At 47.9% G+C, this 55,812-nt stretch overlaps 1 protein-coding gene and 1 long non-coding RNA gene across 2 annotated transcripts; one reads left to right on the top strand and one right to left on the bottom strand.

The window, feature by feature from the left end:
* Positions 1-3,351: 3,351 nt before the first annotated feature.
* Positions 3,352-7,451, top strand: LOC124691616. The gene is made up of 2 exons (XR_006999016.1): positions 3,352-3,618; positions 7,082-7,451. It is a non-coding gene; the product is annotated as an uncharacterized LOC124691616 (long non-coding RNA).
* A 76-nt stretch (positions 7,452-7,527) lies between these two features.
* Positions 7,528-42,042, bottom strand: LOC124691615 (putative disease resistance protein RGA1). Its single transcript, XM_047224906.1, has 8 exons — positions 41,401-42,042; positions 38,208-38,606; positions 32,656-33,209; positions 31,066-32,481; positions 23,833-23,843; positions 11,736-12,749; positions 8,182-8,342; positions 7,528-7,842 (listed from the first exon to the last, which is right to left on the bottom strand). Exons 1-7 carry the CDS (start codon positions 42,040-42,042, stop codon positions 8,221-8,223), a joined length of 4,158 nt encoding a protein of 1,385 aa, XP_047080862.1. The 3' UTR covers positions 7,528-7,842; positions 8,182-8,220.
* Positions 42,043-55,812: the final 13,770 nt, after the last annotated feature.

The following is a 55,812-nucleotide window of genomic DNA, read 5'->3' on the forward strand; positions in this document are numbered from 1 at the left end:
TGGGACCAATGTCAGATGTTGGGCAGCATAAACAATAACCTGGAAATCTGAAGCAAGAAATATATTAAAATTGGGACCAGTGTCAGGTTTAGGGCTGCATAAACAATAACCTGGAGATCTGAAGCAAGAAAAAAAAGCAAACTTGGGAACAATGTCAGGTTTAGGGCTGCGTAAACAATAACCTGGGAATCTGAAGCAATAAAAACGTAAACTTGGGACCAATGTCAGATGTAGGGCTTCATAAACAATAGCACGGCGGCTGATGGTGGCGGCACGTTAGCAAGAGCTGTAGGTGAGAGGAGGACTGGCCAGCGGCGGTCGCGTCAAGTACATGGAGGTTGAATGGCCTGTGGCGGCGGCAGTGAAACCTTAGTCAGCCTAGTCGACTGGGTGATCGCCGGTTCGTTGGTTTTATTTCTGTACAATTCATTGTGGGTCAGCTGGTGCACATGCAGTGCTCACGACTGTCACCCCGGCGTACAGGTTGTAGTAATTGGGCTGCATAAACAATAACCTGGGACCTTTTTTTTGAGAGAGGATAACCTGATACCTTGAAGCAATACAAAAGTAAACTTGGTACCAATGTCAGATGTAGGGCTGCATAAACAATACCCCGGGCCTAATTATACATAGGATTATGCATAGAAAAAAGAGAAAAAAGCTACAGTACTGTATTTGGTTTTAAGCATCAGAACTTCATTTTCTGGCAAATCATCCATCTAATTTCCATAGCAAGCACATGTGAGTATTGTTATCTAAAGTTTAGTAAATATGCTTGCCACCAATTGCATATGCCAAAACTTTAGTGCCGCAGATTGGAGCTTTCATACTGTCGGTACAGGGATATTACCCAATAATGTAGTAAAATTACTGTTGTTTAGTATGTAAGTGGCATATTTTGACTGAAACAGTGTATCCAAATATTAGAACGAATTGCTTTAGTGGCAGGGATGAAAAATTGACCAGAAATTCATGTAAGCACACCAGTAAGAACCAAGGCATATCTCATGATAAAATTACAGCCTTGTTCGAAATAATGAACCGAGAAACAAATCCTATAAAGAGAACAACTCAAATTATGTACCTTTGCGTCTGAAGCAATAAAAGGAAATTCTGGACCAATGGCAGATGTATGATTTCATCAGCAATATCCCAGGAAGAACTATAATGCTGGATTTTGGATCCCCAAAACAAGAGAAAAAAAGCTATTTAGTTTTGAGCATCACACGGTTCCATTTGGTGGGAAACCAGCTATCAAATTTCTAAGTCAAGCAAGTGTGCCAGATAAAATCTAAGTCAAGGATAGGGGAATTTTCTTTTCTGAATATTAGCTGTCATGCTTAATTAGCACCAATTGCGTGTGCCAAAATTTTAGTGGTGCAGGTTGGGAGTCTAATCTTTACTTCTTTAGAGTACCACAATACGTCCAAGGTTTAGTGGTTATATAGAGTGAAATTAAGAAGCAAGAGTACATAGTGTCTTACATATCTTCACATTCATCGCCGTGCTTGTCCGTAGTGTTTTTTCTGTGCTAATCTCAATCTTAGGGAAGGTATTGCAAGCCATTGTAGCTCGCCCTGAACTAAACATCAAGCATAGGGGTCATGAAATTTGACCGAGATATAATAAGCCTACATAGTTCGAAGCGTCCGCATGACTACTGGCCCTTACATTTAATTATTAGTAGTGATGATGAAACTGGACCTAGTGGCTTGCTGTTCCTTGAGTAATTATTAGTGGATTCGGGGTTACGGATGTTCCAAAACAAATGCAGAGATTCCGAATTAGCTAGTAAATTAAATAGGGATCAAAAGGTGATTCGAGAAAATGCAATTTGGATATGGTGGTACCTGGACAGGCTGAGGGCCGGGTGCGGAGTGGCAAGGCCTGCTCATACAACTCATCGCCCCCTCCGGTAGGCCTCCCCAGTGCCGGAGCTCTGCCAGTTACTGTCGCCAACGTCGTTGCCGCCGCGGCCGGAGCTATCGTAGGCGCCGGCCCCGCTCGACACTTCCCGGCGGCCAGCAATGCCCTCCACCCATCCGACCGTAGTCGCTCCGACGGCGCCGCCCGAGACATCACCTCCTCGTGGGGCCAGCAAAGGGCAAAGCCCAGCCTCCGGTGGCTTCAGGTGTGGATTGGGGGCACAACCCAACAACCGCTGGTCTCAGCAAATTCACGATCGCGTTTAATTTTTTCCCCATGTTTCAGCAGATTCACGATCCCAGAATTTGGTTTAATTTTCCTCAGTTAATTTTCCTGCCATAAATACTTATCACGAGCACGTTTGCAAATTCTTTTGTTTGCACTGACTAGTACTACCTCTATCCCAAAATTTAAGGCCTATACATTTTTGGAAAAGTCAAAGCAAGTAAAGTTTAACCAAAACTTTAGAATAATCTATCAATAAATATAATATTTTGTAGATAGCACATGAAAATATATTTCATCATCTATCTAATAATATTAATTTTTTATTTGACATGTTAATGATTTTTTATAAAAACTTAGTTAAACTTAACATAGTTTGATTTTCTGGAAAAAAATATAGACCTTAAGCCTGGGAATGGAGGTAGAGGTAGTAGATTTCATATTCTGAACCAATTTGATCGTCTAGTGCTGGGTGATGGCAGGCTAGGAAGGCTCTGAACCCAAGTCAAATTAGCCTTCAGTTGCAACTTCTCGAACAACAGTTGAACTGATTGGTCGATGTAGTACTTGACCAGCTAGTATTTTTCTGATCGATCATTTTTTCCAAACCACTTAACATAGGTGCCCCTCTCTTTATGCGTTTGGCTGAGACAGTATTTAGCTAACTTGTGCGTGTTGGTTCAGTCGCTACTCGCCGACCACGAAGATGCAGGTTCAGTCGTGTTTGAATGCATCATCTATCAATAGGCAAGATTGTATTTACAAATTCGGTTTTGCATCATATTGTCTCGGTAAAGGAGCTGCAGACATCAATATGAGCATAAAGGTAGTAAATCAATCAAGATAACAACAAAGCAGCCGATTGAAATCAGCAAAGCAACAGCGGTAGAGATGTACTATGCAGTGCAGCCTGACTTCGTTCGCCGATGTGCACACGCCCGTCTCCTCTGCCTCCATGAGCATGCCTGTCAAGGAAGGAAAAAAAACTACGTAGTAATTCCTTCATCGATAGGAAAACAGAGGACGAATGGTCATTCGTCAACAGTCGATCGATTTATCTTTGGTGATTCTCTGTACTTACCGCAACGCAATCCACAAATTAACAGGTCATGCTGAACGTATATTCGACTTCCCTGGCCACGGGTGCTCCTCCTCCTCTCCGCCGCATCCCCACCGTCGCCTCACCGGCCAGAGCGCCATCACGGCATCACCCGCCCAGCACGCCGCCTTCCTCCAGCCAATCGTCGCGTGGGGGGGAAGCTGGAGCACCGAAACTTCCAGGCACGCGAACGGCGGCGGCCAACGGCCGGAGCTTCTCGTTGTCAGCGTACGACAGAGGACCTGAACCAGCAGCCTCCGGGTCAGGGGAGCGGGGAACCTACGATACCACGACCACGCCGTCGGCCTCATCACCCCGTCAACATCCTCGCCGTCCCTCCCGGCGCATACTCTTCTCTGAATCTCCAGGTATAATATCAGTTCCTCTGTATCTGTTTAGACAGTCATCTCTGTTGTTCTTTAAATAGGCACGCTTTGATGACTTATTATCTGGAATGCACTTGGAGCTAATAACTTCTATGATTCAATAATGTAAAATGGTAAACGCTCCATATCGGTGTCCGATACGAGCGAATCGTCGGACCTCTTTGTTGCCGTCCATCTCTGTTTGCATCTCACCGCTCTCATCCATTTTGCTCAACCAAAAATAAAAATTCCAGTTATCCCCTACACATAACGCACATCCCTAAACTACGCTACTATCATTTGTCCCCCAAATCGGTCTCCAGTCTTGCGCCGCCGACTCGTCGAGCTCGCTGCGACGACTCTCCCCACCGAGCCTTCCGATCCCGTCCGAAACGAATCGCCTGATCGCCTCCACCTTGATCGAGAACGTTCCGCCACGTGAAATCGTCGTCAAGTCTCGATCTCCGCGCCGCCGAATCTAACCACATCGGTGGCGGAGGCTGCCTAGGTTGGTACCTCATGAGCTCCGTCATATCGTGGTGCTCTCAGGTCAGTGTATAGTTTGTATATGGTGGAACATGTCAATCGATAATCTCAAATCGCTGCATCACTGGATCAATGTCGAGCCCCATGGCGACGGCTCCCCGCTATGTGCAGGCTGCAACACTCAGGGCATCACCGACCAGGGCCACCATGACGACGCGGGTGTGTGCCACCAAAGTCAATCCCCCACCCTGATCAGCTTGGCTGCTCGCCTTCCTCTACTCGTCCTGGTGCTCCCGTGGCTGCACTGAATAAAATCAGTTGCAATGGAAGCAAACAACAATCCAGTTTCGATTAATATTTGTTATATGGAAGCACGGTATAAAACATGCTTCCTCCTTTCATAATAGATATTTCCTAACACGTAGATACCTGCTTCGCATAAGTCATAATAGCATATTTCCTTCTACACACAGATTGCTTATATCTTTGCAAATGTTTCACTAGTGTATATAAGTTTTGGTTCATGCAACTCCTTCATGCTTCTATGTTTTGTTTAAGGTTGCGGTACCATGTGGTCATGGTGCATTCTTCGGCAAACGGCCGTCAAGAGACATGTGTGGTGCAGCCTAAACTTTTGATGGCTACGGTAAATCAAACAACAAGGACAACGTCAACCGACTTCTGCAGCTTAGTTTGAGGATGCAGCAGTTTGCAATGTAAAAATATGAATAGGAAACTCTATTCCCCCGTGTAGGGAGAGAGATTAGCTATCAAGAACAAAGTAAACAATATGTACTAGTTCATAGAAACAGAGTTAGTTGCGTAGAAGCAAAGTCCGGTACCATAGGAAATAAGTTGTGGGTTGTAAGGAAGCAAACTGTATGAATATTTCTGTCAAAATGGAAGCAAATTTCGTTCAATATGTACTAGTTCATAGAAACAGACTTGAGTTGCGTAGAAGCAAAATCCGGTACCATTGGAAATAAGTGGTGGGTTGTAAGGAAGCAAACTGTATGAATATTTCTGTCAAAATGGAATCAAATTTCGTTCACATGGAAGCATAAACATATTTTGTGTGGCAACACAATTTTGATGCTTCCGAAGGAAACTTTCGTAGGAAGCAAATTTGCAGAACATTGGATACAAGTTTTTTTATCAGTTGCATCAAATGAGAAACAGATTTAATTCGAAATAAAAAAAGAATGAGAAGCAGATTTGCATAGCATTGGAAACGAGATGTGTTACCTAAGGAAGCAAGGAGTATAATACGGAAACTAACTTTTGGATAGAATAAGATTTCTCCAGAGTTAATTCCATGTAATCACTGAGAGGTAAATGTGGCGTGATTTATGGAAGTAGCTAGAGATTGCTACAAATCAACGTACAAACCTGCAGCCATCAAAGCGCTCATTCGGCAGGGCCATCCCACGGATCAGAAGCAACCAATCGTACGGTGCACTGTTGGTCCGATGGGAAGCTAGGATCGGCTTCCGATTCCTAGTGATCCCCATGTAAAATTACTGCCTCAAACATCTGTTATGCCTGCAAATTATTCAGTATAATAAATTACACAAATAGTCTCCGCATTCACGACAACTGGTTCTCTCAAGTGGATAATTTTGACAGTTTGCTAAAAGTTTTTATTTTTGTATGTGCATCCCTATGCCGCCAGCACATCATGTTCCACAAAAAGAGCATATTAATGCACAGAAAATTGCACCCATTCATGCCATGTATTTTCTATTTCCAGTTAGTTTTTCATCCCATAGCTCCATTCATCCTCGCAGAATTTACAATTTAGATGTTGCTATTTGTAGTTCTACGAGTCCTCCGTATATGTCAAGAGTGATCGACGTTTACCATTTCGGGGTTGTGATGCTGGACAAGCTGTCAGGTCAGCGGGGCTTGGACCGCAACCGTCCCAACGGACAACGACTCAGCCTCGTAGACTGGGTGAAGCCCTACTTGGCTGTTCGAGGTCCACTACAAATCCAAACAAGCCCTTGAGTCAGCGCAGCTGACGCTGAACTGCCTTGCTACGGACGGAGCCGCCCACGAGGAAGCCCTCGATGAAGGAGGTCCTCGCGACGCTCGAGCAGATCGTGGCAATGAAGAGACGGACAAGGAAGGCGAGACGTCATCACAGGATTGCGCCCACGGCCGCTCCGCGGTGCACCAGCGGTCGTCACCACGTGCTGGCAGCGATTGGCGCCGTGGTTCGAGGGCCACAAAGGCGCGGTGATCCTCGACCGGCAGTCAGAGATAATGATGATCCCATTCTCCCTGTACATGGCCTAATTAAATTACTTTTCTCTGATCCTGTGGCGGAACGCGTGTATAAAATGTAGCAAAGAGAGGAAAACCAGAGATGTCCTGTAATTGTACTACTCCTACCTCCGTTTCAAGGAATAAGGCGCACGCGCATCCCAAGACGAACTTTGACCATAAAAATTGAGCAAAATCTTGATTATATTATATGTAATTAGTACCGTTGGATTCGTATTAAAAAGCACTTTTTAATGATATTAATTTCATATAAACAATCTTTATCTATTTAAAGTAATTCTTGGTCAAACAAAAAGCTCGTAAAACGAGGGCGCCTTATTCCTTGAAACGGAGGTGGTAGTATATTGTAAACATCTAGAGATAGCAGACGCAATAATTCTGCGGGGCCTGCACCACTGTGATTTTTTTTTTTTTTTGAAACTTGCACCACTGTGATTTAGTTTGCAGCTTGTTGGACAATAGATACAGTTGCAGTTTGCCATGTTAGTTTGAAGGTCGTTGTTGATAGTTCATTTCTCGTGAACTTGCGATATCTACATAAATTTAGACTAGAGGACTGGCCGAATTCGGTGTGCAAAATCCATTCGTCGCCGATATAACTTACACTATTTTTTTTTTCTAAAATGTTGACTTAATTGATGATATTTCCTCTACTTGATTGACCTTCTTTTGGCTGACTTTTTCGAACTTGCAGTAACTAAAGAAGTCAGGAAATCAGTGTCAATGATGTGATGTGGCAACCTGTTGTGAACCCTATCAAAAGTTGGCCAGGAATTTTGAACTTTTGAAGTCAAAGCAAAAAGTCTCCATTTCCTCCTGCCTCCAAACAACCAACCAACATGCCAACTACTACTGGAGTTCGACGGCTGATCTTACAAAGAATTGACCTAAGATAATAGTCTTGGTTCTGGTAAGATCAAGGTAATTTGATTTACCTTTTCCCTTGTCAATTCATTCTTAGTGGTAAATACTGTCAAATGTCGCTCAGTACCTTTGAAGTATGAGCTAAGGTGACAGAAAAGTTGGTTTATTATTTGTATTTTTGCATGAAAAAATATTACTTATCATCTGGAGTGCCTGCATTGAGTAAGATTACTGACCAAACATACACCTGTGATAAACATACATGATTCCCTCGCATTATGTTTGCATATTTTTCAGTTTACATCAACTGTTCGATAGAAATCACAGATAGTCCTCATGCACACTAGAATATCGGTTTTTTCAACACATAAAAGTTTGTAGCTCATGCATAGAAAACATACTACAGCACTTGTATTTGACCCTTTGGGAAACGAGATCTCTAGCCAATTAGATAGATTACTAAAATTTAAAAAAACGTTGAACTTCAATTCATGCTGTAGCATCAAAGTAGTCTCTTGCTTCATTGCTTGGGCTGCTCCAGATTCATGTATTCAAAAGCTCCAAACAGCACGATGTAAGCTTCCCATTTTACTGATCAAACCAAGGTTTTAGTTGTATCAGATATATGACCAACATATCAACATATATAGCGAAATTTATGGTCCAGATCACACAGGCTATGAAATGAACCTTCAATTGAAGCAATTTCTCAAACAGAGAGGGATAAGAGTTCAGTTAATAGACACTGATGCTCTGCATAGCACATCGCTGATAGTTTTACCAGGTAACTTTCTTTCGAAGAAATGTAATTCAAGGGAGTTATTCACTTGAAGATTCTTACTGACATTACTGCCATATCAAAAGAACAAACCAGGCACAAGAAAATTGTGACATTGCTGGATCGAGAGAATAATATGAACTTCATCGTACCTTGAACGAAAATGGAAGATGTGGCAGAAAGAAGTATTTTTAGAGAATGATCTCTTGGCTCTCTTCCTCTGCTGTTCTTGTCTGCACCTGTTGATCCTTGTCTTCATCTCCTAAGCCCGATGCGGCTACTTCAGGGTGTTCCTCTACATCCTCTGAGCCGACTAAACAGACGAAGGATGGAAATAACAAGAGGAAATAGATATGACAAATTAGTGAACAGAGCAACCAAGCGACCACACTAAGATTTAAGATCGCTTGTGTTAACTCACCTTCCGATGCGGATGGCATGCTGCTCCAGAAGTATTGCGACAGCATATCCCTCGCCCTAACAGCATCCTCATCTACTAACTGACGCACTTCGTAATTTCTCTCCCCAGTGCTTGGCATTGCTGCATCATCCTCCATATCTATGATTATGTTATGCAACAAGCAACAGGCATAGATTGAAACAGCTAGAGTCTCCGCATTGACAGGACACAACGTCTCCCCCTGGAGGAATTTCCATGTATCTTGGAACCTTACCAGCACCTTGGTCAGGCAGGTTGTGGCTGCGGAGTGTCTCCTATTGAACTCTGACTTGGAGTCTGAGAGGCCTTCTTCCTGGTAAGGTGTGAGTAGCCACGGGAGAAGAGGGTAACTTGCATCACCAATTATGTATTCCCCGACTGCTGATCCATCTAATGCTACCTTTAGCTTACTGCCATTCAGAACAATACCCTTCTCGCAGTCCTCGAAGATGTCATATCCCTGGCATTTGCTAGACCAGTTCATGCTACCTTCCCATTCCAACCAAATCTCCGTGAACCTCATATCTGGATCAACGATGACTCGCATTAGAATGCTTTCATTCTTCTCATGGTCGCAGTTTGATCGAAATGGGATGTCAGTTGTACATATCACACCGCAACAATTATGCATGTTGTGGATCTTACCAAACCTGCCTTTGATCTTATCCATTTTAGAGTATGGCCAGTATATGTGGCGTATTGCTTCCTTGCACATAGCAGCAATGAACTGATCAGTTACCAACTTCATGGTTGACTCATGCACACCAAAAGAGGATCCCAAGATCTCTGATGGCTCACTGGAGTACAACCTTATCAGAGCAACTGCCACTCGATCCTGTAAACACAACACCCTCCCGTCAGTAAATGTGTAGTTGTTCATATCTTCCATAGTCGGACCAAGCACCAAGCTGCAGATGTAGTTAAAGGTTCCCCTTGTCATTTTGAATACAGACTCAAATCCTTGCGCGTCCTCAAAACAAGACAAGGTTCCTGTATGAGTAGAAGATGTAAAAGTGGTTACACAATCCATAACTACAAGGCCAGAGCTCAACTCTGACAGGGTTAAATTAGTGAGATCCAGAAATCACATCAAAACTTTAATTATCACAGAAGTCACTCTTCATTTTGAGTTTCCATGTAACTTAGCTAACCAGCGAGAACAATAGATAATTAGCAACATGAGGAAGTGAAGCGAAATAAAAAAAAAGTAATGTAAAATTAGTCAACAAACAGTGATGACAAAATTATAAAAAGCTAGATCTCCATTTCAGAAGACTTTCTCAGATCCACCCCATCCCTACTCACCCCCTGCTCTGGTTGTGTTGGTCTCCCTACACATGCTGCCTCTCCACACGGTGTCCGCTCAACGATGGTGTCGGTGATGTCGCCTTAGGCCTTGTTTACTTCTCTCATATTTTTCTTTCCAATGGATATAGGGATGGGAGGGGATTTGGTGTTCACCCAATCCCCTCAAATACCCTTCCCACCGTCGCCTCACCGGCCAGAGCGCCATCACGGCATCACCCGCCCAGCACGCCGCCTTCCTCCAGCCAATCGTCGCGTGGGGCGGAAGCTGGAGCACAGAATCTTCCAGGCACGCGAACGGCGGCTGCCAACGGCCGGAGCTTCTCGTTGTCAGCGTACGACAGAGGACCTGAACCAGCAGTCTTCGGGTCAGGGGAGCGGGGGAACCTATGGTACCACGACCACGCCGTCGGCCTCATCACCCGCGTCAGCATCCTCGCCGATCCTCCCGGCGCATACTCTTCTCTGAATCTCCAGGTATAAAACCAGTTCATCTGTATCTGTTTAGACAGTCATCTCTGTTCTTCTATGATTTAATAAGGCAAGATTTCAACCTCAAACATCTGTTTTCCCTGCAAATTATTCAGTACAAATTACGCAAACAGTCTCCATACATTCACGACAATTGCTTCTCTCAAGTCTCAAGTGAACCCTATTGAAGTCAAACCAAGCAAGAAGTATACATTCTACTCCTGTCCCCAACCAACCAACCAACCAACAAGCCAGCTACTGCTGATCTAAGGAAGAATTGACTTAAGAAGTTTGAGCTACCATAGTAGACAAGTGAATCTATCTTGCTATTTTGCATTGAATGAGATTGCTGGCCCAAACATACACCTGTCATACGCATACATGATTCTCCCTGCTATTATGTTTGCAAACTCTTCAGCTTGTATCAACTGATGAATATAAATATCAAAGTCTTCCTGCATCTACGCTACATTATTGTTTTTTCAGCACATAAAAAGTCGTAAATAAAGTACAGATTACATGGCACTTGTCTCCGCCAAATAGATGACAAAAACTAATAAAAATTGAACTTGAATTTGCAGCATTAAATTAGTCTCTGGCTCCTTGGGTGCGCTGCTCTGGATTCATGCATCTACAGTAGAATTTCGTTATTTCAACACATAAATGTTTATCGCCCATACATAGAAAACAGACTACATTACGCTTGTGTTTGATTCTTGGGGAAACAACATCTCTAGCCAAATAGATAGATGACCAAAATAAAATAAAAAACGTTGAACTTCAATTCATGCTGTAGCATCAAAGTAGTCTCTGGCTTCATTGCTTGGGCTGCTACAGATTCGTGTATTCAAAAGCTCCAACTAGCAGGATGTAAGCTTCCCATTTAACTGATCAAACAAAGGTTTTAGTTGTATCAGATATATGACCAACATATAATATATATACCGAACTTTATGGTCCAGATCACACAGGCTATTAAATGAACAATCGATTGAAGCAATTGCTAATACAGAGAGGGATAAATGTTAAGTTAATAGACACTGATGCTCTGCATAGCACATCACTGATAGTTGTACCGGTTATCTTTCTTTCGAAGAAATGTAATTCAAGGGAGTTACTCACTTGAAGATTCTCACTGACATTAGTGCCATATCAAAAGAACAAACCAGGCAGAAGAAAACTGTGACAGTGCTGGATGGAGAGAATAATATAAACTTCATCGTACCTTGAAGGAAGATGGAAGATGTGGCAGAAAGAAGTATTTTAGATAATGATCCCTCGGCTCTCTTCCTTTGTTGTTTTTGTCTGCACTTGTTGTTCCTTGTCTTCATCTCCTAAGCCCAATGCAGCTACTTCAGGGTGTTCCTCTACATCCTTTGAGCCGACTAAACAGACGAAGGATGGAAATAACAAGAGGAAATAGATATGACAAATTAGTACAGAGCAACCAACCTAACAAACTAAGATTTAAGATCGGTTGCGTTAACTCACCTCCCAATGTGGGCGGCATGCTGGTCCAGAAATATTGCGACAGCATATCCCTCGCCCTGACAGAATCCTCATTCTCTAACTGCCGCACTTCCTGACAGTAATTCCCAACGTTCGGCCTGGCTGCATTATCTTCCATGTCTATGATTATGTTATGCAATATGCAGCACGCATAGATTGCCTCGGCTAGAGTCTCTGAATTGACTGGACACGAAGTCTGCCCCTCCAGGAATTTCCACGTGTCTTGGAACCTTGCCAGCACCCTGGTCAGGCAGGTTGTGGCTGCGGAGTGTCTCCTATTGAACTCTGCCTTGGCGTCTGAGAGGTCTTCTTCCTGGTAAGGTGTGAGTAGCCATGGGAGAAGTGGGTAACCGGCATCACCAATTATGTATTCTCCGACTTCCGATCCATCTAATGCTACCTTCAGCTTACTGCCATTCAGATGAGCACCCTTCTCACACTCCTTGAAGAGATCCCAGCCCTGCAGATGGCTAGACCAGTTCTTGCTACCTTCCCATTCCAACCAAATCTCCATGAACCTCATCCCCGGATCAACGACGACTCGCATTAGAATGCTGGCATTCTTCTCATGGTCGCAGGTTGGCCCAAATGGGATATGAGTTGTACATATGACACCGCAGCAATTATGCATGTTGTGGATCTTGCCAAACCTGGATTTGATCTTATCCATTTTACTGGAGTGTGGCCAGCATATGTGGCGTGTTGCTCCCTTGCACATAGCTGCAATGAACCTATCAGTTACTAACTTCATGGTTGACTCATCAACACCAAAAGAGGATCGCAAGCTGGTCTGTGATGGCTCACTCGAGTACAACCTTATCAGAGCAACTGCCACTCGATCTTCTAAACACAGTACCCTCCCATCAATAAATGTGTAGCTGTTCATATCTTCCAATGCCGGCACTTTCACCAAGCTGCAGATGTAGTCAAATGTTTTTCTTGTCATTTTGAATACAGTCTCAAATCTTTGTGCGTCCTCAAAACAAGACAAGGTTCCTGTATAAGTAGAAAATGTAAAAGTGGTTTACACAATCCATAACTAGCAAGGCAAGAGCTCAACTGGTTAAAATAGTGAGATCCAGATGTCACATCTAAGCTTTAATTATCACAGATATCACTCTTCATTTTTAGTCCCAGTGTAACTTGGCGAACCAATGAGAACAATTGATAATTAGCAACATGAGGAAGTGCAGCCAAATAAGAAAGTGATGTAACATTAGTCAACATACAGCCATGACAAAAATAAGCTCATATAGAAAAAAGTAATTCCCCAGTTCTGATCTTGTTGGTCGCCTGTACGCATGCTCAACGATGGGCGGCGGTGAAGCGTGTCATTCCCGCGAGGGAGGCTGAGTGGGTTGCTCTTGTCTTTGTTGGGCAGGAGAGGTGAGGAGCTCGGGAGCGGCAGCACCACGCCCAGCACGCCGATGGCGGCTCGTTTCTCCTCGGCGAGCGCGAGCCCGAATAGCGCCCCTGTCGCGTGCTCGAGCGCCTCCGGAGGCGCCGACCCGCCGCCCCAGCAGCAGAGCACCTCGACGAGCGCCAGGACCGCGTTGTTGGCTGGCTCGCGGAAGAGGATCACCAGCGCGGTGGCCGCGTCGATGTGCGCGGAGGCGTGGCGCGGGATGAGCAGCACGCGCCAGAGCGCCGCGAGTAGCCGCGCCCTGCATAGCGCGCGCAGCTGGTGAGTTCCCCGCACGTGAGGTCCCGCCAAGGCGGCGCGGCCAGAGGCTGGCAAGGGGCCGCGTGAGGTGAGCGACTGAGCGCCAGCAAGGACGGGCGCGGGCGAGGTCCGGCCAGGGGCTGGGAAAGGGCTGGGTGGGGCGAGCGCCAGCCAGGGTGCCGGCTGTGGTTGCAGATCGCAACTCCCTCAATCTCACACTAACAAATTCGATGAAATTGTATGCAGAAAAGAGAGACAGAGACGAGGTATTTTGTGCAGTGTTCAACTGAACTGCTTTTCGGTTGTTCTTCCTTTTATTACATGCGATGATCGCGGCATTGCCTCTTACTGGATCGTGCCATCCCACGACCGAAGCGTGCGCTCGATCGATCCTACAGCTACGGCAGCGGAACGCACAGACCACGTCCACCACCAACAGAGCGACTAACTCGCTAACCGAAAACGACTAAGTCCCTAACCTGACGTTGCAGTAACAGACACCAGGTTCAGAGTTTATTCTTTTGACAGAACGACTACCTAAAACCCTCTGAGCTTATAGTTGGCTAACAATTCTCCCCCCTAAGCTCAGACAGGCTTGCTGATCTTCACCATCCCCAGCCTCTGACGCAATTCGATGAAGCGAACTCGCCCAAGCGCTTTGGTCAGCAGATCAGCCAACTGGTCTTGTGTGCCCACATGATTGAGTTCCACCACTAGTGGAAAACGGGGCAATAGGCCCGGTCCATTTGGGCCTTTAGACCCGGTTCCCGAACCGGGACCAACTAGGCGGGACTAAAGGGGTACCCTTTAGTCCCGGTTCAAAGATAAACCGGGCCTAAAGGCCTCAACACGTGGTGCGACCAGGGAGCTCGCGCTGGAAGGGCTTTGGTCCCGGTTCGTGGTACGAACCGGGCCTATGTTTCTCTGCCGCGGCAGAGAATTGCTATTTCTCTGCCGCGGCACAGATTTAGGCTGTACCAGCGTTTCTCTGCCGCGGCAGAGAAACAGGGCGTTTCTCTGCCGCGGCAGAGTTTCAGCAATGCATATATATCATTCAAGAAACCACAAAAAATCGTCATGAATATATATAGACATCGTCAACAGTACACGACATAGTCAACACAGTACACGTAATGCATGCATATTTACAATACAACTTTTCCTGAACGAATATCCTCCGCCGTCACGATCTTCCGATAGTGCTCTCCACCTGGGGTAAGGATCTCGGTAATAAAGAATCCCGCGATTTCCTCTTGAATTGCTTTTATTTGATCCGCTGTTATGAGAGTGTCCCGCAGGCGTGTCATCTATATTTAAAAAAGGAGATCAATATATGAATGGAACTCAATACAATAGATGGTACTAATTAAGATTAATTGTGAAAATTTGTTATCGTACACGAGTGTGGTGTATTTGGGCATCCCCACCCTTGGGACAGGACATGTCACGCATGAAGGTGCAGACGTAGTATCCACATAAGTTATTCCCTTTTTCGTGCCTCATACACTTTACGAAAAAATAGTTCGATCAAACTAATAATCAAGCATCGTATTGAAAGTAAATATCATATATAAAGTTTCACGGACATAGCTATATATATAGTACTACTTACAGGGTAATCTCTAAATGTAAGCTCCGGTTTCCATTCACCCGGAACAGTATTGATGAACCGTTTCCAAGCCCTGCCCGGCAAAAAATAATGAGTAAATGAGTAATTGATTAGTTCATGATATCTTCGAATTAGAGCAGATGAAGATGCCAATACGAAATTGATTGAAACTACCTCCGGAGGATGGCAGCCATGTCCGCCCATTCCGCATATTCTTTACGTTTCGAGTCCATGACGTTTACGACTCCAAGGTGAAGATCAATGATTAGGAGAATAAAATGGAAACTGCACAAGCATAGCTCAATGATTACGAGAATAAAGTGGAAGGTGCACAAGCATAATGTATGTTATATATAACACTCACTTGAAGTTGTAGGGAAAGAATATATCCTCTTTGTCTGCTTGCTTCTCTAAAAACATTACGATGTTGTCCTCTGTGTCCTTGGCGAAGTCTCGAACCGTAACTTCATGAACTGTGTTTGGGTCTATGAACCCCAGCGGTAGGAGCTTGCCTCTTTTGTATTCCAGCTTCTTCATTCTGCATAATTAAATGTATAGCGTACACAAAGAATATAATGAGGATAATTGTTAGTGCAAATGAATGAGCTACAAACTTAATTACACAAATAAATCACTTACGAGCAGTAGCAACCGATGACAGACTTTGTCGAGGGCGTCTTGATTGAATAACTGAAACAGTTCTTCTACGTCAATGTTTATCTCGTCTTCCCCCCGGAAGTAATGCTCATCTCTAAGATACACCGTGAGGTAGCGATCACCTCTTCGACAGGCTTTCAGGTACCAGTCATGCAACCTTCGCATCTGAGTCCCTAGACGCGCGAGCTCGCCAGGTTTGACGAGATCAGATCCGTATCTATACTTGTTTACCACTTGAGCCGTTGGATAGTAATCTTCGTACTCAACCGATGCTCCCCGAGCTCTAGCCGCCCGTTCGATCATCGATGCCGTCTCCGGATCATGATATGGCTCCACGATGAAGTGGGGTGCGGCCTGAATGTCCTGCTGTCCAAGCTGGGCGACTTTTTTGCTTCTTTGCATCGCTCTAGAGGACTGTCCAAGAGAGCGGTCATAATCAGCTCTCAGCTCAGGTCTCTTCATTCTCGTCTCGGCAAAGTGCTTCACCGTCCGCGGTGGAATAAACATCTTCTTCGGCGCTGCAAGAAACGCCTTTTGCTCTTCGATCTGCTCATGTGGCAACAACTGCGGAGTCTCGTGCCCTCATTGGAGTTGATGATCTCTTCGGAGCTGTAGGAGGTGCCGCGGACCGCTTCCTCTTTTGCTTAGGTGGAAGCGGCGGAGTCTCCCGACGAGGAGGAGGAGGCGGCGGAGTATTTTCACGCGGAGGAGACTGGTCATGGATAGGGGAATCATCATCGCGCAGAGGAGAATCATCACGCGGAGGAGACTCGCAGGTGGCGGAGGAGGCGGAGGTGGCACTGCTTGTTGGCTTCTCACCTGGAAACACAATGTTCTCCTTCCGCCATTGCACGGTGGTTCTACGGGCTTCTCCCGGTTCTTTGATTTCCCCATCTTCACCTGCAGGGTGCTCAAGCACCAACCCCTCATACTCTCTCAACACTTCATCCACCATCACAACAAGCAAAGTCGTCTTGGACCGGACGGCAATGGTAAGACCTTGTAGGTAAGAGGATGCCGACCGCCGCCTTGAAGGATAGGTTGAAAACTTTAACATGCAGCTCACAAGGACGGCTCTCGGTGAGATCATCCACGGGGGTAGCGAGGAGGCTCGACCACCTGGTCATCATCATCATCATTATCCACCTGTCGAGAGGAAGCCACGCTGCTTTTCCGGTGTGGTTGAGATTGCGGCGGGCGATGGCATTGAGCGATGCGGGATCTACAGCCTGCCCCCGAGCCATCCGAGATGTAAGTACTTGGGTTACCATGGTTAATTGGGCTTGCATGGTGCTCATACCCTCCTCTAAGTTAGCCGGGCGGTCTGTTTCCCTTGCCTTCCTCCTCTCATGGCTTTTATCGGGAAATCTCTTCCTTTCCGCAGGAAAGCCATACTTCCACGGAACGGAGCCTCGCTGTGCCTCGTGTTCGTCCGCCGTGTTCTTTGTTCCCAAGGGCGCGTGTCAGCTCATCGTTCTCTCTTTCGGGCTGGAACAACCCCGCCTCCACGTCCCTATGTGCTTTTTCCGGGGCATCAATGGGAACCTTCGGATGAGCTTTCTTATAGATGCACTTCCCTGTTTCCGGATCCAACGTTCCCCCAATCCCGTAGAACCACTCCTTGCACCGTTCGATCCAACCGTGTGTCCCTAATCTGATCCCTTTACTGGTCGGTTCCGCCTCAGCTGCCTCGCCACTTAGGACGGTTAGCCCCGTATCCACCTGGACCCGGAATTTGGTGATATAGCTTCAACGCAGCATTTGCCTTATTTATTTCCGACCTTCTCAAAAATTCTTCTGACTCCGTGCTGTACTTCACGAATTCGTCCCAGTGATTTTTTACCTTCTCACTGTCCGGAGTCTTCTTTAACTTGATAAGGCGGCGCAATCTTTTCTTGTGGCTCTTGAATAGTTCGGCCATCTTCTTCTTGCCAAACTCGCGGAGGGCCTGCTCCATCTTGGCCTTCTCAGCGTCACCCCCCTCTTCGGGTACTATGTTGAAATGTGACATGAGCTTGTTCATAATGCTGTTTTTGGCTACATCATCGATATAAAGACCTTGAGCTTCTTCCTCTGCAGACAGCACTAGTCCCTTCGGCTTGTGCCATTCTCGAACGGTGATCGGGACGTGGTCCCTAACAAGCACTCCGCATTGAGCTATAAATGCCTTTGCACCTTTCTCTGGAGCAATCGGTTTACCATCCTTCTCGATGTGGGTGATGTCGTGCCTAACACCGTCATCCAACTTTTTGGCCGGGCCTCGCTTCCTCGACTTTACAGAAGAAGTGCTCGATCCGGAGGGCTAAAAAAGAAATAGTTCATAGTCGGTACAATTTCATTAGTTAATGCATCTAGTCGATCAACAGCGGCTTAATTAATTTATATACCTCGGTGATAACTACGGTTCGGGAGCCATTATGATGATCTTGTTCCTCACCGGCGCCACTAGGATCTTCTTCCTCAATATCCTCCGCTCCCTCACCGGAGTCATTCAAATAAGTTGCGGTGACATCGTCACCGCCATCATCCGGAATAACGTCGTCGTCGCGATCATCCGAGTACCGTTTGCTATGAGTTCCTCCATGAAATTTTCTTGAATTTCATCTCTCTCCATGCTTTCTACAACGACCTGCAAGCTATACATAGGAACCATCATATGATCAAATTAAGGATAATGCGAGAAAACTGAAAATGGAGTTACATATGTGTAGTTCTTAACTAAGGATCGATAATATAGTGCTGAAAGCAGATACTGCAGATTACATGCATACATAGATCGGGTTCATGTTTATTTAACCCTAATACATATCAATCACTACTACAACCACTCAACCGCGCAGACCGGGTCCTAGAGGGCGCCGACCGGGTCCCGAGCCGCGCCGGGTGTGCCCCCAAAGCCACGGAACAACAACGGGAGCATAGCTAACATGAGATCCCCGCATAACGCTCCATCCGGTCCTATACATGTTGTCTAACGCGTACATGTAACGGCGAACGTGCTGGTCCTCCGCTTCAATGCGCTGAGCTACCTCCTCCGGCGGGGCCGGCTCCCTCTCGAAACGACCGTGGCCCATAAGACCTCCACCAAAGAATATCCGGGTCGACAACGGGACCCGGATTCCGCACCAAGGTGCGCGACCCGGAAGCTAAGACCTCCCGAGTGCCACCCCGGCGGAGCCCGGTCCCGGACCTCCCCCATCTGCTCCATCTCCTCTAGAAGAGTCGGACCACGGCCCGCCGGCTGTCGCTGTCGCGGCATCGTAGCTACGAAAACAAATCATATATATATGTACCAACGTTAACATAAATTAAAAAATAAATTCACTACTTAGTCGGCGCCGGCACTACCGTTTGGGGGGCGCCGGCACTACATACTTTATTTTGGGCCGGGGGCGCGGTGGCACTACATACTTACTAACTAACACTAACACTAACTATATAACTAATTTTTCACTAACACTAACTCTAACACTAACTTTTTCACTAACACTAACACTAACTTTTTCACTAACACTAACACTAACAAACTAACTAATTTTCTAACACTATTAACACTAACACTAACAAACTAACACTAACACTAACACTAACAAACTAACTAATTTTCTATCTAACACTAACTTTTTCACTAACACTAACACTAACAAACTAACTAATTTTTTATCTAACACTAACACTAATTTTTTATCTAACACTAACACTAACAAACTAATAAATCAAATTATGTACTAATTATGTACTAATTTTTGTAACTAGTTTTGTAACTATTTTTTTGTACTAAACTAATTAATCTAACATATATAAAAACAAAAATCTTAAAATCTTAAAACTTGAAAAAAAATGGTGGCCGGGGCTCACCTTGGCGCCGCGGCGGAGAGGAGGCGCGCGGCGGGCGGCACGGCGGACGGCGGCGGGCGCGGCGGCGGCGGCGCGGCGGACGGCGGCGGGCGGACGGCGCGGCGGGCGGACGGCGCGCGGACAGCAGCCGCGGGCGCGCGGGCGTGGCGGTGGGCGGCGGCGCGGTGCGGCGGCGCGGTGGGCGGACGGCGGACGGCGGCGCGCGGACGGCGGCGGGCGGCGGCGAGCGGTGGGCGGCGGCGCGGTGGGCGGCGGTGCGCGGGCGGGGCAGCCTCGGCGGCGTCGTTCCCGGCGTCTCCGCGCGATTGATCTCCGCGCGGAGACGAAGTGTCAGTTATATACCCCCCCCTTTGGACCCGGTGCGTGTTACAAACCGGGTCCAAAGGCCCCCCTTTGGACCCGGTTTGTAATACAAACCGGGACCAAAGGCCATTTTTGCTGCGTTTTCGCTGCGCGCGCAAAAAAGGCCTTTAGTCCCGGTTTGTAATACAAACCGGGTCCAAAGGCCAATTTTTTAAAAAAATTTCATTCCCGCCTTATTTCAAATGAAAAAAAGCCACCGTCACCGCCGTGTAGTGGCCACCGTCGGCACCGCCACCGCCTGCCCACCACCGCCACCGCCGTGTACTGGCCACCGCCGGCACCGCCGTGTACCGCCCACCACCGCCACCGCCACCGCCTGGCCACCGCCGTCACCGCCATGTACGGGCCACCGCCGTGTACTGCCCACCACCGCCACCGCCACACGTGTCCCTTCCCCGTGCCACGTGTCGCCGCCGCTTCCACGTGCCTCGCCCCGCCGCCACCGCCATGTACGGGCCACCGCCGTGTACTGCCCACCACCGCCACCGCCGTGTACTGGCCACCGTCGGCACCGCCGTGTACTGCCCACCACCGCCACCGCCCGGCCACCACCGTCACCGCCATGTACGGGCCACCGCCGTGTACTGCCCACCACCGCCACCGCCACACGTGTCCCTTCCCGTGCCACGTGTCGCCGCCGCTTCCACGTGCCTCGCCCGCCGCCACCGCCGTGCGGCGTGCAGATCCCGCTTCCACGTGCCACGCCCCGCCGCTTCCCCGCGCCACCGTCGCCGCCGCTTCCACGTGCCACGCCCCGCCGCTTCCCCGCGCCACCTGTCGCCAAACTTGCCGCGTCGCTGTGCTATAAAGCGCCGCGTGCGCGCGGAACCACACGTCGCCGTCGCCTCCGTTCATTCGTCGCCGGGATGCCGCCGCGCCGTCGCGGCTCGTCCGGTTTCCGTGGCGTCCGAGCGCGGCCGAACGGTAGGTTCTACGCCGAGATGCGTGCCGGTGGCTTCCGGCTCACCCTCGGCACGTACAACACCCCGGAGCTGGCGGCGCGCGCTTACGACGCGGCCGCATGGCGATTTCGGCGGCCACGGTGCGACATGAACTTCCCAGACGTCGAATCGCTAGAGGAGGCGGAGTTCCTCGCGCCGACGCCGTGCCTCGTCGACGACGAGGACCGTCGCCGCCACCGCCGGTGCAGCGCCGGATCGCAATCGCCGAGCACGACGAGGAGTTGATGCGCCGGTGGAGGGCGCAGTTCCCCAACGACGTCGACAACACCGCCGCGTTCTTCGCTGACCTCCGGGCACAACGCAGGTCCAACGGGCGCCATCGTCGGGCCGTCGCCGTGTTCGAGCTCGATAACCCGAATACAACTTGGGCCGACAACGACCCTCGGTGGGACGACATTTGGACCGAGACAACCTCCGACGACGAGTAGATCGACTAGACTAGTTGTTTATCTATTTTATTGTATTTTCAATAAAGTCGTTGTGGCGGACGCCGATGATGAGAAAAGTTTCCCGCCAGATTACATGTGGAATTAAAGTACGTAACTCAACTGAAAATTAATTAAGATACATGGCCAGATAGTACTCGTGCCTAGCCCTATAGTACTCGTGCCTAGCTCAACCGAAAATTAATTAAGATACATGGCCAGATTCGACTGTTCGAGTCATTCGGTCATACTCGTGCCTAGCCCTATAGTACTCGCCACTCGTAGTCGTCGTAGTCGCCGTCATCATCGTCGCCGGCATCGGGGTCGCGGTAGTCAAACCTCGGCGGGAGAGCACGCGTGGGCTGGGACTGAGGGTAGCGCAGGCGGGGGCCACGGTGGGCCATGACGCCCTGGAGAGTTCGGTCGCGCCACCACAGCCGACGGCCGGCCTCGTTGAAGTTCGAAGGAGGCGGGCCGCCCTCCTCGTGCCGGGCGAGCGCCCTCTCACGCCGATTGATGAAGAAGCTCTCCCAAGTCGGGCTGTAGTCGGGATGCCACGGGGGATTCCTCCGCTGCTCTGGCGGGAGCTCGAAGTAGTAGTGGTTCGTGATGGCCATCTCGCGCGCCACACCTAGAGGGACAGGAGGGACCGGTACCCCTCCGACGCTCGGCAACCAGCCGGTAGGGACGCGGTAGCCCGGCGGGCAGGGGTAGTTCGACGCGCAAAGCGCCTCCGCCTCCCGGAGGGTTAGAGATACGATGGAAGCCATGTGACCTGGTGATGAGGTTTGCGGATATGAGTCTAGATGTGATATGTAAATGGAGGCCAAGCCAACATATATATAGTGAAAAAATGGCGGGAGGACGGAGGCGGGAAGCGAGTGGAAAGCGCGGGAAGAAAAATAGGCGGGAACGCAGGTGGCGCCAAAAACCGTCGGTGGGATAAGGACGTGTGGGTAACCTTTAGTCCCGGCTGGTGGGTACAACCGGGACTAAAGATCCTTTTTTGTGTCATCTAACAAAACTGTCGGTGGGATAAGGACGTGTGGGTAACCTTTAGTCCCGGCTGGTGGGTACAACCGGGACTAAAGATGTCGGCAGGATAAGAACGCATGGGTGGACGCACTCGCTCGATGAGATAAAGCATGTAGCGCACGACGCCTGTCGAAGGAACAAGACAAAGTAGAAGAGGTGCCGTGCCTATAAAAGGAGCATCGATACGCCTTGCCAAGCCCCTGAACGACTACATCTCATCTAACGAGTGTTGGGGAAAGGGTTGGGAAATCTCCCGTGGCGCATCTCCACTTTTAATATCTTACATACGGTTACATGATTACACAAAAATAAATGGGAAATTGATTGCCATGTTGAGATACTCATTTGTGCCATGAACATTCTTCAATTAACTTGATGATGGAGCATCTTCATCATTTAATTAATCTTCTTCGGCCGTAACCATGGAGCATCTTCATCATTTAACTTGATGCTTGGATCAATGTTCACTCCGAAGGGTGGAATTTCATCAAACTGATTATAATCTTCCGACATGTCTGTCTTGTCCTCCACTCCCACGATGTTTCTTTTCCGGAAAGAACTATGTGGCGCTTTGGCTCATCGTTTGATGTATTTGTTTCCTTATGTTTCCTTTTTCTTGGTTTGGTAGACATATCCTTCACATAGAAAACCTGGGCCACATCCTTGGCTAGGACGAATGGTTCGTCTCTATACCCAAGATTGTTGAGATCCACTGTTGTCATTCCATACAACTTGTCTACCTGCACCCCGCCTCCTGTTTTGTTGACCCATTTGCACCTAAACAAAGGGACCTTAAAAGAAGGTCCATACTCAAGTTCGACTGCCCCGGGTTCTGGGAGCGTAGAAAGTTCTTGTGGTCACCGATATACGGAGCCACCAAGGTGGAACTTTGTAGGACTGTGTAGTGTGCTTGAGTCAAAGAAATCCCGTCCCTACATATCATTGATTTCCTTCCTAGCGTGCCTTTTCCACTTAGTCTCCCTTCATGCCGCGATTCGGGAACACCAATCGGCTTAAGGTCGGGAATAAAGTCAACACGGAATTCAATGACCTCCTCCGTTCCATAGCCCTTGGAGATGCTTCCTTCCGGCCTAGCACGGTTATGAACATATTTCTTCAAGACTCCCATGAACCTCTCGAAGGGGAACATATTGTGTAGAAACACGAGACCGAGAATGGAAATCTCATCGACCGGGTGAACGAGGAGATGTGTCATAATATTGAAGAAGGATGGTGGGAACACCAGCTCAAAACTAACGAGACATTGGACCACATCATTCTGCAACCTCGGTAGAATTTCTGGATTTATTACCTTCGAGAAATTGCATTGAGGAATGCACATAGCTTCACAATGGGCGGTCGAACATTTTCCGGTAGAAGCCCCCTCAATGCAATCGGAAGCAACCGTGTCATTATCACGTGACGAGTCATGAGACTTCAAGTTCTGGAATGTTTTCTTCTCCATATTTATTATTCCCTTTATATTGGAGGAGAAGCCGGACGGGACCTTGATACTCGCTAAGACATTCAAAAAATATTTCCTTCTCTCGCTTTTGTAAGAGCGTAGCTGGATAAATGACGTCCTTTAACTCTCTCATGCAGCTTTTTGGGGTCTTTCCAACGTTGCTTGGTCCTCCCGTGCTTCGGTGTATCTTTTGTCTTCCCGTACACACCCGGAAAGCCTAGCGAGGTTCACGCAAAGATTCTTCGTCACGTGCATCACATCGATTGAAGAGCGGACCTCTAAGACTTCCCAATAGGGTAGATCCCAAAATATAGATTTCTTCTTCCACATGGGCGCGTGTCCGGCATCGTCATTCGGAACGGACCGTCCGCCGGGACCCTTTCCAAATATTACATCTAGATCCTTGACCATACCAAATATATCAACACCATCACGATGGGGAGGCTTCCTCCGGTGATCAGCCTCACCGTTGTAATGCTTGCCTTTCTTTCTTACGGGATGGGTAAGCCTAAGAAATCGACGATGCCCCGTGTACACGACCTTCCGACCTTTTTCCAAATAATCACCTTCGAGCTCATGTAAACGAGTGTGTGCATGCATTGTATCCCTTGTTTGACCGTCCCGAAATGTTACCAAGAGCAGGCCAGTCATTGATGGTTACGAAAAGCATCGCTCTTAGGTCAAATTCCTCCTCGCTTGTGCTCGTCCCACACACGTACACCTGCTAGGGACCACAGCTGTAGAAGTTCTTCGACTAATGGCTTCAGGTACACATCAATGTCGTTCCCGGGTTGCTTCGGGCCTTGTATGAGCACTGGCATCATAATGAACTTCCGCTTCATGCACAACCAAGGAGGAAGGTTATATATACAAAGAGTCACGGGCCAGGTGCTATGGCTGCAGCTCTGCTCTCCAAAAGGATTCATGCCATCCGTACCGAGACCAAACCGTAAGTTCCTTGCATCCTGTGCAAAGTTTGGGAACTCTCTATCGATTTTTCTCCATTGGGAGCCATCAGCCAGGTGCCTCAACATCACGTCTTTCTTACGGTCTTCTTTGTGCCATCGCAACAACCTAGCATGCTCTTTATTTCCGAACAAGCGTTTCAGCCGTGGTATTATAGGAGCATACCACATAACCTTGGCAGGAACCCTCTTCTCGGGGCGCTCGCCCTCAACATCACCAGGATCATCTCGTCCGATCTTATACCGCAATGCGAGTGCACACCGGACATGCATCCAAATTCTCGTACTCATCGCGGTAGAGGATGCGGTCATTAATGCATGCATGTATCTTTTGCACATCTAATCCTAGAGGGCGGACAATCTTCTTCGCTTCGTACGTATCGGCGGGCAATTCGTTACCCCTTGGAAGCTTCCTCTTAATTATTGTCGAGCAACTTTCCAAATCCTGAGTCGGTGACACCGTTCTCCGCCTTCCATTGCAACAATTCCGAGTGTGCTCGCCTAGCTTTTTATGGCCATCTTCGCAAGTTGGGTATAACAATTTGTTGTGATCTTCTATCATCTTGTCGAAGGCTAACCTTTCCTTTTCAGTTTCACATTCTCTCCTTGCATCAGCAATGGCCCGGCCAAGATCATCATCGCGAGGCTCATCCGGTGCCTCTTGATCTTCTACTTCATTGTCTTCATTGCCTTCGCGGTATCATCGTATTCAGGGAAATTGGGATAACCGTCATCATCCTCTTCCTCTTCGTCATTGTCTTCCATCATAACCCCTCTTTCTCCGTGCTTGGTCCAACAATAGTAACTGGGCATGAAACCGGATCGCAGAAGGTGGTCGTGAATGAGACTCGAGCGAGCGTAATTTACGGTATTCTTGCAGTCCACACATGGACAATACATGAAGCCACCATGTTTGTTTGCCTCCGCCACGGCCATAAAATTATCCAGGCCCGCGAGTGAACTCGTCAAACCGTCGGTCAATGTACATCCATTGCCGATTCATCCGCATGATATAATTAAGCTGATCAAAACCATTACGGAACATCACGATGTATATATACACATGCATTTTATCAATTGCGGATGAAAAGGATAAAGTTGTTAACCTCGATGAAGAAGAAAAAAGCAAGTTAAGTGTGGCTTGATTTGTGTAAACTCAAGTGGCAAATCCTCTTAAGCATTTCATCAAACACCTCTTGTGCATGTGAAGAAGAGAGGAGAGCAATACACCCTCTTGTGAAGATAGTGAAAAAATGGCTAAGTGTGGCTCACACTTGGGCAGGGGCAAGGTTATATAGCCAGAGGGGGGCCTTTGGACCCGGTTTGTCATACAAACCGGGACTAAAGGGTCCCCCGAGCTGACACGGCCTGCCGCGCCCTGCGGGTGGACCCTTTGGTCCCGGTTTGTATGACAAACCGGGTCCAAAGGCCGCTACGAGACAGGCGCCAGCGGGTGGGGTCGTCCTGGGCAGAAACGAACCGGGTCCAATGGGGGCATTGGACCCGTTTTGGTTCAGCAGTGGGTCATTTGCTTGGGTCCAAAGGCCTCTTCTCCACTAGTGCACTTGATCTGCCTCAATGATATGACGAATGTAGTGGAACTTGATGTCTATGTGCTTGGTTCGATCGTGATGAACAAGGTTCTTGGCCAGAGCTATGGCTAACAGATTGTCACACAGCAGCTCGAACTTTTCGGGCTCCTTTCCCAGCAGCTCTCCAAGAAGACGACTCAGCCACAGTCCCTGGCAGGTTGCTGCTGTGGCCGCCACATATTCAGCCTCGCATGAGCTGATCGCCACAACTTTCTGCTTCTGTGATGTCCAAGAGACAAGGTTCTCATTGAGGAAGAAAACCTGCCCAGAAGTGCTCTTCCTGTCTCCAACATCGCCCACGTGATCGCTATCACTGAAACCAGTTAGAACTGTCGTCCCTCTCCCTGCTCTGTATCGACATCCAAGGTCCTGTGTGCCCTTGATGTATCGGAGGATCTGTTTCACTGCAGTCCAGTGAGTTGTGCTTGGTTTCTCCATGTACCTGCTGACAACACCCACGGCATGTGTGATGTCTGGTCTGGTGTTGGTCAGATAACGCAAGCTCCCAACTATGCTGCGGTACATGGTAGCGTCCACAGCCTTTGCTCCATCCTCCTTGTGCAGTTTCAGTCTGCACTCCATAGGTGTGCTACAACTATTGCAGTTGCTCATCCCTGGCACCTCCAAAATCTTTGCTGCATAGCTGCGCTGGCACAGAGTGATCACTCCATCTGACTGTGCCACCTCGATCCCAAGATAGTAACTGAGAAGGCCGAGGTCACTCATTTTGAACAGCTTCTGCATCTGTCCCTTGAACTTGATGATGGCTGCGGCGTCCGTGCCTGTGATGATGAGATCATCAACGTATATCCCCACCAGGAGAAAGTTGGTTCCATCGCCTCGCCAGTACACCGCATGCTCCAGCACGCTGCGAGTGAATCCGAGCGTGCCCAGTGTGTCATCCAGCTTGGCGTACCAGGCTCTAGGTGCTTGACGAAGCCCATATAGTGCCTTCTGCAGCCTCAGTATTTGTCCCTCCTTGCCTGCAGTGATGTACCCCGGCGGTTGTACCACATAAACTTCCTCTTCAAGATCGCCGTTCAAGAAGGCCGACTTGACGTCCATGTGGTGTACTTCCCACTTGGAGTGAGCTGCAAGGGCCAGAAGCACACGCACTGTCTCCATCCGAGCTACCGGAGCAAACACCTCCTCGAAATCAACACCTTGCCGCTGTGCATACCCCTTAGCGATGAGGCGGGCTTTGTGTTTGATCACCTTGCCGTCAGCATCGCGCGTGACCTTGTACACCCACTTTAGGCCAATTGCCTTGTGTCCTGCAGGTAGAGGACAATGTACCCAGGTTTTGTTGTCGAGGATGGATGCCATTTCATCGTCCATGCCGGCCTTCCATGCTGCGTCGTCGAGCGCCTCCGTGACATCACGGGGTTCCTCAGCGCTGAGAAGGCACCGCTTGAAGGACTCGTGCTCAGCATATTCTTCGGTCTCGTCGAGCACGCTCGACAGGCGCCGATATCGAATGGGGCCGGAGTCGACGTCGCGACCGTCATCATGCGTGGGCGGCGTGGCCCAGCGCGTCATGGTCATCGCATCAGGGGTGTGCGGCTCTGACGACGAGGCCACCGGAGTTGATGCAGGGGCTGGCGAGGAGAACGTGGCAGCATCCGTGCCAGCGTCCAGTCCCTCCGTGCCATTCTCAGTGGTGTAGACCACAGTGAATGTTGTCGACGTAGTGCGTGCACTGGGCGCGTCCTGGGCATTCCACCTTTGTCCAGAGCGCGGCGAGAGCGCGCCCGACGCGTTCCAACTCCATGGCCTGCCTTCCTCGAAGACGATGTCACGAGTCACATGCACCTTCTTCGTGGCTGGATCGTAGGCGCGGTACGCCTTTGATCCCTCCTCGTATCCGATGAAAATCATCGAAATTGAGCGGTCCGACAGCTTGGTGATCCCTGGACCTAGCTTCTTCACATGCACCATGCACCCAAATGTGCGCAGGTGACACACGTTGGGCTTACGGCCGTGCCATGCTTCGTACGGCGTGACACCATCGAGGCTGCGCGTCGGCACCCTGTTGAGGATGTAGACAGCGGTTTTCACCGCCTCTGCCCAGAAGTACGTCGGCACATCCATGCTCTTCAACAAGCACCTTGCCATCTCGACAATAGTTTGATTGCGCCTCTCCACTACTCCATTCTGTTGTGGAGAGTAGGGTGCCGTGGTGTGGTGCTCGATTCCATTCTCCTCGCAATACTCGCGAAACTCGGTTGAGTTGAATTCGCCGCCCCGATCAGATCGGAACGCGTGAAGCTTGCAGTTCTTCTCCGCCTCAGCCATCGCCTGAATTTTCTTGAAGCGCTGGAACGCCTCGTCCTTGGTCTTGAGCAGCTCAAGCCACATGTAGCGGCTGTGGTCGTCGACCACCAGGAGAAAATACTGCTTGCCGCCGGGCGACGCCGGCGTGATGGGGCCGCACAGATCGGTGTGCACCAGTTCTAGGCCGTGGTCGGCCCTATACCCTGAGGCTTGAGGGAACGGCGCCCGATGCTGCTTGCCCAGTGAGCAGTCGTCGCAGTACTGATCCACGTGGTCGATGGCTGGCATGCCACGCGCCATCTGCTTGGACGCCATGGCGCGGAGCGCCCGGAAGTGGAGATGTCCCATGCGTGCATGCCAACGCCATGACACGTCCTCGCCCTGCGCGAGGAGGCACGCCGGTGCGTCGATGGTGAGGACGCCGGTGTAGAGTCTGCTCCCGGTGCGACGCACGCGCGCCAGCATGCGATCACCAGGGTCTCGGATCGTCATGACGCCGGACTAGATGCCGATGTCGCAGCCGCCCTCATCCAACTGTCCGAGCGAGATGATGTTGCTTTTGAGCGAGGGGATGAAGAAGACATCAGCGAGTGCACGCTGCTCTCCTCCCTGGCTGCGGAAGAAGACGGTCCCGCGTCCGTGGATGGCCACGAGCGAGCTATCGCCAAACTTGACCGTGCCGTGCACGGTGTCGTCCAGCGCGGCGAACACATGTCGTTCGCCCGTCATGTGGCTGCTCGCCCCTGTGTCGAAGAACCAAACACCGTCAGGAGATGGAACGGGGATCACCTTTTCCTCGTTGAGGAAGACCGCTTGCGGTGCAATGATCTCGTTGACGATGGCCATGAGGAGCCCGCCCTCGTGTGCATCCTCGTGCTGGATCAGGTTTGCGGTCTCCTGCTTCTTCCTTTCCCGATCTCGTTGTGCCTTTCGGCACTCTTTGGCCCAATGGCCTGGCTTACCGCAGTAGTTGCAGTTGCCCTTGCGGCGCTCGCTAGAGCCGCTGCCCTCTTGCGGCGCCTTGCTGCCATCGCCGCCGCCGGGCGATTTGGGCTTGCCCTGGGGCCGCCCTTTCTTTTCCCCGCTGAAGGAGCCGCCCGAGCGTTGCTGTTGCCGGGCTGCCCACTCCTCCTCCGTGAGGAGCAGACGACCTCCCGCCTCTTGCTCCGGCGCTCCACGTCCCTCGGACGCGGACAGGCGTCCGCTCAGCTCCTCAATGGACAGTTGCTTGAGGTCAGGATGGCGCCCAACGCCTGTCGCTCCTGCCGCTCGGTCCCGTTGTCGGCGTCGACGGCCTCCCAGAGGCCGGCGCCTTGGAGCTTCACACGCGTGAGTATGGCCCACTCTGTGTAGTTGGTCTTCGTGAGGATCGGCCAGGGCGTGCCGCCGCCGCCGGTTTCCCTCACCACCTCCCGAACCACGATCTCGCCGCCGCCGCTCCGATCCCTTCGACGTCCGCGGCTCGGCGAGCGCACGCGACATGGGGATGTCGATGTTCCAGACTTCTTGGAGCCAGCCGCCGCCGGCGACGATGCAGGTGGAGGAGTTCCAACCATGATCGGTACACGGGCTCTGATACCAAATGTGGTTGCAGATCGCAACTCCCCTCAATCTCACACTAACAAATTCGATGAAATTGTATGCAGAAAAGAGAGACAGAGACGAGGTATTTTGTGCAGTGTTCAACTGAACTGCTTTTCGGTTGTTCTTCCTTTTATTACATGCGATGATCGCGGCATTGCCTCTTACTGGATCGTGCCATCCCACGATCGAAGCGTGCGCTCGATCGATCCTGCAGCTACGGCAGCGGAACGCACAGACCACGTCCACCACCAACAGAGCGACTAACTCGCTAACCGAAAACGACTTAAGTCCCTAACCTGACGTTGCAGTAACTGACACCAGGTTCAGAGTTTATTCTTTTGACAGAACGACTACCTAAAACCCTCTGAGCTTAAAGTTGGCTAACACCGGCCAGGAGCTGACCATGGTGCTCACGTGCAGCGCTGCCGCTTGGTGCTTCTCCGGCCTCGCCGTGCTGAAGCAGGGACGGGCCGCGCGCTGGTTATAGAGGCAGTTGTCGTTTTTTTCATCTTAGCCCATTTTTTCCTACAAGATCTACACGGGGTAAGAAAGTGATTTGGTCAACGCCAGTTTTTGCAAATGGATGTTAACAGAGACACGGCCGTTTGATTGCCAGGTCAGCTCTGACAGTAGGGCCGTGATGCTAATCCGTTGTTTACCCAAGATTTGGTTGATTTGTTGCTCACTGCCTCAGAAGTTGTAGTTTACTACTGCTCAATTGTGGTAGATTTAGGTAATTTACTCAAAGTAGGGAGTATATGCAAAATCAAGTGTAAAGTAGAACACAGATAGACTACATGAAATAAATAAAGCAAATGGATAAATTAAGATAAGCAAGCGAAGCAAATTTACCTGCTGACATGAAAGAGCGGCTGATATTTGTCTCCAAATTGTAGGGGTTGCCTGTGTACAAGACATACCATTTCTTTACCATATCTCCTTCACATGCATATGCCTTCACACACTCAATGTGGCTGAACTTGTCCCATTCAGGGCCAGATTGTCCCGCGCCTATGGAATAGAGCAACGCTAGGCTGCAGTTTAGCTCCAAACACCTTGGACTTATACCTCCCATATATTCCGGGAGTGTCTCCATGTCTTCATCGTCAAGCGAGAGCCTCTGAAGTGCGGGAACACCCTCTAGCACCTTCAGCTTTGGGCAGTCTTTGATGATTAGTATTTGCAATCTGGCAAGATTAGTGATCCTCTCCAGATCAGGAAGTGTATTTACCTTCAGCCTCACCAGGGATACAAAGCTCGCTACATATGTGAGACCCTCGACAAACTCTATTGCTAATTCATTTAAAGCCTTTGCCTGGGAGGATAGGCCAGGAGGAAGACTAGTCAATTTGCATGACTCTATCACAAGTTCCCGCAGGACAGGAAAAGCTTGCACTGCCTCCACCCAATCCCACTCCTGCCATTCCACCATCCCTATTAAATTCATCCTATCCATTCTAGGAAAAGCAACTGGCACATGGGAAGGGGGCAGACTTTGGTGATGGTTGGACTGTAGGAATTCAAGTCCAACACGCTTAATGGCTGGAGCGCGGTTGATCTGAATGATTTCCAAATACTGGAGCTGACACAAACCATTGGGAAGTAGTGTGCAGCAAGCCAAGTCATCAATCATCAGAGCCCTCAAGGTCTTGAGGAGCACAACTGATGATGACATCATCCAGCATGGGAGTCGCTGGCCAAAATAGCCTTTGATGAAAAGATAATCTAAGTTGGGTGGAGGACAGAGCTCATCAAACACCTTCTCAGTTTTTTCTTGCTCTTCCTCAGAGACACTATCTTCCTCTTTTATCTTCCCATCATCTCCCAGTCTACTATGCCACCTTAAGCATATGGTGGTAAGATGCACCTTCTCGCCAAGCTTTGCCTTTGCTGCAGATGATGGCACAGTTATATTCCCGAGCCCTTGTAGTTCAATTTGAGTGAGCTGATAAAGAGGGCCTAACTCTTCCAGACTGCACCAATCACCATCCTCTATTGCTGGAAATCCATATACTATCCTCAAATTTGTTAGACCGCAAAATCCCCTAGGTATGCTACATATACTTGTGGCACGGATGTTAAGATACCTTAGCTGATTTAACTCTACAATGCTATGAGGAAGTTTCACCAATTGTTTGCTTCCCCGGAGGTTAATGTTCTGCAAGAATTTCAACTTTCCAAGGTTATCCGTTAGAGAAGATATATTAGAGTTCTTCAGAAACAAGTACCTCAAGTGCTTGAACTCATGCAAAAGTTCAGCCAATTCACCAACCCCACTTGAATCTGCATATAGTGTTCTTAAACTTGGAAAATGGGCCAGCAAATCTCCAGACTTCATATTTATATTACCAACTAATATTAGTGTTCTCAACATTGTTTGTGTTTGTAATGAACTCCAGTCTAACCCATCTGACTCCGATGATTTGTTCTCTAGGGATAACCGGAGAAACTTGTGTGCACTAAGTTTACTTCCAATATTAGTTTCTCCACTATGAGCCACCAGTGCCTCATCTCTTGACACAAATTGAGCAAATGAGCGAACAACATCATGCATGCTGCAAACAGTTTGATCAAGATACTTTGCATTTGGCTCTATAAGGTTCCTCACTATCAGCTCCTTGTAGTACTTGGATCCTAATTCTTCCAAGTTGTCTGAGGTTCCCTGAACAAATCCTTCACCAATCCACATGCTGATAATGTCTTGTTTATAAAGTAATGCAGTTTTTGGAAGAAGTGACCAGTATAGAAGGCATTGTTTGATGCAAGAAGGCAAATCTTCATAGCTTAAATATACTGCATGGTTTAGCTCTTCAGGCATTTCATTGTCCGACCATACAGAGTCATCCAGAACCATTTTCCACTCATGGTGTTTTTTTTCTTTCTGACACAGGAGTCCTCCCAATACTTTGATAGCAAGAGGTAAACCATCACATTTTGCTACAATTTGCAACCCAATATCCTTGAGTGTATCTATTTCATGTCCATCTGTTTCACAAGAGACTATCTGCGGAAGGTTAACCCAAACAGGAATCAATAAGGAGTCGTTTGCCATAAGAAAAAAAATAGTGTTATGTTAGCATGGTGTCAATTCAGTTTCAGCTACAATAAGCTCCTATAGAAAAAACTAAAAACAAACTAGATAATAATGCACTACCTAATCTTATTTGTCATTTGAATGAATTGGTATCGTAAATAAGGCTGGAATTTGAGCCACTCGTTCGAGCTCATTAAAATAGCGAGTTAGCTCAGCATGTGGTCATTTATTTATGGTATTCTTTGAGAGAAAATTCATATTATGGTATTGATTTCTAGTTTACTCTGTATCGAAATATAGTACATACTAGTTACATATTTGTATTTTTTAAATAGAAATTGTATATTTTTGAAAATTTAAAAAATGTTCAATAAAAACATGTTTATCAGTTGTTTTGGAAATATGTAATAGTTACACAAGTTAAAAAGATTATTTTTTTGAGATACATTGACATAATTAACCCATGGTGGAATATATATTTCAAATATATATAATTTTTTGCAATACATTTTTTGGAAGTTGCATTTGCAGAGCGCCATACATGAGAATTTCCTATACAGAAATGTGCCATGATCTGTGAGGGAAAACACTAGTGCTGGTGCATGTTGTGCCAGTGGAAACGGTGAGGTCACGGTGAAATCACACCATCTGACTATAACCCCTCATTCGAAATTTTCAATCGGTCTGTGAACAATTGCGAAGTAAACACCAAATGCATGTTTGATGGACAAGTACTAGTCATATTAGTCTCCCAGGATCTGTGAGGGCAAAACACTAGTAGTACTGGTCTTCCTCGAAGCAAGTTTTTGTTTTTGTTTTGAAAAAGCAGGGCAAGAAATTCGAGCGTGCTTTGCTTCTTGCTCTGGGCGCTGGTTTCCTCGGAGTTGAGTATCCCAGGGCTGCCGATTGTTTCGGTACTCGAAGGACTGGAGTTGGGCGCATCACAACGGAAGCTGGAAGGGACGCCGAGCCGGTACATAGCGCATAGGAAGAAGAAGAACCCCACCCAGCTAAGATCATGGACTGCTGCAGAAGGTAATAATGCATGTCGATCTGGAGTCATTCTCCTATGCTCGAAAAGTTTTTTGGCGGTCCATTCTCGACGCATCAGACAGTTCCATATATGAATGGGAGCTATATATACTAGTAGTCTCATGATTTGGGTGGGATGTGCAAACTTATCCCATAACTTGCAAAATAGGGTACCGCAGTCCCACAAGGCCACAACTTGTTTTGATGTGCAAAAACTGGTCCAAGCGATTTAGAAGGTGACACCTGGTGATGTCTTTTATGCAAAAATGCCCCTCCATATTTTTGTAACGAATTGTATCTACAGTTCTAGATTACAATGCCGAGCGTGCACGCCCATTTCTGTTGATAATTTTACAGTAGCTATACATAAAAAGGCAAGCAGAGCCCACGCATTTCAACCAACGCTCGTCGTGGTAGTGGTTGTTTGTCGTGTTCATGCCAGGCAGCTAATCTGAGTTTGAATACGATAAGAAATCTAGTTTGTGTAGTGCTAGGTGTTGACGTGTACAAATAGATTGCCTAGCCCTTTCCATCAGTTCGGACTTTTGGTTCAAATGGTTAGTGTATGAAGCTTAACATGCTATCAGAGCTTCAGGTCTCGAGTTTAAATCATGGCTTTCCCAATTTATTCTAAAAATCATCTCCTCTCCCCGTAGCCTCCTGCCGTGTGGTTCCGGCCTTCCGCTGCCTCTTTGCCTCTCTACACGTGTTGATTTGTCTTCTCGTCTCCTCGTCACACGTGAGAGGGAGTGTTGACATGTACAAGTAGATTGCTTAGCTCTTTCCATCAGTTCGGACTTTTGGTTCAAGTGGCTAGTGCATGAAGCTTAACACTAGGTACTACTGGAAACATTTAAGTTAAAGGGATTTGCTAGTTTTCAGCTGAGAACTAAGTTTGTGCTCAATCAACTTCTACGCTATTTGATTTGCATCATGATTCGTGTTATTCATGTGTTACAACATGAGTAGTACCTAAGATTTGATGACATCATCTGTTGCTGTGAAAGTTAGAACATAAATGGGCTTTGCCTCGTACTCCCTCCGTCCTCAAATAAGTGGACATTAAGCTCTAAACTTTGTTAATAAAAGAGTGTACTCCTATATTTCTAATTTAACTGCTTCTCTTTCATCGCACGAAAATCAAACCAAATATATTAAGCATATGTTCTTCTTGTTTTCGGCATGCACTTAGCTTATTGCAGGTAAAATAATTAAAGAGGAGAGATGCATGTTCCTAATGTATTTTTCACTCTACTTCCAAATTTATCTTAGAAAACCCGTATATACAATTATTTGTGAATGGAGGGAGTAGTGGCTAGCTTCACGCCGCCAACATGGATGAGGTTCACAGTTCGAGTCACCACATCGATCCATTAAATTTTATTATCTCCTTTTACAAGTGGGCTCCGTATTATATGGTAGAACTGGTAGATACATTTCATTGCAAAAATACGGAGGGGTATTTTTTTGCATAAAAGACATCATCACATGTCGACCAGATTTTACACATCAAAACAAGTTGTGGGACTATCCCATTTTGCAAGTTGTGAGACTAGTTTGCACATCTCACGCAAGTTGTGAGACTAATAGTGTACTCTATGAATTGTTACCTCGTGGTTCCTTAATTTTCACCTAGAACCGGCACCACTTACACACTCGTGATCACTTCTCCCTCTTGTCTCCTCCTCCATAACCCCATCTCCTTCAAAATCCAAACTCATCAACCTCCCGGAGGCTCATGGGCGAGAGACTGTGGCCACCAATACTCAAGGTTGCAGCAACGCTTGGGACACCAGCCAGGGCGGATCTTGGGGCTCTCCAGCAATGCTTGGGTCTCCAGTCTGAGTTGGCACCACACATGAGTCATTAGCTGAGGTGGACATGGGTCCCAGATGTCAGGCTCACATATTATTTCCTGACCTCCTATTACCCTCTTTACCACGCCGGAGTACCACTGCCATGTCCCCACCAGCGGGCGCTGCCCACCCACCGAGCTGCGGCCCTCCTTATCGGAACCGCCCCTAGGTCCACCCTAGCAGTGTCAAAACTGAAGAGCCCCAAGGTGATGTTGCGAGAAGGAGCTGAGGTGGACGTGGGACCCATATGTCAGCCCCACATCTTTTCCACTCTTTTCCTTTTTATCCTCTCATTATATCTCTCTACTCCCCATCCCCAAAAGATTGTTGGAGAGTAGCCTACTCACCACCGACCGCGTCACTGGGCACCGGACGCCGGCGCCACGTCACTGGGAAGCGTACATCGCCGCTGCATTTGCACATGGTGGTGTTGTGGGATGCTCTGTAGTCTCCCCGCCGCAGGCCATGTCGCTAGGTAGTGAATGCCGCGGCCGCGCTTGCGTCGGGTGGTGTTGCAAGCTTCTTTTGTCTATGCCGCCATGGAGGAGTCCTCTGAGGCCGCGGGTGTGCGCGGGAAGCTGCAATCGCTGAACCAGGTGAGGACATGGAGATAGTGCGCATGGGGCACTCTGCCTCGACCACGCACGCGCCGACGTCCTTCTGCTCCGGCCACGCGCACACGTGCCGACGGAGCTCTACCATGCGGGATGCGGCAGACATTCGGGATGTGTTTGCCAGCGGTGCTGCCGTCACTTAGTTCTGGCATGTCCCCAAAGTCGACCTGGAGGTGCGCGCGGCAGGTGAGGCCGTGGAGATGCTCTGGCGGCGTTGATGGGACCTAGACTGGGGCCTTGGTCCTTCTTCAATCCCGCACATGGTGATGCAAGGGATGTTAGCCAGTAGAGGTGATGCTCGCCAGTGGAGAGGAGCTCGCCGGCGGTGAGGAATCATAGAGAGAACATCAGGAGGAAGACAAGGGAAAAAAGAGGCTGCTAGGTGGGCCCCAAGTCCACGTGAGCTCCCCATCCATGTGTGTTCTGCCAACTCATCCATTACATATGGTTCCCACTGGTCAGATTTTACTCTATGCCTCAGAATTGGCAGTTTTTTGCAAAAATTAGCAAAACCCTAGCTCGAATTATGGTAATTTTTTTGTAATTTACTCCACAATTGAGTGTCCCAAGGATTGAGAGGGTATGTGTCAGCATGATAGAAGAACGATACCGAAAATTTAATTTTGCTCGTGCGTGCATATGCTCCCTTCACCCAAAAAACATATTTTAATTATTAAAAATAATTTACAAAACTTCTGTATGTACATCTGGATAATCTATGTGCATTTGTACAGTTCTGCGAAAATGATATTTTTAATAATTGAAGATAAAAGACAATATGTCTCACAAAGACTTATTTTGCCATAATTGTTTTTCCTTTTTACACAACTCGAACGACAATTCAAATTTTTCATTAATTGTGCGGATGTAGCACGTGAAGATGTACATGTGAATTTTTCGTTTGCAATTCTATAATATTTTAAAATGTATCAAACATGCATTTTAAAATGAAAGGAGCATATGCACCCAAGAGCCAAAACATCACTCACCTTGCTAATTTCTTGTATTTATACCATATCACTAGTTAATTTTTAAATCTGAATTTCCAATTTAGATGGCGATTAGATATATTTAAAACATCTAAAAGAAAACAATAAACCTTTGGAAAGTCTATCCCAAATTTATGAATTACTTACTACCAACATAAAATCTAGATTTTTTTTCATTTCGAAAAAAATCTAGCTTGTAAAACGATAGAATTTAATTGCTTGTAGGAGCCAAGTTTTCCACTTGATCAAAACCTAATTTGATGTCTATGTTCATAATATCATGCCTTATTTACTTACTGTGTATAGAGGTTGTGTGCACGTGTTGTGGCATGCCTATAGTGTCCCTGTGTGGTATGGATCCGTCTTGTATTTACAAAGAAAAGACATAAAAAATGCACTAATAATATGTATTTACTCCTAATTAAGCTAATTAAGAACTAGCCGTTTCCAAAGATACTTTTGAGTTTTGTGAAGTACCTGTTTCTTGAGCAATGACCAGCCATCCTCCTCCTCTAGTTTGTCAATGTGGTGGTAGGGAAACAAAGCTTTCATCCCTCGGGCAACTCTTTCATCTCTAGTAGTGACGAGGATTCGGCTACCTCGAGCAACAACATTAGCCAAGTGACTTCCAAGCATGTCGTCCCACGCTCTAGGGATCCACACATCATCCATCACTATAAATAGCTTCTTCCCTGTCACGGCAGTAGTAAGGATTGGCTGAAGCACAGCCAACACCGCTCCACCACCGCATTCTCCTCCGGTGAGCATGATCATTGTCTTGATTAGCTCAACCTTGTCAAAGTTCTTGTTGATGCTCAACAATATTGTCTTGTCGAACTCAGCATTAATGATTTCATCATTGAATACTTTCTTGCACTACGGGAGAGCTCCAGTGTCCCGACGGCTGCCAGCCGTCGGCACAGCACAGATGGCCGTCGGCACAGGCTGTGCCGACGGTGACCGTCGGCATAGCATCGTCGGCATAGTTCTGGTCGGGGACTGCCCGATCACCGTCGGCACAGACTGGCCGTCGGCGTAGATTGTTGTGCCGACGGTATAACCGTCGGCATAGTATTTCAAAATTTTCAAATTATTTGATGAAAAAATATTCAAATTATGTTTTTTGAACAAAAAAATTTTTTTTATTTTTTTTTCAATTTTCTTCTTATTATTTTTAACTTGTTAATCTTTCACAATCACACTTAGTACACCTAATCTTAGGTCAAATTACACTTGTAGTCAAACTTCCCACTTGGTCACCCATCTTCACACTACTCCCATCCTAGCACGCTTAACTTCTTGGTTCTCTTCGGATGAGCTTCCATGAAAGAAATGACACCTTGTTGTTAATACTACCATATCAATCATATTAACCCTTTGGCCGTGATGCCACACCTCTATATTTTTGAATTCTAATCAATTACTTAAGTAAACAACAATGAATATATATATATATATATAATGTAAAATTTGAAAAAACAATTAAATAATTTTATTTTTTTGTCTTTTATTTAATATGAAATAATTAATATCGGTAAATGTGAATTTGGCAAATAATATGTCTAAATTGATCAGAAAAATGAGAGGAATACAAATATGACATCCATATCATATTTTGAATCTACAAAGTTAATTTACCCAAAAATCATGAGCATTAGATCAAGTACCTCTAGTTTAAATCTAGTTGACTTCATTGAAAATGAGGTGGGAAACGGCCTCGGCATGGCATAGTTTGCCGAAATGAGGTCATATTTGGCACGTGTGTGGACCCTAGGATGGGAAGTAAGACCCCAGGTGCGGATTTCTAATCCGACCCACGGGCGACCATCTTTTCATTTTTAGCGTGCCCAAACGGTTTTTATTTGGGAAGCAGCTACATGGGGCGCATTTTAGTATGACGAGAAACCTCCGTGCGATGATAGTAGACCACCTATGCACCACCTATCAAATGTCATGTGCATGCGTTAGCTTTTTGGGAAACCATGCGGCTTCTGGCGGTGTCCCGCCGAATCCGCTGAAAACTGACCGGATTTGAACTAGGGCTCAACTATCCGTCGCTCCAGAAATTCCGGAAAAAATGTTTTTAGTTCTACAACGCATCATTATATGTGCTAATTTTTTTCCGTTTAGTTTGTTCGCGAATGGGTGCACCCGCACGCCCGGTACGGCGATACCGCATGTCCGGGGGGGCTGTTTTGGCCACATGGCAGTTTGAACGAAGTCAAAAAATCCCACTGAGCCACGTGGCGTCATTTTATATGTTATAGTAACTATTCCGTTTGTCAAAACTAGGATATGGCAATTATTTTGAATAACCCTTCACGAAAAGGGCTATCACCTCCGGAGTTCTATGGATTTTAGGGGAAATGAGGTGGGAAACGGCCTCGGCATGGCATAGTTTGCCGAAACGAGGTCATATTTGGCACGTGAGTGGGCCCTAGGATGGGAAGCAAGATCACAGGTGCGGATTTCTAATCCGACCCACGGGCGACCATCTTTTCATTTTTAGCGTGCCCAAACGGTTTTTATTTGTGAAGCAGCTACATGGGGCGCATTTTAGTATGACGAGAAACCTCCGTGCGATGATAGTAGACCACCTATGCACCACCTATCAAATGTCATGTGCATGCGTTAGCTTTTTGGGAAACCATGCGGCTTTCGGCGGTGTCCCGCCGAATCCGCTGGAAACCGACCGGATTTGAACTAGGGCTCAACTATCCGTCGCTCCGTAAATTCCGGAAAAAATGTTTTTAGTTCTACAACACATCATTATATGTGCTAATTTTTGTCCGTTTAGTTTGTTCGCGAATGGGTGCACCCGCACGCCCGATACGGCGATACCGCATGTCCCGGGGGGCCTGTTTTGGCCAGATGGTAGTATGAACGAAGTCAAAAAAATTCCACGGAGCCGCGTGGCGTCATTTTTTATGTCATAGTAACTATTCCGTTTGTCAAAACTAGGATATGGCAATTATTTTGAAAAACCCTTCACGAAAAGAGCTATCACCTCCGGAGTTCTATGGATTTTAGGGGAAATGAGGTGGGAAACGGTCTCGGCATGGCATAGTTTGCCAAAACGAGGTCATATTTGGCACGTGTGTGGGCCCTAGGATGGTAAGCAATACCCCGGACACGGATTTCTAATCCGACCCACGAGCGACCATTTTTTCATTTTTGGCGTGTGTGAAAGCCATGAAACCTCGAACATTATAGCTCATTTCTAAGAAAATTATTTAGGTATTTGAAATATTCCATTTTTGATATTTTTCTATGATAGATCTTGTTTTTATGCAAAATTTGATATATTATACTTATTTTTCTCAGTTAGAATGATTTAGTTATGCTTTTTTAAAGACTGCCGTGGAGAAATAGGAAAAAGCTATGCCGACGGTATAACCGTCGGCACAGGTCTGTAGTGGAAAAAAATAAAAAAATGTTGTGCCGACGGCCGGACTGGTCCCGTGCCGACGGCCGACCGGTCCTGTGCCGACGGCCGGAACCGTGCCGACGGTGACCGTCGGCACCTCCAGCCTCGTACCGACGGCCAATTTAACGCCGACGGCCATCCTTGTCGCCGCGCTCCGGAGGCTCCTGTGCCGACGGCCCCGACATTTGGCCGTCGGCACATCGCCTAGCCGTCGGCGTACGGCAATTCTCCCGTAGTGTTGGCAAGAGTAGTCTTTCCGATTCCGCCGACCCCAACAATGGCTACCACCATGATGTTGGGGTTGCCCACTTTTTCAGTCAGCATGATATCAATGATTGCTCTTGAATCTTCTTTGATCTTCTCTCCAACTACACCTGACAGATCATACTCCCCCGACGTCTCACGGCTGCGAATAGCAGAATGAGAGGCATGCACCCTGCTGTTACGATCCTCATAGGAACCAAGATTGATAAAGTTGAAAGCATCGCCTCGTTCCTTGATGGTGCCAAGCTTCTTATTGAGCTCCTTGATGCGGGTGCCGATGTTGTGGGCATGGGCTGGATTCCGCATGCAAAAGAGCAAGGGGTTGAAACACCCAACATCCACGGTGGTTTGACCTTGCTCCATGGCCTTGAGTTGGCATAGGTCAAGGATGTCAGCAGCTTCGTACATGGCACGCTTGAGCTCTGCCACCCACTCTTGCATGGTATTGTCAGTGATGTTTCTCCTATCAGCATCAGAGAGGAAGTTCTTGAGGTCCCGAAGCTTGGAGTCCATCTTGTCGATCTCATCTCCAACTCCAAGCAGCATGTGCACCTCTTCGCTCACCATCTCTGTCAGCATGTTTTGGACGTAGGATGCAAAGGCATCCAGGACCATCCCCATTTTCGCTGCGTTTTTCTGTAGCAAGGAAGATAAACCAACATATCATTATCATTCCTTGCCACTCGGTTCAGCTAAGGATTAAATACCAGAAACAGAAAGAATGAAACATGGCATCACATTGGAATGCAAACATGGGATCATGCGTTATCAAGCATGAGAAACAATACTACAAGAAGAGGGCGAGCTACCTTCTAGAGCAATAGATGAAAGAAAACCCAAAAGAGAAGAGCTCATGTGTCCTTCTCCTTCAGGTATTCATTGCCCTTGCCGCTCGACCATCCTGCCGATGTCGCTGCTGCAGCTCTGCTGCCATTGCCACTACCGTGTAGTCACATTACACCTGTGTTGCCATGGAGTATCAGGCACGAAGTACAGTATGACGCGGAAGGACACGGTGATTGGAGGAGATCTGAGCAGTAGCCGGAGAGGCGCGTAAGGAGCAAGTGGAGGCAGCACGGAATGAGGAGTGGCCGAGTGGGGGAGAGTGAGAACTGAGGAGTGGGAGAGTCAGTAGCTTCTCGAGGTTTTAAAGCTGGGAGAAGCGAGAGTTTGAGTTTGACGGTGCTTTCGGTGAGGGAGCGAACTAATTCATCCACATGCTTTAGTACTACTATTGCTTAATCTCTATGTCTACGTCGCGAACCGAGCCATCCATGTGCTTGTCCCGCAAATGACCGCTAGATCTACTATTTACTGGTTAGTAGCGTCAGAACGGTCACAAAAAGGCAGATGTGCACGCGGCACGTGCGTGCGCGTGACCGGCACCGGAAGATGAGCTGCACTAGCTTTAATCAAGTACATATGGTCGGAGCAAGCACCATATGCATGCATGAATTGTGCATCAGACTGAAGCTAGCTGGTTGTCGCAACAACCAAGAAACTACTCTTAGTTCTACCTTAGATATATGACTTACCTGAGTCAAGTCTAGACTTGTACTAACTCTGTTTCAGTTTATTAGTCATACACATATCGTTGATTTAACCAACTTAGTATGAGTATATATTACCAAAAAAATAGAAATTTTAGATGCCATATTTTAATGGCATAACTTTTTATATTATATAATTTTTTAATGGCAACCTAAAAATACGTAGAGCACTAATAAACTGGGACTGAGTGAGTATGACTTTATTCCATCAGCAGCCGAAAATTTCAACATTTAGATTCGTCCAGAAATTCCTTATTTTCAATTTCAAATACGAGAGTTGTTGACAGCTACAAATTTATTGAAATAAAAGTGATGCAATAACAACTAAATTAACTAGAGATGCTAACTTAATCCAATTCAGCAGGTAAAATCGTAAGCAAATGAAGTTTAGACCAGGACACTAGCTTCTAGATGCTAAACACTTAAACTGCAAGCAAGGGTTTTAAAGAATGACAAGTGGCAAGCAATTGCATACATAAAGTAATTTTTCTTGAAAAAAGTACTGAAAAAATACCAACAAATACGTGTAAAGACTAATTCTGTAGGGATGCTAAAACAGTAATTCTGCAAACAAAGATACTGAAAAAAAGTAAAAACAAATACGTGGAAGGAATGACTACTTGGAAAACAATTCATAAATTGAGAAGCTGCAGTAATAATAGTGCAGTAAAATACGGTAGTTCATTTTGCACCCCCATAAGCAGTCTAATTTGACTGAAACAATGCTTCCAAGTGTTCGATTTGCTTTAACGGCAGAGGGAAAAAAAACACAAATTCATGCGAGCAAATGAAGTACTCGATCATGATAAAATGCCAATTCTTTGAAATAACAACACCCACAGGACATGAAAGTTCCATGAACCAAACAGCGACAATATACTGAACAACAAAGTCTACATGGAGAAAAGCATGTATTAGGTGCCTCCATGTCTGAAGAAATAAAAAATAACCTTGGGACCAATGTCAGGTTTAGGGCTGCGTAATAACCTAGGAATCTGAAGCAAGAAAAAAAAAAGCAAACTTGAGACCAATGTCAGGTTTAGGGCTGCATAAAGAATAACCTGGGAATCTGAAGCAATAGAAAATAAACTTGTGACCACTGTCAGATGTAGGGCTGCATAAACCTTGGAAAATGAAACGAAAAGATCTCTTTATGTTTTCTTGAGAGAAAAAAAGGATGCATAAACAATAACCTGGGAATGTGAAGCAATACAGTTGGGACTAATGACAGATATAGAGCTGCATAACCAATACCCTGGTAAGAACTAATATATATGATTTTGCACAAACAAAAGAGATAACGTTACTTGGTTTTAAGCATCAGAACTCCATTAGGTGACAAATCATACATCTAATTTCCATATCAAGTACATGTGACTTTTGTTTACTACATTTGAGTAAATAATGCTTGCCACCAATTGCATATGCCAAAACTTTAGTGCGCAAATTGCAAGTTTCATACAGTCAGCAAGGGGATATTACACAATAATGTAGCAAAATTACTAATGTCTAGTACGTAACTACGTAAGTAGTCTATTTTTGACTGAAACAGCGTATCCAAATATTAGAAAGAATTATTGGTGGCCTGGCAGGCATAAGAAAATTGGCCATAAATTCGTGCGAGCACGCTAGTAAGAATCAATACATATCTCATGATAAAATTACAGCCTTGTTCGAAATAACAATAACTGCAAAAATGAAAAGCTCCAGGAACCAAACAACGATAATGTAATGATAAATAAAACTTAAATTATGTGCCTTTTCGTCTGAAGCAACAAAAGGAAAATCTGGATAAATGGCAGATGTATGATTGCAAAAGCAATATCCTAGAAAGAACTATAATATTGGATTTCGATCCCTCAAAACAAGAGAAATAAAAGATTTCTAAGTCAAATTTTGTTTTCTAAATATTAGAGATCATGCTTAATTAGCACCAATTGCATATGCCAAAATTTTAGTGGTGCAGGTTGGGTGTCTCATCTCTGGAGTAGTACAATACATCCAAGGTTTAGTGGATATAGAGTCAAATTAAGAAGCAGGAGTACATAGTGATACGAGGGGGTCTTCAGACACTTGCACCTCAAGACTGCCAAGTCCCACAAGTGTGAACTGATGACTCGAGCCTGTGCCAAAGCAATAAAGCTAGAATGAATTCGCCCCTTTTCATGTATGTGCTCCCTTGCCATGAGCCCACCACCTTCTATGAAAAGAGCAATAATAATACACACAAATTGTACTCATTTATATCATGCATTTTCTGTTTCGAGTTAGTTCCCATCATATATGAGTTTCTAGCTCCACTCTTCCTTGCAGAATTTAGAACTTGCTATATATATTTGCTTTCTTAGCTGTTGATGGTTGTTCTCACGACATACTCTAAACCATGTCCAGGTCATTTATATGTCAAGAGTGACGTTTACGGTTTTGGAGTTGTGATGCTCGAGATGTTCTTGGCTAAGCGAGCCTTGGCCAACAAGAGTCCCACCGTCTAGGGCCGCTACCCCGGCAACCCAGCTCTGTGCTCTGAAGAACTGCAAGTAAAAATGGGAGGGACCGCCGCCACGAGTACCATTGAACGCCGCACCGGGGACATTGGACCTGAAGGGATAGGGATCCTCCAACAGATCAGCGACCTAGATCCCCCATTGCTACTAGCGCTGCCAGATCTGGGGGTGGAAGTCGATGGGCTCGAGAGGGCCTAGGCCCCCGGCCCGGTATCTCAAAAAAGTCAACCATGGCCGCGTTGCCCATCACCTCGCAGTGGATCCCGCCTCCCCACACCGGCGGGCACCGCCAAGGACACGCCAAAGACACAACACCCAGGATGCTCCCATCCACCCACAGCGAGCAAAGCGGCCGAGCTCGTGCGACCTGCTGCACTAGCCGCGTCCAAGGAGCTTCGTCACCGCACCGCGCACTCCGCGGACCGTGAAGCCACCGCGCCGCCGCCTGGTGGCCACACCGTCACGTCCAACGCCAACGTCACGCGTCGCCACCATCACACGAGGGGAGGTGAGGCCCCGCTGCCGCTAGCACCGCCCGTCAATGCCCTCCGGTGGCGGCGAGGAGGAGGGGAGGGCCCGGGAGGCAGCGGCTAGGGTTTCATCCCAGGTCGCTCGCTTTTGGAAGGGACTAATGAAAGTGAAAGAAGAGTTCTTCAAAAGAGGAACTTTCAAGGTGGGTGATGGCACCTCAATCAGATTTTGGGAAGATGTTTGGTTAGGAGATACCCCTTTGTCTCAGCAGTATGAGTCGCTATATAACATTGTCAACGGAAAACAAGTTGCTGTTGCTGATGTTTTGGGAGCTAATTCACTCAATATTTCATTTCGTAGGACATTGACACCCAACAAGTGGGTGCAATGGTTAGAACTAGTTGAACGCCTGATGAATATTCAGTTGTCTAATGAAAAAGACACTTTTGTATGGAGACTTACTACCTCTGGTGGTTTCACGGTTAAATCTATGTATCTTGATCTTTTAGATGATCAAACTAAATATCTGCGCAAATATATTTGGAAAATAAAGGTTCCTTTAAAAATTAAGATATTCATGTGGTTCCTCCACCGTAAAGTAATTCTAACAAAGGATAATCTCGCTAAAAGGAATTGGGAAGGAAGTAAAACTTGTGTGTTTTGTGATAAAGATGAATCCATTCAGCATTTGTTCTTTGAATGCCCGTTGGCAAAAACTGTTTGGCGCATAATCTTTTTGGCGTTCAGTATATCCCCACCTTCTAATATTACAAATCTTTTTGGAAATTGGTTAAGCGGTATTGCCAAAAAAGATTTAATTCAGATTAGGGTGGGTGTTTGTGCCATTGTTTGGGCTATATGGAATGTTCGTAATGATTTTATTTTTAACAAGCAGAAACCTCATTCTTTCTTACAGGTTATTCCCTTGGCCATACATTGGATCCGTACGTGGTCTTATATCCAAGCAGAGGAGCAGCGAGCTGCCATGGAGTCTGGGTGCAACCGTTTGGAGACGGTCGCACGGGATTTCTACAGTCGGTTCGGTTGGCGGCTTGATCATAGGATCACAATATGATGTATCACTGGCACCCGCTGTTTTGTTTTCTTTTTAATGGTTGATCTTTGTATCCACCATGACTGATACTTGATTTGTAATAAGGTCTTGCACTCACTCAAAATAAAGTAATAAAGCGGCCATATGCATCATTTTGATGCAGAGGCTGGGGCAACCCCATTTCGAAAAAAAATCCCAGGTCGCTCGCGGGAGCGACCGCGAGGGGGGTCGTGTTTCGTCCATAATAGGTACAATTGCAGTTTGCCCTGTTATTTTAAATGCCATTGTTTATAGTTCATGTGTTGGTGAACTTTTGATATGTACATAAATTCAGGCTAGAGGACTGGCTAAATAAACTCGGTGTGCAAAATTCTTTGTCAATGATATAACTTGATGATATTTTGTCTAATATGGTGAATGAATTGATGATGTTTTGTTTAGTCTCTGCTTGATTGAACTTATTTTGGCTGACTTGTTCCAAGTTGCAGTAACTGAAGAAGTGATGTGGCAACCTGTTGTGAACCCTATCAAAAGTTGGCCAGAACTTTTGAACTTTCGAAGTCAAACAAAGAAATCTTCATTCTCTTAGTCGGCCTATCAAAAGGTGAGAGGAGGACTGGCCGGCGGCGGTCCCGACAACTACATGGAGGTTGAGTGAGGCGCGCCGGCGGCAGTGAAACCTTAGTCGGCCTCTACGCTGGATTTATCGAACAGGAAGGATGCGGGGAAAAGAGAGGCTGCCGTGAGAACCGATGGGCCGGTCAACCGGGTGATCGCCAGTTCGCTGGTTTTATTTCTGTACTATTCATTGTGGGTGAACCGGTGTTCAGTGTTCACGCGTTTCACCCCAGCGTACAGGTTGTAGTAATTGGGCTGCATAAACAATAACCTGGGAACTTGAAGCAATACAAATGTAAACTTGGTACCAATAAATTTTGTCAAAATGTACCTTCTGCCCCAATAAAATGTTAAAACATATCCCCGTCCTAATTATGTATAGGATTATGCACAAACAAAAGAGAGAAAAAAGCTACTTGGTTTTAAGCATCAGAACTCTATTTCGTGGCAAATCATCCATCTAATTTCTATATCAAGCACAGATGACTTCTGTTTTCTAAACTTTAGTAAATAATGCTTGCAGATTGGAGGTTTCATACTGTCAGTATGGGGATATTACCCAATTCATGTTTTTAGCACGTAAGTAGCATATTTTGACTGTTGTTTAGTACGTAAGTAGCATATTTTGACTGAAACATATTAGAAAGAATTGCTTTAATGGCAGGGATGAGAAGTAACCAGAAATTAATGTGAGCACACTAGTAAGAACCAAGACATATCTCATGATAAAATTACAGCCTTGGTCGAAATAATGAACCGAGAAATAAATCCTACAAAGAGAACAACTCAAATAATGTACCGTTGCTACTGAAGCAATAAAAGAGAACAACTCAAGTAATGTTTGTCGGCAGTGTTTCTTCTTGTGCTAAACTTAATCTTTTTTAAACATAAGGCCAGACGGCCCGGCTTTATATATAAAGCCATAAGGCAACCACGAGTTTCATCGAATACATGTCAAACACACCGGCTCTCAAGCCCGACACCACGCATTAAGACATACCAACCGCACATCCAACCTCCCCACAACGAGTCCAACACGACTAGTACATAAGATACCAAGGAAGATACAGCAGCAGGCTCCTCCCGCTACGTCCAGGTCTCAGGCTCCTGCTCGAAGTCTCGACTGCAGGCTCCTAACCTCGCCCATCAGCGCGTCCAGCATCTCTCGGTCCCTTGGCTTGACGAGGACCCTCCACCTCTGCATATAGGTAAGCATGTGAAAGAAGGCATCAGCGGGGTTGTTGATTGTTTTTCCTTCCATAGCTAGTTTGTTTCTAATGTTCCAAAGCGCCCAACATTGAGCCGCAAAGGTGAACCAAGCTAGCCTACGCAAGGACCCCGATAAATTCTGGACGAGACCAATGAACTGACCAGCCCCGGGCGGGGTTCCAATCACATTGCGGGAGCTCCCTAGCTCCCGCCCACATAAGCTTCGCAAGGTGGCATGAGAAGAAGATGTGATCGCAGTCCTCCCGCTCCCCGCGAGAGCACGAGCACCATTGGTAGGACCTTTACGTTTGGCCACCTGAACTCCGGAAGGCAATCTGTTCCTAATAAGTTGCCAAAGGAAAACCCTAATCCTCGGAGGAACCCTTGTCTTCCAGACCTCCTTGAAGTGAGTTACTACCGCCCCATGCGTTAGTCGTCCATAGATTGACCTAGTGGAGAACTCTCCCGAGGCCTCTAGGGACCACCTCACCTCGTCCTCCCCAGTGGTGTAGGGGTGGAGGTCGAAGATCCTACACAAATTCTCCCATTCCACCGTTTCAGCAAGTCCAAAGGTCCTCCTGAAACGGATGCGCCACCCATTGGCGTCCCGAACCCCAGCAACCGTCGCAAACGGGCTATCGCAGCATTGGAAGAGGCGTGGGAAGAGGTCCCTTAAAGGGCCCCTCCCAGACCACCAATCCAGCCAGAAGTATGTCCGTCTCCCATCTGCGACATTGTGCCTTGCCCCCAGTTTGAAGTACCACTTTATCTTTTGGATGGCATTCCAGAACTGGGAGCCCTTGGTAGGAACCACGGGAGAGAAAAGATCATTCCCACGAAGGTACTTGGCTGCGATTAGGTCCGCCCACGGACCCTCAGCCCCCGGTACGGCTTCCGCGATCCATTTGAGCATCGGTGGAGATATTCATGAGCCTCGTGTTAATGACTCCCGATCCCCAAACTCCCGAGGTTTGCATACAAGTGGCCCAATCCACCATATGGTATTTCCTCTTGTTGCCCACCCCTTCCCAAAGGAATCGAGCTCGGACTTGTTCATCTCCCCATGTGTCGTCTCATGAAGGAGGTAGATCCCCATCGCGAACATCGGGAGGCTCGAGAGACAAGAGTTAGTGAGTTCAAGTCTCCCAGCTGAAGCCAGAAAGAGCCCCTGCCATGGGTCAACCCTATGTCCCACCTTCTCCGTCAGGAAGTGCCAATCTGCTACCGACAGGGTCTTATCCGAAACCGGCAGCCCAAGGTACTTCATCGGGAGGGTCCCAAGGTTGCAGTTGAGCGAGTCAGCCACCCTTAGCTTCTCGGTGTCGTCGACCCCTAAACTTAATCTTAATCTTAACTTATTGTGCATCGCCATTGTTGCTAGCCCTGAGCTGAACATGAATCATAAGGGACATGAAATTTAACCGAGGTACACCCCTACATAGTTTGAAGCCCCCGTACAAGCACGCAAATTCAGAATCAAATCTGAACCACTGAAGAAGGTCATTAGTTACCTGCTAATTTGTAGAGGGATTTTAGTTGAGAGTCTGAGAGCAAGCAGAGGAGGGGGCGGGGGAAGAGAGCCCACCAGAGGGAGGGAGCGATTATGTAGGGCAGTGATGAGGAGGCAGCGCGTGGTGCCGGTGCCGGTGCTGGCCTGCGGCAGTGGCGGCGGCGGCGGCGGCAACGGGGGCGATGAGCGACCACCACCTCTTCAATGTCCGTTTGCTCCTCCTTGCCCTCGATCCGGGAGACAATCGAGCAGATCGAGACAATGAAGAGCCAGAAAAGGGACACTTTCCGGCGGCCACCCGCCGTCCCGCTCCACTGCGCGGTCCAATTTTCGCTGCAGCGGCATGCCGGCGCTTGCCGACCGCAGTAGCTCCAACGGCGCCGCCCGAGACACCCCCTCCTCGTCGGGCCCGCAAAGGGGCCTTCGGTCGTGCTACTGCCAAAAGAGTACCAAACCAGTAACCGTATCACCCTTTCTTCCACGATCTACTTCCAGGAAGGAAATCTCTGAACAATTGTATGTATGCCATGACAGGGAAGCTCTTCTTCGCCCTGGCCGGCCGGAGCTTCTCGTCACCGGCATACGGAGTGACCTCCGGGGAGCGGGTATCTACCTCCGGTACCACGCGGCTGGACTCACCTGTGCCAACATCCTCGAGGGCACACACCCTTCACTGAATCTCCAGGTATCAAACCAGTTGAACCGTATTCTGTCACAATTAATTTAGAGCTGTACGCCTCTGTTCTTCTCTTAATAGCGACGAGAGCTGACGCTCCTGGACGAGTTCTCTGGATGAAACTTAACGGTAAAAATACCTTCTATGATTGAATAACATTACTAGACCAAACATGTGACATAAAACATGTTAGGGAATATGCATGTTGTATTACCAGGGGGCCAAAGACCACAATATATAGTACATGTACAGGTGCACATATGCAGAAAGCCCCCTAACATATGGGGAAACTACAATATACAGATATATACATCTAACACCCCCCGCAAACTCATGGTGGATCCACAACACTGAGTTTGGAGAGTAAGAAATCATGCTGTGCTCGAGTCTGTGCCTTCGTAAAGAAATCCGCCAACTCCAAATCTGAAGGCACATAATGAACCGCAAAAACATCATCATGTACCTGTGCACATGTGTAAAAAGCATCAACACCGATATGCTTGGTCAGCTCATGCTTGACCGGATCACGTGCAATACTGATAGCACCTGTACTGTCAGACAAAAGTGGAGTGGGTGTCGTAACGAGACCCCAAAATCTGCAAGCAACCACCGTAACCAAGTCACCTCGGCTATCAACAAAGCCATAGCCCGCAACTCAGCCTCAACACTCGAACGGAAACCGCGACCTGTTTCTTCGTCTTCCAAGCAACAAGCGAACCACCAAGAAACACACAAGTAAGCGTAAGCGAACGGCGATCCGTAGGATCACTCGCCCACGTAGCATCCGAATAGCACCGGAGCCGGAGAGAGCTGGAACGGGGAAAGAAAAGGCGACGAGTGATCGTGCCACGAAGATAACGAAGAACACGGAGGAGATGACTATAGTGAACAAGTGGTAGGAGATGAGACAAACTGACTCAGAATATGAACAGGATAAGAAATATCAGGACGAGTGACAGCAAGATAAACAAGACTCCCAACAAGATGGCGATAACGGATGGGATCAGGAAGAGGATCACCATCAGTAGGACGAAGCTTAAGATTAAGCTTTATAGGAGTATCGACTGTGCGCTCATCCCCAAGAGCAGCACGAGCAAGAAGATCCTGAATGTACTTTTCCTGAGAGATAGAAAAGCCATCGGAAGTGGAGGAAACCTCAATGCCAAGAAAATAGCGAAGAGGACCAAGATCGGTCATAAGAAACCGATCACGAAGACGAGCCTTGACGAAGGCAATATACTCGGGATCATCACCAGTAATGATCATATCATCAACATAGAGAAGAAGAAGAGTACGTCCACGAGGAGAAGTGTGAACGAAAAGTGCTGGATCATGAAGACTAGGAGAGAAACCAAGCAGCGAGTCACCACAGAAGCGAAGCGCTCAAACCGAGCACGAGGGCCCGTTTGAGACCATAGAGAGAACGTCGAAGACGACAAACCATGCCATCGGGAACAGAATACCCAGGAGGAGGCTGCATGTAAACCTCCTCGACCAACTCGCCATTAAGAAAAGCATTCTGAACATCAAGCCGGGAGACGGACCAGCGGCGAACGTAAGCAACGAGCAAGAAGGGTACGCACGGTAGTCATATGAGCCACGGGGGCAAAAGTCTCATCATAGTCACGGCCGTGCTCTCGCCGAAAGCCACGAGCCACAAGACGCGCTTTATAGCGCTCAAGAGATCCATCGGAGCGAGTCTTAATTTTATAGACCCACTTACACGTGATAGGACGAACACCAGAAGGTGGAGAAACAAGATCCCAAGTGCCAGTGCGCTCAAGTGCAGCGATCTCCTCGGCCATGGCAAGCTGCCATTCAGGATGACGCTCGGCATCCCGATAAGAAGTCGGCTCGGAAACAACAGAGAGACCATACTGACTAGGAGAGTAACGAGCCGGAGCACGACGCCGACGGACAGGCCGTGAAGGGGGAAGGTCATCGGCGAGAGGACAACTCATCAGAAGAAGCGGAAGAAGGAACAACATCAGAAGGATCCGAAGCCAGAGAACGAGGAGTACTAGGTGGACTAGACGGAGGAGAGGATGGTGCCGAAGGGGGCGCATCAGGACTAGGAGGGGGAGAAGACGGGATAGCAGGGGGTGCATCCGAAAAAAGAAGAAAAGAGATATCATCCACCGGGTAAGTACCCGAGGTGGGGCGAGGATAGAAGGGACGCGTCTCATCAAACGTGACATCACGAGAGATGCGCATCCGACGACCAACAGGGTCCCAACAGCGATAGCCCTTGTGCTCATCACTGTATCCGAGAAAAACACACTCAACAGACCGAGCGGTCGGTTTGGTGCGTTCGCGAGGAGGCGAAGGACATAGCGGACGCAACCAAATGAACGGAGAGTAGAGTAGTCCGGAGAAACACCGGAGAGACGCTCGAGAGGAATGCCACCTCGTAGAGCAGCGGAAGGCTGAATGTTAATGAGGTGGGCCGACGTAGCAACGAGCCTCAGCCCGGAAATGTGGTGGAAGAGAAGAAGCAATCATCATAGCGCGGGTGGTCTCAAGAAGATGACGATGCTTACGCTCGGCGACGCCATTTTGAGCATGCGCGCCGGGACAAGAAAACCGAGCGAGGGTGCCCTCCTCGGCAAGGACACCACGAAGGTGCTGGGAGATATACTCACCGAGCAGAATCAGCACGGAACACGCGAATGGGTGAGGAATACTGAGTGCGGACCATGGCCGCAAAACGCCGATAAATAGAAAGCACCTCACAGCGAGAGTGCATGAAAAACACTCAGGTGTACCGTGAAAAATCATCAATGAATAAGATATAGTATCGATGGCCCCCTTTCGAAGCGAAGGGAGCCGGACCCCAAACATCTGAATGGACTAAATCGAACGGTCGCTGAGAGACGGACACACTAGTAGGATAAGGAAGCTGAATCTGTTTGCCTAACCTACAACCCCGACAAGTGTAACGACCCATCTCCAGAGACGGACCCCGAAGGCCACGATGAACCAAAGACGACGAAGCGAGAGTCACAAAGGTGACCAAGACGATGATGCCACCGTCGAAAAGAGCCGGTGATAGAGGCAACAACCGGAGGAGAACCGGCAGATGGAGTGGCAGCGGAAGGAACACGAAGCCGGCCTAACTCCCAAAGCCCCGGAGACCGACGGCTACGAGGGCCGGCTCCAACCAGGGCCCGTGTGCGACGATCCCGAACCGCACAAGACTCGGCGTCAAGAATGACGCGACAACCGGAATCGGTGAGCTGGCTAGCAGAGAAAAGGTTCATCCGAAGGCGAGGAACATGAGAAACATCGGGGACGAGAGAAAGAGGGAGTAGAAAGAGTGCCTGTACTAGAAACGGGAATAGAGGTACCATCGGCCGTGACAACACGGACAGGAGAAATAAGAGACCGAAGAGCGAGACGAGATAGAAGACTCGGAGGTCATATGAAAGGAAGCTCCAAAATCCAGATACCACGGGGACGTACTCGACCGTGTAGAAAGTGGTGGTCGCGCGAGTGCCGAAGAGCCGGTCACGGAACCAGCAGCGCCCGGCAAGGAAGAGTCCGGAGTAGCGAGCGGACCACGAAGACCCATGAGAATGTCCCGATCGTAGAGTGCAACTGCAGAAGATCCTGAAGAGCCAGCCTGCTGACGATCCTGGAACTGTTGACGTAACCTGGGATCCCGCCTCCAGCAGGTGGAGGAAGTGTGGCCAACCTTGCCACAGTAGGTGCAATGAGGACGAGGGCGGAGACTCGAACCGTGAGGCTGCTGATGTAAACTGGAATCCCAAGCATCAAGCAGGCGGTGAAGCTGCGCTATCTCATGCGCAGAGAGGGGCACGACTGGAGAGGTCGACGTACAATCAGGTGCCGATGAGAAGCTATCACCCACACGCACAGAGGCTACCAAAGGGGGCGACGGAGAGCAACACGCCGATGAAGAAAGAGTCGGCAAAGCGCGGTCATAACCACGTGAAGGGGCCGCGAAAGTCGATGTTGAGCGGCAGGCCGACATAGACGAGGTCGGCGAAGCGCGAGCAGAGCCGCGTGAAGAGGCCGCGAAAGTCGATGTAGAGCGGCAGGCCGACATAGAGGAAGTCGGCGAAGCACGGGCAGAGCCGCGTGAAGAGGCCGCAAAAGTCGATGTAGAGCGGCAGCCCGACGTAGACGAAGTCGGCGAAGTGCGGGCAGAGCCGCATGAAGAGGCCGCAAAAGTCGATGTAGAGCGGCAGGCCCATCGAGACAAAATCGGCGAAGCGCGGCCAGAGCCGCGGGAACAGGCCGCGAGAGTCGGTATAGAGCGGCGAGCCGATGTAGACGGAGTCGGTGAAGCGCGGACAGAGCCGCGTGAAGAGGCCACAAACGGCGACGAAGAATAGCTAGCAGTCATGCACGGAGGCAGCGGACAAATACCAAGTACCGAAGGTGGGCCCAAAGAAGGGCCGGGATCAGCGGAAGACAGCTCTTTTTTTTTTTTGCTTTTTTTTTTGCTTTTTTTTTGCTTTTTTTTTTACTTTTTTTTTTTTTGCTGCAGACGGAAGTCAACACACGAGGTAGAAGGGAGATTGAGGCAGAAGGGAGATTGAGCGGGCAGGGAGATTGAGCGGGCAGGGAGCAGGACAAGATGGAGAGGAATCTCACGCGGGACGGAAATCGCACGCGAGACAGAAACCAGCAGCGGCCACGCGCGGATCACGGGAGCGTGCGCAGATCGCGCCACGCGCGAGCTCTCCCGGAACAGATCGGCGCGACGCGAAGAGCCAAGCGGAGCGGATCGGCGCGGCGCGAAGACCAGATCGGCGCGGGAGCAGGCAGATCGA

This window comes from Lolium rigidum, chromosome 2 (genome assembly GCF_022539505.1).
Source record: "Lolium rigidum isolate FL_2022 chromosome 2, APGP_CSIRO_Lrig_0.1, whole genome shotgun sequence".
NCBI lineage: Eukaryota > Viridiplantae > Streptophyta > Magnoliopsida > Poales > Poaceae > Lolium > Lolium rigidum.

What these genes read in the sequence shown, in the direction of transcription:
- LOC124691615 (XM_047224906.1), bottom strand. Translation starts at nt 42,042, where the DNA reads ATGGGGATGGTCCTGGATGCCTTTGCATCCTACGTCCAAAACATGCTG. An exon ending in AGTAAACTTAGTGCACACAA is followed by an intron (nt 32,482 to 32,655) that starts GTTTCTCCGGTT and finishes TGCAGATTCAAG; the next exon opens with TGGGGTTGGTGAATTGGCTG. An exon ending in CATGCCGCCCACATTGGGAG is followed by an intron (nt 8,343 to 11,735) that starts GTGAGTTAACGC and finishes TCGTCTGTTTAG; the next exon opens with TCGGCTCAGAGGATGTAGAG.